The sequence below is a fragment of the Empidonax traillii genome, unplaced genomic scaffold (genome assembly GCF_003031625.1).
Source record: "Empidonax traillii isolate 1590-97213 ecotype Southwest subspecies unplaced genomic scaffold, ASM303162v1 scaffold426:size1138770, whole genome shotgun sequence".
NCBI lineage: Eukaryota > Metazoa > Chordata > Aves > Passeriformes > Tyrannidae > Empidonax > Empidonax traillii.
In genome coordinates this window covers 373611-443814 of record NW_020955619.1, presented here as the reverse complement: position 1 = coordinate 443814, position 70204 = coordinate 373611, and the positions used below count along the sequence as shown (strand labels likewise).

General features: G+C 51.2%; 3 protein-coding genes across 7 annotated transcripts in view; 1 reads left to right on the top strand and 2 right to left on the bottom strand.

Annotated features, from left to right (window-relative positions):
* RPH3A (rabphilin 3A) overlaps positions 1-11739 on the bottom strand; it is a 53172-nt gene extending 41433 nt beyond the window's left edge. For 3 of the 5 annotated variants that reach the window (XR_003572426.1, XM_027894371.1, XM_027894374.1), the window contains exons 1-4: positions 11652-11739; positions 2766-2984; positions 2292-2306; positions 1377-1511 (exon numbers count right to left, since the gene is read on the bottom strand). Coding sequence is in view for 4 of the 5 variants with exons in the window: in XM_027894371.1 (XP_027750172.1) it covers positions 1377-1511; positions 2292-2306; positions 2766-2842 (227 nt within the window). In the remaining variant the exon portion in view is untranslated. The remainder of the gene's footprint in view (positions 1-1376; positions 1512-2291; positions 2307-2765; positions 2985-11651) is intronic. The other 2 variants (XM_027894372.1, XM_027894373.1) reach the window with 2 other exon arrangements.
* Positions 11740-38893: 27154 nt separating this feature from the next.
* On the bottom strand, positions 38894-63122 carry PTPN11 (protein tyrosine phosphatase, non-receptor type 11). The gene is made up of 16 exons (XM_027894343.1): positions 63014-63122; positions 58871-58993; positions 57601-57795; positions 56301-56493; positions 55443-55559; positions 54894-55007; positions 51524-51620; positions 50896-50975; positions 50601-50759; positions 47773-47904; positions 46942-47096; positions 46276-46343; positions 45981-46132; positions 42963-43075; positions 42638-42739; positions 38894-42336 (listed from the first exon to the last, which is right to left on the bottom strand). The coding sequence occupies exons 1-15, from the start codon at positions 63025-63027 to the stop codon at positions 42670-42672; spliced, it is 1782 nt and encodes a 593-aa protein (XP_027750144.1). The 5' UTR covers positions 63028-63122; the 3' UTR covers positions 38894-42336; positions 42638-42669.
* Positions 63123-64072: 950 nt separating this feature from the next.
* On the top strand, positions 64073-67101 carry RPL6 (ribosomal protein L6). The gene is made up of 6 exons (XM_027894344.1): positions 64073-64339; positions 64423-64521; positions 64971-65114; positions 65811-65859; positions 66375-66559; positions 66904-67101. The coding sequence occupies exons 1-6, from the start codon at positions 64106-64108 to the stop codon at positions 67054-67056; spliced, it is 864 nt and encodes a 287-aa protein (XP_027750145.1). The 5' UTR covers positions 64073-64105; the 3' UTR covers positions 67057-67101.
* The last annotated feature ends 3103 nt before the right edge of the window (positions 67102-70204 follow it).

Genomic DNA, 70204 nt, shown 5'->3' with positions numbered 1-70204 from the left:
GGATGAGCAAACCTCCTCCTCCTCCTCCTCGGCTCACCAAGGCGAAAGGGAGACTTTCTGCAGGCTGGCAAACAGCTGCACGATGCAAAATAAATCTCTCCTCCACCCCCTCTGCTGAAGATGATTTATGCCCGATCCAAAGAGCATCACGTTCAAGAGTAATTCTTACAGGGCTGCAAATGGGCAAAGCCGGGGAAACGCTGCTTGTAAGCACTTTTTGGGAATGAATCACCACCATTCACAGCCACTTTCACCTGGTTTCTGCCTAAAAGCCCGGAGAGGAAAGCGCTGCATGTTGTGAAGTGAGGTGATGCCAAGCTGGGGAGGCATCTCAAGCTTGGGGGAGCAGCACACCCAAGGGGCACATGCCAAGCCCTGGCGGTGAGAACAACCTCTGTCAAGGCAACACCTGCCCAGGCTGTTCACAGACCACTCCTAACAAAGGATTTCTAGAAGCGGGTAATTAAAATCCACCAGTTCGGATCCACCAGAGCACCCCAAGGCTGCACCAAAACCACAAAAAGCTACAAGATGGACTTTGGCATTCCCAGAGCACAATTCCTGCCTGGGCCTGAGTATGTTCCCTCCAGGGGAAAAAAAAAAAAAAGAAAAAAGCCAGATGCTTAAGATCAGCAAGAAGAAACTGTTGCTCTGTAAGGAAAACAGGTGTGATGCCTGACAGACAGGATTATAGAGATCCCACTGGAAAACAAACCCCAGCAGAGCAAGTTGATACCTCATTACCATTATTTCACCTGCCAGCTTTGCCCAAGAAGGGCAGAGGGGCAGGAAAGGAAACACGGGCACTTCTCAGCCTATGCATGGGCACCAGGGATGCCCCCAGTACCCATCAGTGGTCGTGGGTACCCCAGGATCTGCAGGAGCTGCTCCCGGCACGTACCAGCTCTGAGCATCACTCAGACCTCAGAGACAGCTCATTGCAGGGTGGCAGGAGGGATTAACCACAGGGATAGATCCATCACCACTCCAGCCCCACGCCTGTGTTCCCAAAACAAGACAAAGCTCCTCTGGGTGAGCCATGGCTTTGCCCACACTCACGGGGGCTCAGGCTCCTGGACAAGCAGCTTCATGAAATAACATATTATTAATGATCCCTTTTAGGCTGAAAAAACTGGCTGACCCTATAAATCCTCAGCCCAGACCCCTGTGGCACACGGAGCAGGAGCAGCACACGGAGCAGATCCCTCCCCTGTGCGCAGGTTCCTCCTGGCTGAGGACCAAAGATCCCCCGCAGGCTCCTTTCAGGAGAAACACTGCACTGCAGTAGCTGCTTCCCAGGAAAGCAGCCAAGCAGGAGCTTCCTCCCATGTCCCTCTGGACCTCCAATGCCACCAGTGCCACCAGCACTGCCTTACCCGATGCGCTCCTGCTCCATCTCCTCCATCTTCTCGGCGCGGGCGATGACCCTGTTGATGATTTCCTTCTCCTCATCCGTCAGCTCCTCGCCCTTGCGCTGCCGGTCGGCTTGGCCGCCCCAGCCGGCGGGGAGCCTGTGGGAACAGGGATTCATCCATGGATCACACATGTCATTCCTACCAGGGATCATGTATGTGAGCAGGAACAGCCAGGCACCAGTCCCCAAACCCAAAAGTAGGGCTATGATATCACCCCATCCCTCAAACCCCTTCTAGCTGCAAATGGCCTCCCCACCCTGGTTGGAAGCTCTTACCTCCGTTTTTGGAGGGTTTCATATGGAAACACTTGTTTCATATGGATAAAAAAATTCCTTTATAAAACTATTCTGATTATTTCTGTGTTTCAACCAACACAGTTCACTTTGCAGCCTCCTCTCCACTGTGGAACACCAGCTTTGCCAGTGAGCCGCGGCACCGGGGTGATGGAGCAGGAGTGGGTGGGGTTTTTTTGGGAACATTTCAGCAAACATGGGAGTGTTCCCTCCTCTAACATCATTTCCAAGGATCCTTTCGCCCAGTCTGGGCGTCAGGCAGCGATAACCTGGTGACAGGGTAACGTCTGCCACTCAGACTGGAACAACAAAGGATGCAAAAGGAAAAAATGGCCCTCATGCCTTCATCTTTCTGCTCATCTAAAGACCTTTCCTGGGTGTTTTTCCCCCTGCGTTGAACCCAACTGCATGGTCTCGAACCTTAAATTGATCAAAACCCCATGCAACACTTCCCAAACTCAATTTTTATTTATTTTTGGCATCTAAAACAAGGCTTTTCCTATTCTCTCAAAACCATCAGAGTAGCAGGTAAAGAGGATAAAGTTTAAAAGAGAAAAAAAAAAAAAGCAAGGGAGATACTTACTGCTCCTTCTCGCTGCTGGGAGGCACAAGAAAGAGAGGGAATAAGGATTAGGTGAGAGCAGGGACAAGGCCAGCTCAGCCTGGCACAGCCCCTTGAGGTGACAGTCCCCAGAGCAGCTCCAAACATGAGCTTTGCCCAGCCCCTGCATCCTCCAGGCTCCCAAAACCTGTCCCCAACCACGGGTGCTGCCACCGCCCACCCAGCCAGGACAGAGATGGATGGGAGCACCTCCTTGCATGGTGACCACTTTGGAGAACATCAGGACAACCAGATGGGGCTCCTCATCAGCACCGAGTTCATGCCCACCCACGGCTCTGTCCCCACCACCCGCTCGGGGGTTTAGGAGGCAACACCGCAAAACATCCGCATCCAACCAGCACAAACCCAGTTCCTGATGTCCCCAGGGGAAGACCCCGTGTCACCTCCCACCCTGGGGGCTCTCCTCCCTCCCACAGCCACAGTCCCTGCTCTCACCTGGCTCGGACAGACATGGTCCTGTCGCTGGGGCACATCCACCGGTCGGAGCTGCCGCCCACCACGGCGTCGGTCATCGCCCGCTCCCAGGGCGCTCGGGGACTGACTCCAGGGACACCAGTGCCCTGACGAGAAGCACCAATGTGGCACACCGGGCAAGTCAATCACCTCCCAGACAGCAGCGATGCCAGTGAAGGTAACCCAGAGCTTTCAGCCAGGCTGGAGGAAAAAACCAACCAAACAAGAAAAATCCCAAAAATCATACCAGGAAAGGCTTTACGTTTGGCATTAAGAGGATTTGGAGCAGGGAATGTTACTTTGGTGACTGTCTGGATATTGTGCATGAGACACAGGATCCTACAACCACCCCTGTCCCAGGAGGCAGCGCAGCCACGCTCGGCGTGGATGTAATTAATGAGACACCCGACCTCACATCAATTATGAGGCTTCAGAGCTGGGAGGGAGGAGGGTGTTCCATTTCAGAGAAACATCTACAAACCACGGGAACTTTCTCCCCAAAACCCAGCACATCTCGCTGTCCTTTCCTGAACTGGCTTCCCTCTTGAACAGAGCTCCTCCTTTTTTTATTTTTGCTTACTAAAGGTTTTGCTAAATGGATCCAGGAGAGGCACCGGGGGAGGACATGGGAACAGGACCCAAACACGACGGTCTGTCCACTCATCTCCAACAGATTTGTCAAGAAAGGGTTCTTCAAACCCTTCTCCTTTCAGCAAAACTGATACTTTTATTAAAATACAAATTGATGTCAAATCCACAGCCTGAGTGTTTTATATTTCCATATTTTGGAGGTGTTTTACCACCCCACCCACCACCCCCCATCCCTTCATGGGGATGGCAAAGCCCAAACTGATGGTGACAGCGTCATCCACAGAGCAGGGATGGATCCCTCCATCCCATCATCTCTTCTGAGGGAAAACCAGTGATTTTATGGAAGGTGATCACCTTGGGCAGAGCAGTGTCCTCCAAACCCAGCCCAGGGCAGGATCCATCCCCCTGCACAGCCCCTCACCCCCTGCACAGTGCCAGGGGCGCTGTGATGACACTGCCAGTCACTGTCCCACCTGGACCACTCCCAGGACGGTCCCCAAGGACAGCTGGTGTGTCCAGGGGTGGCATCACCCACGAGACCCCACTTGCAAAGGGAGAAGCTCAGGCTGAGCCTCCCTTTACAGCCCTTAAGGTGGGAATAAGAGCAAAGACAATCCCTCCAGGAAGGGCTTTGCTGCAGCGCTGACTGGAGCACAAGGCTCTGCATACAGACCCTCCCTTCCTTAGGGCCTCCTGCTGATGGAGGCAATTTTTTTAGCTCAGCTACTTCCCACCCCCAGGTTTCCCCCCACTCATCCCCTCCAAGGGTGGGGGGGACCAGCAGAGACACCCCAGCAACAGCCTCCCACCTGCATCGCTCGCAGCACCTGCATTCGAATTGCTTCCTCTGCCTGCAGAAGGACTAAAAATACACCAAAAAAACCCACCTAAAATCCTCTGCAGAGCCTGGCTGTGGATGATGAATGGCCCACAGTCTGGGAGAACCTCATCTCCCCATCCTGCTGCCCTGGGATGGTGTTGCTGTGGATTCCTCCCTGCCTGGGAGGGACCCCCAGCACCAAGCCCGCATGCCAGAGGTGCCAGTGCATCCCAGCAGGACCAGAGCTCAGCACCTTTGCAGGACATGAAGCAACTCCAGCAAAACTCCAGCAGAGCCACTGGGGAGGTTTCCCCAAGGAGAAGAGGGAAAACAGGAGGTTGTAAACTTACCCCAAAGCTCCAAGCCACAAAAAACATAAAACTTCCCCAAAAAGGGAGAAAAAACCCATAATTCCCATCACCCACTTCCTGCTCTGCAGCATCTCTGAGGAGTCAGAGATTTGAGGCTCACCTTGGCTTCCCTGAAAACTTACATATACATGAAAATATTTTTGGAAGAAAAGGAGAAGTGAAGCACGTGGGTAATTAGTGCTCCGCTGGTTTCACACAGAGCCTATTCCTGTGCCAAACCAGACGGCTCTGATTAACAAGGTCACTTAAATAAGCAAATTGTTCATTTAAGTCCCCACCGCCACCTCCACAATCCGCAGTGCAGCAGCAAATTCCCGCTGGGAACGAAGGGTCCCAGCACAGCCTGGGGGTACTGTGGGGTGGGCACACTTTTAACAGGGTGCTCTGGGATGACTGTGATGCCACCACCCACTTTTGTGGAGATGTGGGTGGATAAGGGACCTGCCCAAGGTCACATGGAGCAGGAGTGTCCAGCCCAGCCCTGCAACAGGGGGGGGAAACAGAGGAAAATCCCTGCTTTTTTTCCTAGCAAAGAGGATAAAGTGATCACCAGCACTCAGCACTGGGGAGGAAAACTTCTTCCCTCAGCTAGAACTTTCTGCTAATAATAGAGAGGCCACGAGCGTTTCGCTTTGTTGCGGATGGAGCGGAGCCCAGGGACAGTTCCTGAAGAAATTCACAATCCGTTCCTCCGCCTATAAATAATAGATTTGGAAGATCTACTTTGCATTACTTCCAGCAACTACCCTCGCTTGCCCTAATGCTTGGTTCTGCATTTTTAGCACATGGTGGAGAACAAAATAACAGCTTACGATGGCTTTTTCCCCCCCACCACCAAATCCTTGCTCCCAAGCCAAAGGATGTGGCCCATCCAAGCGGTGATCGATGGGATGCAGCAGCATTTAGTCAATGAAATGCAAACATCCCAACCTAAGAGGTTGCCAAGACCTTCCAGGCTTTGTCTGACCCCGGAGGGTCCCAGGCTTGCTGCCCCTGGTGTGGGATGAGCAGGGATGTGAGCAGCTCTCCGGTGGATGCTGGAGGGAGGCGGCAGCTCCCGCCGGTGCCGACGTGTCCAGAGCAGAGCCAGGAATAGCAGTGAGGTCTTAATTTCTGGCCTTAAGGAAGGGCCACATGACTCCAATCACGCCGCTCCATTACTTCCGTGTGACGGAGCCCACGGATGCGATCGTGCCCTGATAAAAAGGGATTGGACACCTCCCGCGGATCCCTCGGCCTCTCCCGTCATCGCCGCTCGCTCCGAGCCAGGAGGTGCCAACTCACGGGCACATCTCCAGCACCCAAAACCTGGCAGACGCAGCACCAGTGACCAGCGTTCCTGGGCGGGCAGGGAAAGGCAGCAGGAGCCCCATGGCATGAGCCCATCCCACCCCACGGCACCAGGAGCTGCTGGTTCCCCCAACAGGGCCCAAAGCCACCCACACACTGGGCACCTGAAAAGAGACACCCTCTACCAGGGCTGACCAAACACACCCCTTTAGCCACCTGGAAATAACAACCCAGGGCAGGAAAAACAGACAATTCGGTATTTTACAGGCTCCCAGTGCAACCATCAGGTTTTTACAGTGAGCTCGACACTCCACTCTCGATGCCTGCAGAGATTGTCTCCACCAGCAAAGACACTGACACAGGCAACCTATTTCTCCAGCCTTCTCAGCTCTGCAATGCAGCTTTCTTAAATATTGAATAAGTCTGCTGCTCTCCACCACCTGCCAGTGCCAATGATGAGGTAATTTTTGCATTGACAAAGCCTAATGTGATTAATCTGGTTTGAAAGGAGCAGGTTTTGGGGCTCCTCCATTCACTCGGAGCGGCGGCAGCAGCCAGACCCCAACCAACCAACCCAAACTGCTGCTCCACTGCCAAGTGGGAGACTATTCCTGTGTGCCATCACCCAACAGGAGGCTTTGAACTTGAATGGATCCCAACACGATCCTCTGGCGGGCTGGTGGGGTTTGGATGCTGGCACGGGAGTGGATTTACGCTCCACAGATGGAGTTGCGGATGGGGACGGAAAAATAGGATATGAGGATGGGTTTGCCTGATGGGGCTCCTCAGCCTCTTTCCCAGGAGGAGAGGAACTATTTTGGGGTGATAAGCACCTGCTGGGACCCCCCAGCTGAGCAGGGAGAGAAGGAAATGCAGGAGCCAGGACAGAACTGTCTCCTCATCACTCAGTGTCCCCAAACACCATGTTTGGCTGGAAATCTCTCCCAGCTCATGAGGAGGTTCACTGCCATCTCACAACTCCATCAGTGCCAGATCCTGCCTTCTCCGACTCCAGGGCCCACACCTGGCACTCAGGAAGGTCTGCAAACCACAGGGGACCCCAAGTCCCAACCAGACACCGGACACAGACACTGCACCCCATGTCCAGCTCTGCCCTGAGCACCTCTCAACATCCAGGCTTTTCCTTTCCCAGGAAAAGGGGACTGCCCAGTGCAGGTGCCACGCACACCCCACACCATTCCCTACAGCACAGGGGGCCCATGGCATGGCATTCCCATGGCTATAGGGTTCACAGAGCTGCCCAACAGGCAGTGGGCGATCACTGTCCTCCAGTGGCAGGTGGGATTTGGTACTGCTGGATTTACCTGCACAGGGGCATGAAAAAAGGTGGAAATAGTCCCAAAACATCTGCTGGAGCAGCTGTGTAACACTGCAAGAGAATCAGCAGATCACACGGGGGGCCAGGAGGGCAGCCCAGCCCCTTAGGATCCCACACATCAAAACTCCCTCAAATCCTGACATTCCATCATTTGTCTCATCTCACACGTAAATTATTTTAAGAAGTTCAGGCAAAACTGGGCAACTGCACCATGGAACAGCCCACTTTGGAGGCTTCTCTTTCAAAACAGAATGGAGGGAGGCAGAGCTAACTGGCACAAAAGCTTTTTGGCCTGGAGATCCCCTGGACTCCTTGGACCAGGATCGGGGCATGGGACAGCAGGACAGTCCCAGATGAAGCAGCGGGTGACACACTGGCACGGCAGCACACACTGCCAGTGTTCCCACAAGGACCTGCATCCTCCAACAGCCCAGTAATGCCACGAGGTGGGATCAGACCCTGGGCACTGAAACCCTCAACCACCCCACGGGAAAGCAAGGGTCAGGAGTCCTGGGAATCCAGCTTTTGGGAAAGACCCAGAACCAGCAAGATCTGGGGTCATCACATCCTTAAACCCCACACCAAACCCTTGCAGGGACCAGCAGCCCTGCAATTCCTGAGATAGATTTAGCTGACTAATTAAAGCTCTATGTGATGGCCACATTCCCAGGTGACGGTGACCCACGGACAGGAAATGCAAAGCAATGGAAATCCCAGCCATTCCACGGTGCCCTGATACCACGACCACCCCTGCAAGCCCACCCAGCAGCACCCACCCACCCACCCCCAGCACCATGGCACGCCAGGATGGCAGCACCACAACCTGGCACACTGCATTGCCCCACGGAGCTCCCAGGGCTGCTCCTGCCTGCCCTGCCCTCCAGCTAAATCCACAGCACAGCACCTGGGAGGCCTCCTTAAGGCCGTGTCTGTGCTGCCTTTAAATTCCCACAAGGTGCTGAGAAATGCCTTCTTTCCCCTCCCCCTTAATTCCCAGCTCCCCGTCATCCTCCAGACAAAGCTGCATCCCAAGGCAGCCGAGCTGCATCCCAAGGCAGCCGAGCAGCATCGCACAGTCAATTTTATTTAAGCAGCACGTTGACATTTCCTCCAGCAGCTCCTTCACAAACCAAACACTGTTATGATGCTGTCACAGGGATTTACTCCCCTTGATTAATTACAGGAAAGACAATGGTAAGAAAAAAAAAAAAAAACACATCATTCCTGGGTTTATCCAACACTTCCCCTGTGGCTGTCGGAGCTGGGGGTCCCGGCTATGCCTGAGCCCACCTGGTGCTGCCATCGCTCCTTGGGCCACACAGAGCTGCTCCAAAGCTGCTTAGCAACAGATAAATCCCCGCATGGCTCCAGCACAAGGATCACACCCTCGATGCCTGGGGCAGGGAGCATGGCCAGAGCTACCAGGGTGGACCAGCCCCACCAGGGATGTTGGTGCAGGGACCCCACACACACACCAACTGCAGCTGGAAGAAGTTTAACAATGGGGGAAAGGCTGGGAATCACCAACCAGCTGTGCTTGGGGGTGGCAGGTCCTGTTCACTGCCAGGGGAGGTTTCCCAAAGGTGGTGGCAGTCCCCATGAGATGGTCCAGGGGTGGTTGAGGGCCACAGTGTCACACCACAGGAGCAGTAGTAGGGGTGGCACCCCCAGAGCATGACCCTGGGTGGAGGATGCTCAGGGGTGCAAACTTGCCCTCCTCATGGGATGCCCAAGCTGGGGCAGAGGAGCCACCCAGAGCCTGGCAACCCCCACCAGACCTGTGTAGAGGGGTCCTAGTGGTGTGAAGGGGATCCCCCTGGCACCACAGCCCCTCCCCAGGGGCCATGGGCAGCCCAGCCACCGGCAGAGAGGAGCACGGGGCCACCCAGCTCAACATCTGCACCACCCCGGGCTCCCGGTTTGCCCAGTCACCAAGCACAGCTCCTCTCCCTCCCCACACACCCTCAGTATTTGGTTTCACGCAGCCAGACCTGCTCCCCATCCCCAACACACCAGGTCCGAAGCAGAGAGTCCACCCTCACCTCCCAGGGCTGGAGAAAGGAAATGCTGCCTCCAACAAGTGACCCTTATAAACCATCCCATCCTCACCCCCGGCCGCCCCCCAGCCTAACGAGGATGTGGGAATTAATCAGCCTGGCCTTGGGGAGCAGAGCCCTCCTCCCTTCCCAGACCTTGAGTGCTCTGCTGGGACCACCTGGAGCGATTCATTACCGTTATCACTAATTGGCAGTGACTGCAGTGACATCGTCACCGGGCTGTGGGCAGGAGGAGGGCACTGAGCCAGGGCCACCAGCGAGCTGGCAGAGGGTCACCGCTGCCAGCACAGCCCCCAGGACCTGCGGGCCACACGGGGGGGACCATCTCGCTCTCATCTCCCAGAGAAAGCCCCTCAGAACTCAAGCACAAAAAGAGGCTGGGAACCTGAGCCCCCTCAGCAGGTTTCCCTCCCCTTGCCCTTCCCCAGCCAGGGAATGTTTAACACCAGCACACGCGTTCCACGCGGCCACGGAGGCGCAGCAGAGTCCTGCAATGGGCTCCTGGGTTTCACCCTCGCTGCAAAGGGTGCTCCGCGAGAAAATCGGGCTTTTCCCACATACGGCACGGTTTTTTGGCTCTCCTTGGGGAGCCGGGGCAGCGCCAAGGCGAGTCTGCGAAGGAGCGGGAAGCAGAGGGGTGGGCCGGAGGCAGCGCCGACCTGGGCATTGGGTTTGCAGCAATGTGGGGTGCTCTGAGCAGGGCTGGTGAGTGTGGGGTGTCCCTGCAAGCCCACCCTGCAGGTGGCAAACAGTTCCCACTGCATCGCCTGGCGATGGCTCAGCGCCGCCGGAGCCTGCGGGGCTGCTGCGGGCGAGCAGCGCCCACCCAGCGCTGCCCTCCCGGGGGATCCCAGCAAAGTGCCCACGGGAGGCTGCAGCAATTCCCAGCCCCAAGGCTCTACATCCCCGAGCTGATGCCCACGGAGCCCCTGAGGCAGATCTCCTGAGTCAGCCCTCCAGCAGCAGCGAGCAGCTCGTTCAATCCCTGCCGGATGAATGATGCATCATCAAATAAAGCCCAGTGTCACAACATTAACAATATTTATTTTCAGGCTAAGCTGCACTCTGGGCTTTTGATACCAGTAATTAAAGCAAATGGTTCATCTGTTATCAGCTCTGCATCCCTGGAGCCAACTGTCCGTGTTTTGAAGCCCTGTATTATCTTTTCTTCTTGCAGCCTCGCGGGAAGGGGGGGATCAGGCTGATCCCCACATACTTCCAGGATCCCGGGAGGAACGTGGCGTGGCCCGAGCCCACAGCAGAGCCACGGCTGGGGCAGCCACCTTGCTCAAAGCTTTTTTAGCAGTGAAATGAAGGAGTGTTAATTGCACAAAGACAAATTGCTGCTCCAGCTTATACCTGAAACCAGAATCGTTAGAAGGACAGCAGCAAGAGGAATAATCAGGTCCCTCTCCTGAAGGAGCCCGTCCCTGGGAGCGGCAGGATCCAGCAGCCTCAGCCCAATTTCCGAGGTGGCTGGTTTTGCCTCCCGGAGGTTCCAGGCTACTCCAGAAAGGTTTTTAATGCCTCTTGCACCACTTCTGTCCATCCTGGGAAAGGAGCAGTGAAGGCACCTGCCAAAGCCCTTGGACTAGCCCTGAGCTGGGCAGTGATGCCCTTCCAGAGCCCCAACAGGGAGCAGAGCACCCCAAGTGCCCCCCCCAGCAGGGACGGGTCGCTCCCTGCATCCCGCTGCTCTCAGGTGCCTGGGAAGGGCTCAGCCCTTGGTGCCACCGCAGCTCCCACTGGGCACACACCGGGGACAGGGGCAAGAGCCAGTTCTGGGGGCTTGAACCCCTCGAAATGCTCAACACACTTCAAAGTTGTCCACACACCGGGAAGACCAGCAGCAGCACCCAGAGCCCCCCTGCACCCACACCCACGGGCGATGCCAGCCCCCCACGCACCTGGGTACCCCCCCACCCGCACCCACCGGCTATGCCAGCCCCACACAAAGCAAGGGACCCCCCGACCAGTACCCACGGGCGATGCAAGCCCCATACAGACCCGGGGATCCCCCACCCGCATCCACAGGCGATGCCAGCCCCCCACACACCTGGGTACCCCCCCCCTCACCCACGGGCGATGCAGTCCCACGCACACCCAGGGACCTGCTCCAGCCCCTGCCACCGGCCACCCACGGGCGCCGCGGTCGCGGGGTGGGGGGTGTCACCCCCGGCCCGCACCGCTCCGAGATGCTACAACTTTCCCGTGGCCAGGAGTGGGGCTGGGGGGAAGGAGCATCCCTGGATCCGCATCCTGATCCCTGTCCCTGTGGAGCCTCGGGGCGCCCCCGGCACCTCCTGCCCGCCCCGGGGAGATGCGGTGAGACCCCCCCCGCTGCCACTCTCCCTCTCCCACACTTGGCTGCAGCGCGGGGGACCCCCGACCCCCCCTTACCTGGACCGGGGTCCCGGGGTGCCGGGGCCGCTCCCCGCGCACGGCCGGGCTGGCGCTGCGCGGCTCCGGCGGCAGCACTGCGGAGCAGCGCGGGGCGGTGCGGGGAGGGGACACGGGAGGGGACACGGCCGGGGCCGCCCCGTTCCGTGTCCGCCCCGGGGAGCCGCCCCCGCCCTCCCCCGGCCGCCTCTGGTACCCCCTCCCGCAGCCGGATGGAGAGAGGGGCGGCAGTGGAATCCCTCTGCTCATCCTCTCCCCAATTCTGCTCTCATTCTTCATCCTCCTCCTCAACTCTTTCTCACCCTTTTCCTCCGTGCCCTCTCACATCCCATCCCATCTCATGCCATCCCATCCCTCTCCAGCCTTGACCCACTGCAGGGTGAGGGAGGGGATTCTCCCCCTCTCCTCTGCCCTGGTGAGATCCCAACCTGCAGTGCTGTATCCAGCTCTGGAAACCTCAGCACAAGAAGGACATGGAGCTCCTGGAGTATGTCCAGAGGGACACAAGGGCTGGATCCCCTCTGCTCTGGAGCTGGGCTGGGAGAGCTGGGGGTCTTCAACTGGAGAAAAGAAGGCTCCAGGAAGACCTTAGAGCCCATTCCAGTGCCTAAAGGGGCTCCAAGAGAGCTGGAAAGAAGACAAGGGATGGAGGGACAGGACAAAGGGGGAATGGCTTCCCACTGCCAGAGGGCAGGGTTAGATGGGATATTGGGAAGAAATTCTTCCCTGTGAGGGTGGGGATGCCCCGGCACGGGTTGCCCAGAGAGGCTGTGACTGCCCCATCCCTGGAAGTGTCCCAGGCCAGGTTGGACAGGGCTTGGAGCAACCTGGGATAGTGGAAGGTGTCCCTGCCCATGGCAGGGGGTGGAACAGAATGAACTGAAAGATTCCACACACCTGCAGCATCCTCCAAAAGCTGTGAGAGCTTCCTGTCCCTCCTAGTTCCCAGTTACTGGGGATGCCACAACCCTGGCAGCCCTAAAGATCACCCTAAAGACCACTCAGAGCCGCAGGTACAAAAGGGGCCCACACTATCTCTGGTCCAGCTCTGCTCAGACTTCGGAGGAAGGACAATCCCTCATTCCTCCAGATGAATTTCCCCACTTTTATATAAAGCCTCTCATGAAAACCCTACTTTTTTGGGGATTTAAAAAGAAATCCCTAAAGAGACAGAAATCCTTGAAGGATGGAGCGTGTTCCTGCCTTCAGCAAGGAAAGTATTCCACCACTCAAGGCTGAGTGTTGATTGGCATCATGTAAATGCTTGATGGACACCTCCTTCCCTTCCAGGCCCAACTCTGTGTTTTTATTTAGCAAAAGAATTCCTCGCTTATGCAAAATAGTTGGAGAGAGAAGCACAGGACTTTCAAGCTGATCTGTCTTGACACCTTCCTCAGAGATTCATAAAAAGCAGCAGAAATTTGAAAATCAGATCTAAAACTGGCTTTCCAACAAGGAAAAAAGCAACACCTGCCGCTCTCTGTTCTGAATACCTGGCACTTCCCCACTCCTTTTTTTAGCCCGCCTTCTAAAATAAAAGAGCCAGTTTGATTCTTTGTGGAATTAGAAATCCATTTTGGCAGTCTGGCAGATCCTGCAGCAGATCAAAGCAGGGGGGGTTATTTATTTATTTCCTCCCTGGTTTATTTTTACCCTTGCCAGCCCTCTGGTTCTCCAGGAATTGCTGTATTTCCCTTGGCATCTTACTGAGCATGGGGTTAAGCTCTCTGTTTGACCCCAGAGCCATCCTACCTGCACTTGGATGGAGCACATGGACCAGCAGATCCTGCCTGGATGCTCAAGTTCAAGTGCAGAGGCAAAAATCCTGGAAGTTATCTGGGCAGGGCAGCATTTCCCTGCTCCAGGTTGGAGCTCGGGCTGGATGCGGCTCCATCCCATGATCCCAATGGTTTATCCCCATTGGCAGCTGATTTCAGTGTGAATAATTGAGGAATAAAACCAAGTTCATGGCTGCAGACAGCCCTGGGGGTCAAATCAGCACCAGATCCAGACCTGGAGGCTCTGCCTCACTTCCAGCTGATTCCCCTGTTTGGATGTAGCCAGTGCTGGGGATGGAGCAGAGGGTGGAGCTGGGGATGGAGACATGGATGAGGCTGGAAATGGAGCCAGTGGTGGAACTGGGGATGGAGCCAAGGATGGATCCAGGGACAGAGGTGTGGATGAGGCTGGGAAAGAATTCAGGGATGGAGGCAAGGACTGAGCAAAGAATGGAGCCAAGGATGGGGCTGGGGATGGTGCCAGGGATGGAGCTGGGGATGGCATCACAGATGAGGCTGGGATGGAGCTGAGATGGAGCCAAGGATGGAGCCAGGGATAAGGCTGGGAATGGAGCAATTCCCCCAGGGTGGCACCAGCAAATGAAACACAAGCACTGCTGACTCAGCACCGCCCACCCTGCACCTCTGATCACATGGTCCGGGAGGAAACCTCTCCCTTCATTTACAGCACAATTAGTCACATCTAATTGGAGCACAGACAGGAGATGGGGAGCAATGAGCCAGCGCCAGGCCCGGATTATCCCTCTGGTAGTTGGGCAGTCCAATGGAAAAAGGAACAGGAGCTTTATAAAACAATTTTTCTTCTACACTTTTAATTAAGATTAAAAGTGGTCCAGTGGAAATCTATAAACTCTCAGAGCTCAAGCACACAAAAACTCTGAGTAACAGCTGATTCTGATACAGTGGAAAATAAATCAGGAGCAGGTCAGGCCCTCCCCACACAGCTCCAAGCACGGGTGCATGGAGTTAAATTAAAAGGATTTATGGCAGCTTGGATGCCCAGGGGAGCATTTTTCCACTCCTGTAAATCACTTAGAGCTGAGCTGCTCCACCCTGAGCTGGCCAGGCCACAGATCCCAAGGGATGCCCCCAGGATCTCCCTGGGATGGGACAGTAGAGATCACGTGTGGCTGCACCGTAACTCAGCACGTGCTGCCCATCACACCCCACCCAAGGGATTTAGGGTGACTTAGTTATTTGGCATGTGTAAGAGATGGGAAAGGACCCACCACCCATCACCCAAAATCCACAAATAGCTGCCCAGAGCAGCTCCTCACTGGGGATTATGCTTTGGAAAAGAGGTGGAGGAGAAAAGAAGGAGAGGAGGATGGAGAAGGGATGATGGGCGTGAGCCTGAGCTTCCTGAGCAGCAGGACAGAGCCTGGCAGCTGAATCCAGGGAGGCTGGGGATCTACTTTTTCAAGGAGAGACAACACCAAGGCAATATTTTGGCTGGAGCAGCAGGAAACCATCCCTCAGACTCTCCCTCGGGACCTGCCAGGATGCAGCCACATCGTTTCATTAACACCTTGAGCCCCTCCAGCCCACCCTCCTGCCAGCTCTGAAAATAACAAACAAGGCACAAACCAGAGGAGACAGCCTTGATTAATCCCCCCTGTTAAAGTGCTGGATTAAAAGAAAAAAAAAAAAAAAAAAGAGGAAAGGAAAGGAAATTTTCCCCCTTGTCACTTGATTCAGGTGCTGAGATGTCACAGGGAAACCAGCTGCTCCAAGGGCTGGTGAAAGGATTTTCTCTTTTGGAGAAGCAGAGGAGAAACAGCACCTTGTGAGGATGCCAGGACATTTTTGAGCACCCACAGTGTGTCAGCCCTCTGTTCTCATCCCTGACAGAGACACCAAAAAGCATCCACAGCAAGGGGGTTACAGCATCCCAACCCACTCCCACCCATCCCAGACGAAAATCTCCCTCCTCAGCCCACTTCCCACCTCACTCCAAAGACAGGAAATCCCACAGGGACCCCAAATCCCTCGGGAGCTCCCCCATGTCCCATTCCCGTGGTGGCACAGGCAGGATCTGGCCCAGCAGGGTCCCAGCAGCGCCGCAGAGCCCCGAGCTCGGCAGGCCCAGCTCGCTCGTGTCGGCAGCTCATTACACCCTTTTAATAAGATATGTGCTAGTTTTACATTCATTTCTCATTCCTGATAACGTTCTGTCCTATATAACTGCACTATTATCCTTGGCGAGGTGAGGGGAAGAATATATTTCCTAAAAGACTGCCTGCATTAATTTTGCAGTAAGTGCCATAAAAGATTTAATCTGCAGCTCCTCTTTTGTTAATGGGATTAGTATAACTTATTTACTGATTTAATTAATTGGCATGCCTTCCACTCAGCTGAACACGGCGTTTCGCAAACTCGCTGGTTCCAGCTGAGGAGAACTGGGCGTCGTTTCATTTCGGAGGCTGCGGAGAGCACGTACCTGTGAGCCTTAAATAATTGAAATGATTTCCGACAGCGCATTAAAAAAGAGGGGAGGAAGGAGCTTTATCTTCCCTCCTACCCATGAGTGCGGAGAATCATCTGTGCTCCACCACTGCTGATATATATATTCAATACCAGTTGTCACTGGTGACACCCTCCAGCGCGGCGAGGGACCCGTGGAGACGGTTGGAGGGACCTCCTTCATCCCGCCCGCTGCCTCCCCACAAACACAGGGATTTATTCACTTCTCCATCTCTCATCCCTGTAAAGCCCAGGGTGATGGCACTGCGGTGCACACGGGAGGGTCCTGAGCTGCCACCCCAGGACTGGGGGAGCAGCACCCCCCGACACCTCTCTCACGGCTTTATTTAGGTCACCCTGTGCTCGGCAGCCCCGCTCGCAGCGGGGGAGGTTGGACTTCACACTCTTGCTCTCGGAGCTGCTTTTCTAGGTCACCAACCCACAGCGGTGTATTAAAATAGAGCCTCTCCCCTCCCCATCCCCACGGCCGTGGGCTGCTGCGGTGCCCGGGCTGTGCCAGCCACCAGCCGGAGGGGAAGGGGTGTGACAGGGCGGCTGCGATCCCAATCCCTGCCCCTCCGCGGGAGCGCTGCGGGTGGGGGCAACGCTGCGCCCCCACAACAACCACCAGCTCCAAGGGCATTTGGGGCGGGCACGGCAAAGTGACCCCGTGCTTGGGGACATAGGGATCCGGCAGCCCCACTCCTGGCTCCCTGTCCAGGCAAATCCCAGCCCGGACAGGGAGCCCTGGAGGGGGCAGAGGGTCCAGGTGCTGCGGTTTGGGCCCAGCACCCCTCGCACTCATGGGACACGCTCGAAGCCACCACCAACCAGCTCGTACAAAGGGCTGTTTTCCAGCTCATTTCCCAGCCAATCCTGCAGGATGTCGATACCTGGAGGTGCTGCTGACCCCAAACTTGGCGCCCCACGTCACTGGGTGTCACCTGTGACCAGGGACAACCACCCCGTGCCACACTTTATATAAAGAAATCCCAGCTCGCAGCCCCCAGCTCAGCCCGGGAGGTGCCACCTCCAGCAGCGATTTTTGGTCGATCTGCAGTAATTAACTCCCAGCCAACGGTGATGTCCAGGCAGGTGGCCGCATTCCCAACCTGGGGAGCATTTCTCCCGTGGAAAGGTGGGCGGCTCCACTCTGAAGCAGAGAAGCATCACCCTGCTCTTATCTCACTCCCCAGCAGCTTCCAAATGGAAATTTTACACTGGGAAAGAAAAGCCCAGCCCGGCAGGTGTCTGCTGGCTCCCCAGCCTGACTCCAAGAATATCTCCCTGTTCTGCCAACACACGGAGGCAGATTTCAGCTGGCAGCTCCCCTGTCCCTCCCCAGCCGGAGCATCACACACGGATCCACAGGGAGGAGGCAGAAAGGCTGACTGGGTGGGGACAGGAGCACCAGCTCACCGTGACACTGCTCACCAGGGATGCTAGGGCTGACCTGGAGCTGGGTCAATGGTGTTAATAATCTCCTGGTCTTTCCAAGTAGTTGTGATCAACCACTGGGCATTTATCCTGTCCAGGGACTCCCTGACAGCACAAGGTGGGTCTTTGGGATTCACTTGTTATTGTTTCTCTCCTAATTTTTAAAGGGCTCCTTTCCTGTGCTCTGGGAATGATGCTCTGCCCCTGCTTTGCCTGGAAAAGCTGTGGCTGCCCCATCCCTGGAAGTGTCCAAGGCCAGGCAGGATGGGGCTTGGAGCAACCTGGGATAGTGGAAGGTGTCCCTGCCCAAGGAAGTGGAACTGGATGAGCTTTAAGATCCCTTCCAACCTAAATCATTCTGGGATTCTTTCCAGATGTCACCCCAGGCTAAAGGTTCCCTCTCAGAGGAAAGGAAATCAGTAATACTGATCATCCTCTGCCCCACCAGACCTGCTGTGATCAGGGATCAGGGACTGAGGTTCCTTCCCAGTGCTGGCACCAGGGACAGGACCGTGCAGGTCTGTGGGGACCTGTCTCCCTGCTGCACGTGCTCCCCTCTCCTTATGAATCCACAGCAAAAGCCTGGACAGGTCTGAACTCCCCAAAATCTCGGCTGGGATCAGGATGTTCCGGCAGCACACGGTGCACTCCCATGGGAGGGAGCAGGGGCACCTTTTCCAGCCACGGTGCTTGTTTAACAAGCTCAGGGATCAATACTGTCATCAAGTCCTGCCCAAGTGACAGCACGAGCGACACTCGCCTGCAAAGGGATTTGGCTGCAAAGGGATTTGGCTGCCAAGTCTTCCCAGCATGGAGCGATTTGCTGGATGTTGATCCCAGGGGCAAAGCCCAGCCTGGACAGGGAGCCCTGGAGGGGGCAGAAGGTCCAGGTGCGGCAATTTGGGTCCCCAGCTCAGCACCCCTTTCACCCACAGGACACCCTCAAAGCTACCAGCAACTATCTCATATGAAGGGCTGTTTTCCAGCTGGTTTTATTTCCCAGCCAATCCTGCAGGATATCTATTGATCTCTGCTCAGGCCGCTGCCTTGAGAGGAGTGATTTGCTCGGGGAAGTTAAAGCAGCAGCAGCTGAGTTTCTCACATGAGAAAGGTTGCTGGGCTGGTAGCACAAGACACAGTCTGGGAGCTGGAAACTGTCTGGTGGTGTATTTTCAGCTGCCAGCGTGCCTTGTTTTCGGAAGGAACTCAGCAGATATCCCTCATCCTGGGCAGCACAATGTGCTGACATGCTCCACTAGCCCAGGGAGGACAAGCAGCTCCTCACAGCCGGCTCTGGAGCCTCTGCAATCCCTTGGGAAGGGTTAAACGTGGAGTATCACAGCATGAATATTCTCTCCAACACCTGCATCTCCTCCACAGGGGAGGGAGAGGAGAGGTTTTGAGATATGCCAGAACCGTTGCTTTGATCTTAGATGGAGTTTTCTTGCTGCTGCTTAAAGGAAAAACAACCTCGGAGGGCTTTGATATTCCTGAATACACAAACACTGGGAGAAAATATTCCTTAATACACAAACAATGGGAGAAAACAGAAATGCTGTTGAGTAATTAATGTGTATTCACGCTGGATTCTGTTAACCTGGATAAAGAAAGCCTGAGTGTACAACCCCCTGAGCACCCTCCCAGGAGGGTGTTTGTACTGATCCCTCTTGCAGAAGAAATGTGCAGAAGGTCAGAGAAAGTCACCCAGATCAGCCCAATGAACACAGGTCACCCATCGCTGGGCAGCTGCGGCCGCTTAGTGGAGATTTATGGCCCCGAGGGTTCCCGCTGAAGATAAAATGCTGTTCCTGGATCTGTGACCCAGGAAAGGGGAACAGCATGGAAACCACGCACTGGAATGCATTGCTGGGCATTCACTGGATGGACAGATGGACACACTGGGACAAGGTCCCTTCTGGACACAACAGCCAGTGATTGATTTTTGTGTTGCTGCCCAGAAATGACCTCCCGTGGGAGGATTTCCAGGCTTTGCCCTGGCTCTGGGCAGCATCTCCTGCTGGAAGTGCAGGTTTTCCCAGCTCCCTGGCAGCAGGGAGGATTGTAGGGAGAGGGTTAAGGCAGGATGGAGACAGTTCAGTGCTTGGTTTGACAGACTCAATCGATCCCACTCTGCAAAGGATGCTCCAGTGTGATGACATCAGAGCTTGGCTGGGGCTGCAGGATCACAGGCAGCACCTTCCCACCCTGCACTCCAAGAAATGCACTTGCAAGCCCTGACCTGAATTTCCATGCAAAACCTGACCACAACTGGCAGTTCTTCCCTAGAGGATCAGATCTGGGGGGTTGGTGAATTCAATCTTTGCTCCAGCAGGCACAGCCAAGACGATGCACGGACGGATGCTCCGCTCCAACTACTGCACTCGGATATCAGAAGATGTAATGGACACATTGTATTTGGACCTGGAGACAACTAAGGAAGAGGAAATGACTTGGCAAGAGCCCTCATCCAGCCACAGAGATTTGGCTGGAAGGCAGCACAAGGTCCCTGGAGCAGCCGGCAGAGCCAGGAGAGGGCACCTGGTCAGTGCCAGCACCACTCCAGCTGATGGATTGGGAGCGACAGTCCAGAGCCCTATGGCTGTAACTCTCTGCACATCCATGAGCCAGAGGCTTCCTGGTGAGAAGCTGACCCATCCCTGTATCCCTGCATCCCTGCATTCCTGCTCAGGAAGTGAGATACAGCAGGAAGGAGCCTGGGGTTTAACAGGCAGTGCTTCCAGCAAGGCCCCAACAGCCCCCAGGGGTTGGCACCGATAAAGGAACAGCAAGGATTGGTCTTGTTGCGAGGAAAACTACCCCCATCCTGATTATTTTCTCCTTACAGAAAGCCAGGACAGCAAGACATCATACAGGTGTGCATGGAGCAGGGTGGGGAAGGCATCTCCGCTGGTGAGGAGTGTTGGCACTGCCGACCAGGAACCAGCACAGGGAGTGGGATGCAGCCCCCTGTGCCTGGACCACCCCCAGCAGCATCACCATGGCCAGGAGGGATTTCTGGGATGCCTCCTCACCTGGAGAAGTGACAGTCAGGACTGGCCTCTAAATCAGCAGCTCAAATGCCCCCATTGCAAGGTGCTCCATCCTCTGTCCCATCCTGCACAGCCCACCCGGAACAAGCCCCATCACGTGAGCAGCTCCCGCTGCCTCAGGCTGCTCCGATCGCCCTCCCAGCTGCTGATCTCAGAAACATCTGTTAGAGCTCCTTTTTCTTCCAGGAACAGATTGGAGTGACCCGATTTCCAAGATTGCTCACATGCACCTGCACCCATTGAGCAGACTGGGCTCTTGTTTCCCAAACTGCCTGTCCCAGCACTGGGATCTGCACGGCCCCTGCTCCCACATCCCAGTGACCTGCAGCCCCTCCTCTCCTCTGCTTGTCCTCATGGATGGTCTGACAACATCCCTTGGGAAGAGACCATCCTGTCCCAGAGCTCCTGCTCTTAAAACAGCACGAAAAGAAGACCAAACACCAGGATGAATTTATCCCCCTGGACATCTCCCATCACCACCCCCGTCTAAATTTCCATGGAAAACTTGACCGTGGTTTGGAGTTCAGGTGATCAGATCCAGGTTTTTGGTGAATTCAGCCCTTTCTTTGGCAGCATTGCTTTCCCTCATCCTCTCCCACAGTCCACACCCCCCAGGTGGCTCCCTGTCCCTCTGTCCTGGCACCCCGAGGTGGCACTAGGGACAGCAGGGAGGAGCACGCAGCTGCTGCCGGCGCCGACGGATCAATAACTTTTATCTACATTATTATGTGCCTTTGCAGGGAAATAAATTAGATGTGTAGGACACTGAGCAGCCAGAGCCATGGGACAGAACACCCCCTGATCCATCCCAACCGGTCAAGACTCAAATTCAACCTGAATCCAAGACAGTGCACACCCTGAACTGGAACTAAACCACAGTCCTGCACAGTTCTGGGTTTTTCTTTCTGGATTTCTTCATCTCCTTTGCTTTCTCTGACTCCTGGAATGTGGAATGTGAATGGGGAGCTTTCCTCATGGAGCAGACAGAGAAATGCCTTTCCAGGACCCTCCCTGGAGCTGCAGGCAGCCTGAAAGCAGCTTCTCTTTCTCTCTTTCCCAAATCTCTGCCCCAGGGGGGAAGCCAGGGGCTGTGCCAGCCCCTTCCCGGCCACCTAAGCTGAGCCTGTTCTTTTCCAGGGCTGTAAATCCTGACACAGAGCTTGTTTTTTTTCTTTTTTTTCCTCCTGCTTTTTACCATTTGGCAGCCATTCAGGTTGTATTTGTGTTTTGGCTGCCAGCAATGCAGCATTTACAAACCTGCCCTGGATTTATCCACTGCAGCGCTGGGCACGACATTAACAAACACAAAAGTTGGGGATGTTTTGGAAATGGCAATTTCTGACACCCAAAATGCACCGCCAGCCCCTTCCCACCCCACCCCTCCCCTCCCTCAGCACTTCTCCTGCCTCAGTTCATTCCTCCTCACAGCATCAATCCACTTTGTCTTCCCCCCAAAATGAATTAAATACATACTTTGATTTTCTCCCCACCCTCCCAGCTGGATTTGCCCCGTGTGATGTCTCCAGCAGTGCTTCCCCATAGGTCAGGGTTCCACCTCCCTCCTAATTTTGGTGGGGTACCACAGACTTTCCTCCCCCAGGGTCATTTCTCTGGGGTCCTGAGTAGATCCTCTGGTGACACACCAGCCTCTGGGTTCACCAGCACCCTCTCGGGAAAGACTTTAATGTGCTGGCATGCGTGGCCCCCATTCCTGGCAGTCCCCATCCCTGGAATTCCCCTGGAGAGGGTGGAAGGCCCCACTGTGCCGTGTCCCTGGAGGACAGCACTGAGGGATGCTCGTCCAGTCTGCTCAGCAAGGGGAAAAGCAAAGGTGTGATGACACCCAGGGCAGGTGCTGCTGTGAGGTGCCAAAGCTCTTCCCAAGGGATTTTCCCATGACAGAGACACTCTGCTCTGCTCCTCAAAGCAGCAGAAAGCAAGGATGGCTTTGGAGACATCACAACTTCCCAGACATCCCGGTCTGGATGAGCTCTGGGCCCTGGTGATGATTCCTGCTCCATGCCTTACACCCAGGGAACAGATCCCAAAGGGATCCAGCACCAAAGAAGGACCAAAAACCACAGCTGGACCAGAGGCAACATCTGGGCCGTCCCCAGATCCTGGAGCACAGCTCTCCCTGCCACCAGCTGTGCTGAGTCTGGGGGTTAAACACCAACTCCTCAACCATCCACGTTCAGCCTCTTCCACTGACTTAGTCCTGTGCTATCAAAGCTGGCTGACAGAGAGATTTCCTTCCCAGAACTGTCAAAAATTCATTAAGGAAGTGACTGGTAACTCCCAAGCCAGAGGATTCTCCAGTGCTTGGGGCAGAGCCAGTGGTGCCATGTGGAGCCTGTGTGCCACCTGCCCCTGCATTGCCATTTAGGGGTTTAGTTGCTGCACCAGACAAAAGAGCAGCACTATTAAACTTAATGGAGACAAAATCGAGCTCAAATGCCAAGAGTGAAGTGGAAATTTAGGCAGGTGAAATGCTCCTCAGCTCCTGAACCACCGGGACAAATGTGCCATCAATAACCCCATTGAGCTGGCACGAGGTGGGATTCTCACAAGGAAAGTTGGCACCTCTTGTTTTCTAATCAGTTGATGGGGACTTTGCAGGAAAGATCAGGATTTTGGTGCAGTAACCTGCAGGATGGAGCCCCAGCCAGGTCCACTCTGAGCCAGAGGGACTGGCACAGCGAGATGAAGCAGTGAGACAATTTAGGGAACAAGGAGATGCCAGCACAGCCGGAACACGATGGTCCAAGCAGGATAAGCTCCTCAACTTCCCCATCCCAGGGGACCAGAGACCTCCTGCATCTCCAGCTAATCTAGTTTTTAACTCCTCTCTGAGCTTCCAGCTCCCTCTCTCCCCCTCCAGGGTTTAATTCTTCCGGCTCCCTCTGCACAGCCACGATTCTGAGGGCTGGAAGAAAAGGAAAATGGATTTAATTCTGCCCCCGTCACTCAGCAGGTCCTGATCTTTCACCACCACCATCAACCCAAAGCCACCATTTACTTCCCTGGAGCTACTCCTCATTTACATCAACATAATTGATATTCTGGCTCGTTAGGTTTTAATGCACAGCTTCGAGGGCTTATTTAAAATTCACCGAAGCTTCCCCGCTCAAAAGGATTTAAGACCCGGTGGAAAAAAAAAAAAAAAAAAAAAAAAAGGTGTTGGTGGAATTCTGCAAAGCCCCAGAGGCAGAAGGACGGGAGCGGATCCATCTGCTCCGCAGTGCAGCGGGAGCCGGGCTGGAGGAAATCGGGAGGGGGTGACACAGCCATCCCTTCGGCAGCCACTGGTGCTCCACTCCTGCCAAGCACGTGGAGAAACCCCCTCCAGGAGCTGGAAGAGTCAAAACCCCCCAGATTTGAGGTGGCAGACACTCCCTGCATCGCTTCCCGCTGTTCCCAAAAAAGGGGAGGTGGCAGCTCCGGGCTGGTGGGGTGGGCAATGTCCTGGTTAAAGGCCCGGAGATGGAGGGGACAAGTGGCCACTGTCAGAGCATCCCTCAGGCAGGGCTGAGTTTGGAATCACAGAATCCCGGAATGTGCCGGGTTGGAAGGAACCCACAAGCATCATCCAGTTCATCCTTGATCAATGGAGAGTGGGCACTGCCAGAGCTGTGAGTCAGTTAAAACACGTGAGGGAAGGAGAGATCCTGGGGATTTTCCACTCTTTTTTCCCCCTAATTCCCACTGAGTCCAAAAACACGTTCCAGGAGAAGCTGCGAAACACTCCGGAATCAAGAAAGATGAGACAAGAGGCAAGAGGGGAAAGCAAATTGGGTTCTCCTGCTGTTTGATTTTTCTTTTTTTCCCTTTCTTCTTTTTTTCTTCCACTTCTTCTTCTATATTCCCTTTTTTTTCCTTCCTCCTCCACCCTCCCCCGCCTCCTTTCTCTTCCCTTTCTTCTTTTCCCACAGAATCATTAGGGTTGGAAAAGACCTCTATAGGATCATCAGGTCCAAATTCCCTTTCTTTTTTTTTTCCCCTCTTCTTTTTCCCTTTCTTTACTCCAGTTGCCTCCCAGCCCCCAGTGAGGAGCAGCTCCCACCAAGAACGTTAACACAGCTCACGTTGTTATTTGTTGCCTCATCAACCTGAGGACAAGGACAAAACATTCCTCATCTATTAATGTTGGATAGAGTCTGGTCCCTTCAAAAGGGGCGTCACGGGGGACATCTCTCCTTTGCCAGCGGGGTTATTTTGGGGACAAGTGTCAGGCACCGGCACTTCGCAGCCCGGTCCCATCGCGTGGGGAGCAGAAGTCGCCCCTCCCAACCATCCAGGGCACCTCTTTACCCCGCACAGCCACCAACTAGGGGGGTTAAACGTGGTGGGAGAGAGGACGGAAAGAGAATTTAAAGGATATTAAAACCCTCAAGGACACTCACGGATTGTGCATCTCCCTCCCTCAACCGCCCCGCGAGGCCGAAGCGTTTCTTCCTCCTCTTCTTGCTTCTTCCACCCCAAAAGGAAAGAAAAATAAGCGGGGAACAAACCGAGTGCACATTTCCGAGCAAATCCCTTTTCAGAGCCCACTCGGAGCTCTCCTGGAGCAGTTTAAGGAATGTGACACGTCCTCTCAAAGGAGATGTTTTCCTCCCCCCCCATAAAACGATCCGCTAATGGCTTTCCAAATGCGAGGCAGGAGGATAATCTAAAGGCATAAAAACTCTTGCCAGAGGCAGATTCTGTGGGATGTGTTTGTCAGCAGCTCCCCTGCTGTGCCCCCATCCCCCTGCGATGGGGAAAGCACAGGGGGGGGTCGAGGCAGAGCAGCTGCCCCCCAAAAACCTCTGGACACGAGGTCAGATCCTTGTGCTGTTCCTCATCCCAAAATCTGCACAGCCATCAGCTTTCCAGAGAGTCCAAAGGGATGACGAGGTCCAGCCCTGGGTCCATCCCCTCATGGCTCTCCTGGGTCTGCTCCCCACAAACGCAGCCACTGGAAATAAAAACAGATCCAAAAGGCAGAATTAAACCAAAGAAACAAAGAGGGAACCAAGGAGCAGCAAAGAGGCACCGTTTACATAGGAGAATCCAAGAATTCCAGAATTGTTTGAGTTGGAAGGGACCTTAAAAACCCTCTTGTTCCACCCCTTGCCATGGCCAGGGAACCTTCCACAGGACTGGATTCCTCCAAGCCCCAAGAATCTTTTAAGACCAAGGTAAGCCCAGGATCACTCGGCTCTCCCACCTCTCCCAAGGCAAATAAAGCAGCAAACAGCTACTCAAAGCCTCTCCACAGACATCCCAAAGGATTCTGGCTTGGGAATCACTTTGTTGAGCTGTACTTGGGTGCAACAGATTGGCCAAGTCTCCCACACTCACATCCTCTCTCTGCTTTAAAAGGGCTGAAACGGGAGGCGCAGGTAAGGCCAGTCAGCTTGGGGAAAGAATTTAATGAAGAACACAGAGAATTGGTCGCTGCTTAGGGACAATTAATTATTTTAAAAGCTGCAGGAAAAGATTCGTAAAAGCCTCGCTTGGCAGATGTAATCAGGCTTAACAAGATTTATTTAAAAAAAAAAAAACACAATAGACAGGACGAGATTGTTGTTACCGGGTAAATTATAAAAGGAGCAAAAGGAATGGGAGCAAGAGGAGCTTGGAGGAAATCCTGGTCCCTGGCCAGCCCCAACAGGTCAGATCCAGGTCCACCTGAGCAGGGGGGTGAGCCCTGGAGCCAACAAGTGGGTGGAAACACTACTGATGACACAGAGGATTCGGGCTTATTAATACAGAAGATAAAGAATGAGATGATGCATCTGTGCCATGGTACGATGGGATATTTTGTATTGCAACACAAACTAAAACAAACCAATAAATTGAGATAATTTGTAACACCATGCTTTTCAAAAACCAGCAATTGAAGCATAGAGGTTTAAATGTGCTGGCCAAGGAGTTAATTCCAGGTATTATTTTAAAGGGGTTTTTTTTTGCTTTATAAGGCCTTTTTAAAAGGCTACTTTGAATTCCAGTGGTGTTATTTATTTCCTTGTGCATTAAAACAATCCCTGTCACCTTCCAGATCGTTGGGCTGACATTGAAAACAAGGGAAGGTCTCAAACAGGACTCGCTTAATGGAGAAGTGAGATTTAATTAGTGCCAATCAGCACACATTTCGGAAAAGCAGATTTCATTAACCCAACCCCAGCTTTCCCTGAGATTCCAAAATGAGTTTCCCAAGGCGCCGGGTCCTTGGATTCGACCGCGGGGGGGGTTGTTTTGATGAAAGAGCTGGAACAATAAAAAAATCAACAGCAGAACCTGTTAAAGCTCTAAACAGCTGGTTCCACCCAGGAGTGTCAGGGAGGGGAGTGAGGGATGCTGATGGGAATGCTCTGATGGATGGTGATGGGAATGCTCTGCCCGCTGCCAGCTCCTGGAATAAGGAGGGTTATTCTGAGTGTTATTCCTGATAACGAACACAGGGACAGCAGGTTTACAGCCGGGGTAAGAGCAAAGCTCGGGCTAAAATATTCCTTAGAAGCCACTAAATGAAGGGCTGGGAAATGGGGAAACAGGTGGGGAGAACAGAGCTGGAGGTTCTCTCTCCTCCCATCCCGTCTGGATGGACACACACACATCCCATTTGGGATATTCCATGAGCACTGCGGCTTCAGTCAGGGCTCCATCCCAGTGTGATGGATCTGCCTGCTGGCGGTGATTTTCCAGGCTGGATCTGTGCTCTGGCTTTTATTCCTCTCCTGGGAAATCAGGAGCAAGCTCTGCAACAGGCAGCCAAAAAAGAGAAATGGGAAAAAAAAAAAATCACTTACTAGGACAATCCAAAAAGGGAAGAGCTGGGAATTGGGATGGATCCAGGCTGGGAGTGAGGGCAGCACCGACACAGGGGCAGAGATGCTGCCAGTGCCACCCATGTGGGAAACAGGGATCAAGGGCAACAATGTAGGAGGATCCCAGAGCCAGGATTTTTTTAAAGGGGGCTTATGAAAAACAGGAAGAGGGACTTTTTACACCAGCAGATAATAATAGGACAAGGGGAAAGGTTTTAAACTAAAAGAGGGGAGGTTGAGATAGGATATTGGGAAGAAACTCTTCCCTGTGTGGGGAGTGAGGCCCTGGCACAGCTTGCCCAGAGAAGCTGTGGCTGCTGCATCCCTGCAAGTGTCCAAGGCCAGGTTGGACAGGGCTTGGAGCAACCTGGGATAGTGGAAGGTGTCCCTGCCCATGGCAGGGGGTGGGATGAGATGGGTTTTAAGGTCCCTTCCAGCCCAAACCATTCTGGGATTCCCTGGGGTTTTTTTTAGTAGTTACCACATCCCAGCTGGACAATACAGAGGTTATGTGCCATTCCCATCTCCTTCCAAAGTCCCCTTGATGCTCCACAACCTTCACCAGGGCAGGGGATGGACATGGAAAGGTCCAGCTGCAACCTCAGCCAGACAGGGACAGGGGAGTGCTGGTTGTAGGGGATGAAGAACAGCAGGATAAGGACAAAACCACAGCAAGAGCCAGGGGGAGAAGTGGGAAGATTTTCCATCAGCCCCCAGGATGGGCCACACAAGACACGTGCAGGAGCTGCCAGGAGGAGTTGGTGGCAGGAGGTGGGCAAAGGCCACTGTCCTGCCTGGCCTGATGCTGGCAGGGGTGACAGGGAGGTTTGGGGGTGGTGGGAGGAAGGATGGGAGCAGGGAATTGCAGGGAGCAAGCAGACAGCAGCTGGGTATTAGTGCAGAGGGACAAGGACCTGCCTCAGCCCCAGCTCCACATGAAATCCGTTGCCTTTAAACCACCCAGGGAGGAGTTTTTCTCCCGAAGGCACCAGGACATTTGGACACACGACTCCTGCGCCTGCAGAGAGCATCCCAGGGAGCAAAACCAAGCAGGTCTGCAGTTCTGGACATGCAAAGGCACCTTCCTCCTCTGCAAAACCTTCACGTCTCTGCTCAGGCAGGCACCAAACCCTCCTCACGGTGTCTCCCAGCCCTCCTGTCCCCAGCCCTGCTCCAGTACCTTGGGCAGGGAGCACAGGACACCCCGAGGCAGGTGGCTGCTGCAGTGTCATCTCTCTGCACAGGAGGGCAGGGGGTGGCTCCTCAGGGCTCCTGTCTCGACAGAGCTGTGACAGGAGGAGAATTAATCCTGAAGGCTCAGTCATGCCTTGGATTTTGGGGCCCTGGAGCATCCACACACACACACACACTGTTCAAGGTCTGGGAGCAGCAGGGACACACCAGCACTCCCACGGTGATGTACCCCCATCCTGTCACCCTCCCTCAGGTCTGCCCAGACACTGGTTCCTGTCCCAGAGACCTCTCCCAAACTGGGATTGATTCCTGCTCATCAACAAGCCTGTCGGTGGCAACTCCAGGCTGATAACTCCCAGCTCAGGAGCACTTCTCCAAACCACAGCCAGCCTCTGACAAAGCTCACAAACACTCTCATCACACCCCCCCCCCGGAGAGTCTGACACTCAGACATGATGTTCTGGTTCACCTCCAGGCCGTGGCCATCGGTGTCCTCCCCTGCTCTCCCCTCCTCCAGGCAAAAGCAGGAGAGAGGAGCACAGAGGACACATCACATCAACCACTGTGTCATGCTCAGACACGGAGGCTCCAGAGCGAGGGTGGGAGAAGGCCCTGGTTGGGTGAAGCCTCTGGAGGTGACTCAGGCCCGGGGAGGACACTGAAGGGTGCACATTGTGGGTGTCCATCCGAGCTCTCTGGCTGCAGTGACCCGTGGCTGTGCCATTTGCTCCGGCACCGCTGCGTGTCCGTGCCCTGCTTTCCCAGAGGGATGTTCCCCAGGGGAGGGTGACCTGAAAGCTGCAATGCAGCAGGTCCCAGCAGGGGATGTGACTGTGGAGCAGAAAGCCAGGTGAGACTGGCCCAGGAACTGGGGGTGGAGAGGTGACATACTCAGTGCCACCCCACGATGTGGAAGGTCAGTTCCCAAAAGTAGGAGCATCCTTTCCATTAACCCTCATTCCTCTGGATTTGGACTTGGTGGAACCCAAAGCAGAGAGCAGATGAGCCACATCTCCATCCACTGATCATGGAACAATCACAGAATCCCTGAATTGAGTTTGAGTTGGAAGAGACATTAAAGCTCATCCAGTCCCACCCCCTGCCATGGGCAGGGACATCTTCCACTATCCCAGGTTACTCCAAGCCCCGTCCAACCTGGCCTTGGACACTTCCAGGAATTGGAATTATTGATTCATTACACAAACACTTTGGATGTTTTGCTGCCAAGGCCTTCTGCCAGAGATGGTTCTCCATGAAGGCCCTCCAGATATGCTCCCAGCTGGTCCTGACTTGGGGTCTTCCTGCCCACAAGCTCCTGCCTGGATTTCAGAAGAGCCAAGTGTTTCACTGTAAGATGACGGGTAAAGCCCAAGGCTGCTCTCAGCAGTGTCTCCACACCGTGAGCTGGAGAACAGCCAGGTGAGATGTGACTCCACACATCTCCAATCATCCAGAGCTCCACGACCAACAGGGAGAAACCCTAACCCCAGCCCCAGCCCCACGGGAGTCCAACCAGCACCACTGGAGATCCATCACCCACCCAGGAAGGTTCAGGCAGCACAGTGGGAAGAGCAAACCTGCCTTTGCAGGTCCCGTCACGGGGCAGACAGTGAGATGTGCTGGAACATTGTTCTGGGACACCGTTCTGGGACATTGTTCTTGGACACCCTGCTGGGACACCCCACTGACCTTTACAAACCTGATTTTTCCCCCATCTCCCTCTCTCGAGTCCCAGCCGCAGCTGGAGCGGGACATTCATCACCATTTCCCACCAGGACCGAGGAGAGCAAGCGGAAGGGAGCTGGGATGAGACAGCCACGCTTGGCATTCCCGGTCCCATCTCCGCTCCCATTTGTCATGGCAGAAATAATAAGAAAGCGAAGCCGCCCGTGACGATCCGGCCTCTCCCTAAAACCACGGATCACTGGCAGCAGCTTTATTGCTGCTGGTTCAAAGGCAAGCCAGGACAGTCTCTGCTTCCCTGAGCTTCCCAAGGATATGCTGGATGAATGTATGGAGGGGACACACTGGCAGCACAGAGCCCACCACGGCACCCACAGAGAGGGATCCCACCAGGATCTCTGCTGGAGAGGGCAGGGATGAGCACCTGCTCCCCCCAACGGGGGAGGTTCATTACTGGTATCAGAAATAGCCGGGGGGAAATGGTTACACCAGATATTACCAATTAACCCACAAATCTAAACATGACAATGAATAGGATCCTACTCTTGAACTAATTACCAGTCCGTGGGAGGAGGATGTGCGGGAGGGAGGGGGGAGCCTGTGGACCTGCCAAAGCAGCAGATCCAGACTCCAGCTGGGGATGTTACAGGGGATCCCACCATGCCAAAATGGAATTGTCGGGGTGACTGGAGGGCTCAAGGGAGTCTCCTGCCTTCCAGGCTCCACCAGGGTGTTCAAGGCCTTCCACAAACCTTGTTAAACCTCCAGCAAAAAAACAAACCTGCAGTGGCACTGTGGCACGTCCCCAATTCCATGTGGATGTGCTGGTTGGCAGCACAGCCAGCACACAGGATTTACTGGGAGAGGAGCTGATCCCAGCGCCAGCCTCACCCTCCCTGGTTTGGGGACCACACCCAAGGTGCCACCATGTGCCAGGAGGGTCCCAGGTGTGTAGAGGACACTGTGCCTGCTCCACATCTCCAGTGGCCAGTGGAAAAATTACCCCATCTCCTTGTTTTGGGAATGTTGAAAGCACAGAGACATCAAGCACAGCTGGATAAAACAACCACACAACAGCTTTTGCTTCATGCCCTGCGAGCTCAGCCCCATCCCATCCCATCCCATCCCATCCCATCCCATCCCATCCCATCCCATCCCATCCCATCCCATCCCATCGGGACAGCAGAGCCCCCTCTCCTTGCGCTGGCAGGTTGGAGCAGGAGGGGGAATCCCACTTCCTCACCAGCACTTTTACTACTTTAATCTCCTTGAAAAAGGGATTTCTCCCTTTGCAGAGATCAAAGGCTCCCTCTGACAGCCACTTTGCTCCTTGAGTAACCTGTTGGGCCACACTCCCAGCATGCAAAGTGGGCTATCGAGGGCAAGGCAATGGAACATAACGGATGGGATGTCAGGAAAAATTAAATCAAGTGTCAGGATAAAATTCCAGGGGGGAAGCCACTTTCATGATTCATATTGCCAACCAATTATGCGGTGACAGGCCGGACGGCGGCGTTTCCTCATGGCTCGCAGCTCAGGAAGGGAACTGTGCAAATCAGCTCATCTAAAGCTCCTTCCCCAAAGCCAGAGGACTCTGAGATGATCACCAGCACACACTCCATCTTCCAGCCCCGGATGACACTCGGCGTGTGCCAGAGCTGATGGATTCCCAAGAAAAAGCGGCTCTGCCAGGGAAACGCTCCAGGCTTGAGATCTCTGCCACCAGCACGAGCAGGGCTCAGCCATCCATCCCGAAAACACTGCAGATCTTTTTCCCTTTGAACAGCTCCATCCAGCCTGAAAACGCTCTGGATCTTTTCCTTTTGAACAGCTGACGTGCTCTGGGCACCGAGACGGAAAGCCAAGGCCGTGTTTCCATCAGAAACACGGAGTAACTCAATACCCCCACCAGGTAGGAAACATGGCCCTGGGTGGTGGCTGCCCCCCGAGTGACACCGGGCGGCACCGGAGCGGCACTAACAGAGTCTGGCGAGGCCGAGTGGATTTTGTTTATCCACAACACTCATCCCCGGTGCCTCAGCAGCCGCTGGAGCGGAGGGAGGTGGCAGAGCCGTCAGTTTGACGGGAAGCCGCGGCTCCGAGAGCGGCTCGGGAAGCCCACGCAGCCTCCGGGTCAGGCTCAACGCCCTCAGAACACCCCCAGACACGGAGAGCTGAGGGGGGAAACGCAGCTTTCAGTGCAAAGGAGCGTGTGGGGAGTCAGGGCATCAAAGCCCAACGTCAGTGGTATTTTTAATCCCTGGCACAACCACGCTGAGAAGCAAAGGGAAAGCTCGGGAGGTAAAAGAGCTGCTGGAGGAGAGAAGGTTGTGTGGAGATCTCACAGCACCTTCCAAGATCTGAAGGGGATACAAGGAGGTCAGAAAGGGACTGCTCATCAGGCACCAGAGTGGCAGGGCAAGGGGAACGGGTCCAAACTGAAAGAGAGTGGGTTTAGATTGGAAATTCGGAAGAAATTCCTTCCTGTGAGGGTGGGGAGGCCCTGGCACAGGTTGCCCAGAGAAGCTGCAGCTGCCCCATCCCTGCAAGTGTTCAAGGTCAGGGGGTTTGGGGCTCTGCCTGCTTGGAGGACACAAAGAGCTGCGTGGACCTTCCCTCACCTGGCCCTTGTTCCCGCTACATGGACCTTTTCCAAGTGAGCAGCTGAAATGTTTGCATCCTGGAGATCCGAAAGACAAACCAAGCCACCACCAGCTGGGTCCCCAAGGAAGAGCTTTCTGATTCCTTCCATCCCTGCTCATAAAATATAATTCCTGGCTGGTCCAGGATCATTTTGGAGAGGTGTTTCACTGGCGCTCACTGTGGTAGATTTCCAGCCCCCTGCCAAGATGGGATGGTTAATGGAGCAGGAAGCAGCTGCTCCTGCTCTGCTTCCAATAACAACAGGGTGGTGGGAGGCAGCACCGAGCCACTAGCTCCTCTCAGACACCCACCAGCTCCCCCACAGCCACAGGTCTTACGGCAAAGGAATTTTTTCCCTGTTTCTTCCCAGCCTGTGCCGAAACACTGCAGCGCTTCCCTCACTGAGCCCGTGGAGGATGGAAAAGCTGCTGGAGCAGAGGCAGAGCCCAGATGGTGACAGGCTGCCATTCCCACCTCTGATCCATCCAACAGGGCCAGGGACATCCCTCCTGCCTCACAGGGCCACTTCCACCTGGGCCATTCCTCCAGGAGAAGCCAAAGACATGGACAACACACGGCCCAGTGCTGTGCTCACAGAGCCCTGTTCCACACCAGGACAGGCACCCCATGGCACCAATCGGTTTGTCAGCAGGTTTTACCACCATTCCCAAGCTTTTGGCCATCCATACACCTCCAGAGGTGCTCCAATCATCACAACTCCCCCCCAGAGATGGACCTAGCTGTCCTTCCCACCCCTGCAAACACTCACGCACCCCTTCCAGGCACTCCTGCTCCCAGCGGAGCCTCAGCATTCCCTGGCTGTGGCAGAGGAACCTCCACCGACCCTGCACAGGCAGGTTGGGACAGGACGTGATGCCACATGACACAGCATCCAAACAGCCTTAAAATAAACTTCCCCTCCTTCCTCATGCATGATTAACTCCCTCTGGAAAGCTCCTGTGCCTAAGCCTGCACGTGTGTGTGCACAGACACACACACACACACACATGTGCTCCCACCAAGGGCAGCAGAACCCTCGTTAGGTCTTAAGAAAAAAGAAGAAAAAAAAAAAGGCATTTTTTAAAATCTCTCAGAATTTAGCAACAATCTCCATGGATACCGATGACTGAAATCCCTCCGTCACCATGGCAACACGCTCCCCATCCTGCCTGTTCCTCCTGGAGCTGCCACGCCGTTTATCGGGAGCGATAGGGAGAGAATTTGAAAGCAACCTTCCCTAAGTGCACGGGAGCAGAAAAATCCTCAGCGAGGAAATAACTATTAATAGAGATAAAGCAGCTCCAGAGCGGCTCTGATGGAGCACGGGCTCCGTGCCTGTGCCGAGCTAAAAACCCCCGGGAAAGCACCAGGAGAACACAAATCCCAGCCACAGGGAAGGCAGGCAGGGGCACCAAGGCTCAGAGATCCAAACTCCCTGTGATTTTTGTGTGTTTAAAGTGCAAATGATTACCAGCAGAGCTGTAAGAGCAGGGCTGGGGGGCAAAGGGATGGTTTAGGAAGTGCTGCTGGCAACCCCCTTACAGTCTGTGGGGGGTGACTGGGGCTCTCACTGAGACTCTCAGGGCTGGTGGCACCACAGCCTGCCTGAAATTACCTCCTTTTTCCAGCAAAGGGGCCTCCAGGGGAGTGGATTTGGCAATTCAGCCCAGTGAACTACACCTGGATGTCACACCAGGTGCCCACCAGGGTAATTCACACCACTGGGGTAAAATATATTTACCACCAGGATAAAGGGAGAAGGTTTAGATGGGACATTGGGAAGGAATGTCCCATCACCAGCACCAGCCCAGTTTACAGCACAGACTAGAACAAACCCTCTCCCAGTGTCCTCCTGTCCCACAGCAATGCTGACCAGGAGGAAGGACAGCAAATTTGAGTAAAAGAAGCTTTTCCATGCTTTGCAGAAACCCCTTCTCTGTGATGGAAATCACCACTCAAGGCCCTTTGATTGACTCAGATGAATTTCAGGAGCATTTTCCCAGACACCAACATTACCACGTGGATCTCGGCCTGGGAAATGGACCGAAGGAATTCAGGGCAGCTGGCGATGATTTGGGCAATTATGAGCTGCTGTGAATCAATAAGGTTTAACTTTCTGGGTGATCCTCGTGGGAGAACCCTTAGGGGTTGATCTCAGGCAGGATTTAGCCCAAGCTTTTCATTAGGGACAAGAGCAGCCTCCAAAGCAGCAGCTGGGAGGGGTGGGGGCTCTGCAGAGGTGGCTGCAGGGCACCAGAGATCCAGCAGGGAGGCTCCAAGTGCTGCCTTTCCTGAGCTCATGAGCCACGAGGAAGGGGAATGGACTGCAACGTGCAGAAAGGCCCTTCATTACAACATCCCAGCTCACTGCAAACACCTGTGAGGAACAGCAGGAGTCCAGGGGCCTGAAGGATGGGAGAACACGGAGCACATCCCACACCCACCGACCACCACAATGTTTGGGGTTGAGCACCCCAAATCAGGGCTTGGCACTGCAGGGGGACAGACCTGCAAAGAATCCCAGGAATGTTCACTGTTTGCACGAAAGCCAAACCCCAAACCCACCCCAATCAGAGCAGCTTTCTGCTCTGCTCCATCAGGAACTGTGCTGCAGTCCCATGAGCTGCCAGAGCTGCCAGAGCTGCCAGCAGCACCGGGAAGGCAGCGGGACACGTCCCTGGGCAGGTCTAGAGGCTCCCAAGAGACACTGATTCCCACAGGGAGGCCAAAAAGGTCTAAACCAAGCTGGGATTGCTGCAGTCAGGCAGGAGCTGAGCTCAGGCTTATCCGAAACAGCGACAAAATCAATCTGGAGCAGCCGGGTCTAGAGCTGCTCCACACAACTACAGGCACCGGCAAGGACAGAGCCATTCCCTCCCTTCCAAGGGACACTCAGCCGCTCCACAAATACAGACCCTTAAATGCACAAAGACAAGTGAGATCAAGCAGTTTGGAAAAGCCACCACTTGTACATATTTCTCTCTCTCCTGTTTTTTAAGCAGCACTTTCTATCCCCTCAGCCAAGCCCAGCGTAAATAAACACAGGGCTGTCAAATTAAAGATTGGGACCAGAGAAACGATCATAAACTAAAGCTCAGACATAATACTGTTAAATAAAAAGACCAGAAGGAATCACAGCGCTTTCCAGCCTGATTTCCAGCACAAGAGAGACGAGGGAGTTCCTCCCCCTCCCATTTCCAATGACACAGATAAGGAGACTGAGAAAAGCGCCGGAGTAGAATCCAAAAATCTTCCCTCTGTCAGGAGCAAACCTGCCCTGAAAAGTGAGTTGTCAAGATGAGAGGCACTAAAAACGTTTCAGCCCCTCCAACACTTGAGGCATTCCTTGGGAGAGCTGGGGATTTTTTCACATCCAAGGTTTTGATCTCAGAATTGTTCTGCTCTCTGGCTCCGTGGGGAAAACGGGAAGCGAGCAGCATGTTAAGAATCCTTTGAAGGTATCCTTCCCAAGCATTCCAAAAGACAAAGGGAAAAAAATAGATACACACTTGAGCCTCAGGCCCTGGTTCAAGGCAAAGGAGGATTTCAGAGAGTTGAGGCACAAGCATCACGTGCCGAGCTCCAGGATGATCCCGGGAAAAGGGATGGGCACGTGAAGGCTGAAAAGGCACAACCAGGTGCAATACACAGGGACATGGAACTGGGATTGCCACCCTGGAAACAGAACCTGGTTTGCACCATCTCTGCAAGAGAGATGGGCTGGAGAAACCATTCCTTTGGACAGAGCAAGTAGGTTGAGTGAAGGACACCTTCCCTTTTCCCGACCCCTCACAGGACGGGAAGAGTGACACATCTCATGATTCACAATTCACCCAACCCAAACACAAACTGCGTAGGAATTCACCCTGAAGAAGAGTCAGCCAGAGTTTCAAGGTTCTGTGGAGATAACGAAAACTTGTCCTTGAGCAATATCCGAACATCTACGTTTGTATAAACACTGAGAGCGCCGGGAGAATAAATGTATTTATACTCACCTACACGGGCACACAGAAACAGCACGGCAGGCTGGGAGGAGCCAGGAGGGGCTGGAAGTGACACCACAGAGCAGGAGGAGCTGGAAGTGTCACCACGGAGCAGGAGTCAAAGACAGGAGACACCAAGTGTCACCCCAGCACTATCACTGTCAATCTTTGTCAAAGTTCTCAGATTAGAGCAGTCCCCCTTCCTCCCTCCCTCCCCAGGCCTGGCAGGGATTATAAAACACCCAGAGATGGATGCAAACTGTTAGATGCATTCATAAAAAAAAATAAAAAAGCCTTACTCCATGGGATAATCGCCTTAAACCCAAGCTGCTCCACATAGCTCCCGGCCTCGTTTGGATTCTGCTCGGACGTGGCTCCCCACCACGGGGCTCTGCCTCCTTCCTGGCATTTCCCTGGATTATGTCTGTGCTGCGCCATTGCCTCGAGATTAAGCTTGTTTGACTCCAAATTCAGCTGCTCTTTGCTCGGTGTTCGACCAGCCCTGCTCATGTTGCCTTCATTCCCTGAGAAGTGGCAGGAGGGTTCAGTTCCATTTCCAATGCTCGGCCCCCAGAGCGGGATCAAGCGGAGACAACGCTTTGGGGAACATTCCTTGGACAAAAACCCTCACGTTGAAGCCACACAGGCTGATTTCTGGGATCAACTCCCCCGTGGGAACATTCCCAATGGCTTTAAGAAGGACAAACCAGTATTGGTGGTCCTAAAATGAGACTGATATGCAAATCCTGGGGGCAGGTGTTTGCTCCTCTCCAGCCCAGAGAACAGGTAGGATTTCCTGGTTTGGGAAGTGTCTCGCTCCAAGTGCTGGAGAGTCAGGAATGCTGAGAGCTTTTGAAGTATGGCAGGAGCAGCTGGCAGAGAGGAGCCTGGGGTGAATCCAACTCCAGTTCAAAGCACCAATCCCTCCTCCGAGTCACTGCACGGGGCCGGAATAAAAGGATCTCAGGAAACAGCAGAGCCCCAAAGACAAACAGTGCAAGACATGAAAGATTGAAGGAAGGAGCAGCAGGAGTGAGAGCAAAGCTTCTCTCCCTCACCCCAGAAGGACTGGTTGTAGCTCAGTGGGATGTGGATCAAGAAAGAACCGGATTGTCCTTTCTTTCCAATTAAAACTGATTGATTATAAGCCAACAGCAAAAAGAGAGGCCAATCCTTCCACATCCAGCTTTGAGTACGGAATCACAAGATGGTTTGGGTTGGAGGGACCATAAAGCTCATCCGGTTCCACCACCTGCTATGGGCAGGGACACCTTCCACTAGCCCAGGGTGCTCCAAGCCCTGTCCAACCTGGCCTGGGACACTTCCAGGGATGGGGCAGCCACAGCTTCTCTGGGCAACCTGTCCCAGGGCCTCCCCACCCTCACAGGGAAGAATTTCTTCCCAGTATCTCCTCTAAATCTCCACTTTTCCGGTGGGAAGCCATTCCCCCTTGTCCAAAGTCCCCCTCCAGCTCTCCTGGAGCCCCTTTAGGCACTGGAAGGGGCTCCAAGGTCTCCCTGGAGCCTCTCCCAGCCTGTCTCCAGAGCTGAGGGGCTCCAGCTCACAGAACATCTCCGTGGCATTTAATGTTCCACATCATGATCCACATCCAGCTCCAAAGTGAGGACAGGAAGGAGGGAGGTGACAGATGTGAAGGTGCAGCAGGAGCAGGAGGGAGCAGGGACACCCCTGGTAGGGCTGGACCCCCCAGGGCTCCCAGGACAGAGAGGGCCGTACCTGGAGAACCTCCTGGGGCCGGCAGCAGCAGATGGAGGAGCACAGAGAGAGAATCTCAAACACATCCTGTTCCACAGGACTTTCGCTCCAGAGGCTCTCAGGAAGCCCAGCTGCTCTCCTGCAGCTTCTCCTCTCGCAGGGGCTCCGCTCCCAGCACCGATCCAGGCTGGAAAATCCAGGCCCCAAACACCACATCCCTTGTGCCTGCAGCTGGAGAACACAGGAACTGACAGACCAGCTTAAGAAAATGATTTTTATTTCTTTTTTTTTAATTATTTAATTTTTTCCCTTTTTTTTTTTTTTCCTGAATTTCTGCTGTTTACAGATATGTTTTATTTCTCATAATACAGCTTGGCAGAAATTAAAAAAAAAAAAAATCCCACTGCAGCTGAACTAAACCCCATAAATACCAGCCCAGAAAACAATGGACAACCACCAATATTTCTATACAGGAACTATTATTTTAATGTCACATTTTGACAATTGGTAAATGATCTACAGACTGTATGTGGGCAAAAGGCAAGAAGTGAGTCTTTTGAAACACCAGATGGAGAATAAACAGCTCATTATCAACATTTACATGATTCACATCAAATTGATGACATCCTAAATGTATTCCTTTTAAAGGATAGAAATTTTTCAATAAAATATTACATTTCATTTAATACTCTGGTACAATACTTCATACATTGCAGGAAAAAAAAAATAAATGCAAGGTCTACTCCACCTAATAAGAGGATCCTTTCTCATTAGTCTTTAGTATTGTAATAAAAAAAATCACAATAATGTCATAAATAAACAGGCTCGAAATTATTAATTATGTTTCACTATTTAAAAGGGAAAAATGACAAATTAATTTGCAATAATGAAGCTATGGGTAGAAAACTCAAAACCTGACAACACATTCTAGTACCAGCTGTGAATTCTCTCATCCCTACAACAAAAAAGAGGAAACAGGTTTTGCACCTTTGTTAGCTGTGTCCTAGTTAATTGTGTTTCCAACACATATTTTAAGAGGGAAAAGTAAAGTTTGGTCAGGATTAATAGGAGAACCAATCAGGCCTAACAACGAGTTAGCTGAAATTAAAGTTTATGCTCTAAAACATTCAGTAAATGAAGCCTGCAGCAAATTCATGCTGGCATAAATTATTGTGCCTTAGGAGTTGGGGTAAATTTCCCTTGTGGAATAAAGTCTTCTCCAAGAGAACACTTCAGCCCTGCATCCCTTTGCCATTCATTGATACGGAACAGGCTTGGAAACCAATGCTCAAAATGGAATTCTCTAAAAAAACCTCACTGGAAACACATGAAAGCCACATTCACTGATCCCCCCCTGAACCAAAGGACGTTGCTCTTTTTTTGCTTCATCTGCCAGAAAGCCCAGCTTGAGACTGATTTGTTTAAAATAATTTAAATTATTTCTCTTAATTATCCTTAATCTCTTCATTATTTTCCTGTAAGAACCCTCCATCTCTCACCGGTGTGGGGAAGGGGGACAGATTTTCTGATGCATTTTCTGGTCTCCCCCCTCTGGTGTCACCAGGGCCCAACACTCCAGGGCAGAGAGGAGAATTTATTTATTCCCAACCTTTCAGATTCTGCTCCCCCCCCCTCCTCGCTGACCTTCTCCCACCATATGCTCCCCAGGATTAATACACATTCTGCAGCAAGAATTTCCTGCTTTTAAGGACAAAAATTCAAAATAAACCCCTAAACAGCTCAAATGAGGTCATGAGGCAACTTCATGTTGGCCATGAATTGATTGCTGCTTACACGAGTCAATCTTTTTAAGACACAACACGTGAACTGAGTTCAGCCAGTGGAGATTGCCTCAGGATCCTTCCCTCCCTTCTCCTGCCTTCCCAGTTTGGAGCAGAGCAGCTCCAAACCCGAGCCTGGCTTTGCTCTGACCTGGGAAGCGCAGGATTTGCTGAACTCTGCACCAAGTTTGAGGCAAATATTTAACTGCTCTCTACAAATACCAGCACTCCTGTCTGATCCCTGTTCAGCAGGAGGAAGCTGGAAATAGGGACACAGAGGAAGCAGGTGATGGAGAATAGGCATCTCCCACCAACATTAACAGATTCCTGTCTCATCATCACCTATTCAGATCTAGAAAGGGCACAAGTATTTATGACTAGAGTATAAGGCTATGCCAGTAAAACACATCTTATGGTATGCTGGTGACAGGAGTTCCAAAAATAAATCCCAAAGCCCCGAGAGACAAAAAGGACAAGAGGCAAAGTAACAAAAATTCTGCTTAACATTAACGAAGCACCTTCATTCAGTTCAAACAAACTGTTCAAATATTTGAATTTGCAAAGCACTCTCAGGAAAAGGTAATGTAATCTCGCACTTAACCTTTCACAAAGCTGCATTAATTACATTCCAGGCTTCAGCAGAATTCCACCAGGAAGGCCAATAACACAATTCCATCGGCCCCGTTTCCCTGCACACAGCAGTTTGTGCAGTGTCACCCTGTGCATGGAAAGGGAAATCATTCAACACCCCTGAAGTCACAGAACTTCTCCAAAACCATGGGAAAAGGTGCTGGTGGCACACCAGTCCCCACTCCTTGGGATCCAAGGGGACTGCAGGTCCAGGGAACTGGACAGGGCCAAGTGAAGGAAACCCAACCAAACAAGTGGCAGCTCAGCAGACTTTCCTTCTGGAGTCTCTAAAGAGGCTTTTGGCTCATTGACAATCAGAAGTGGTTTCAGATTAACGTGATTTTTCATGGGGACAGCAAGTTCCAGGCAGCTCCAAAAGGCACTTGGGGTGGGAGGGTGACAAAGTCCTGCCTGGTGACACCCGGCGTGGCCTCGCTGCTGCTCCCGCTGCCCTGTCCCTCTAAGGCAATTCCAGAGGATTCTCCCATGCACTGCCTTCCCCACACAACTGCACTTTAGCCTTTTAGACCAGCACAAAGCCTTCCTAAAAATCCAGAAGGCTGCCCAGCTCCCCCCCTGCCCTGCAGAAGGGAAGGGGGTACCTGACCCCAGGGGAGCACTGGGTTACTGGTTTCACTGGTTTAACATGCTGCCAAGGTGTCATCATGCAACTTTTTAACTACCTTAACTCTACAAGTTCAGTCTCTTGTTTAATAGATGAACACAGACTAATTAACACAGACAGTGTCCTCACAAAACCACTCAGGTCTCCTGAGAGAAACAGCAACTTTCTACTCTGGGTGGAGAGATCATGGCAAAGAAATTTTGTTTGATGTAAAAAGCAAGAATTACTCAAAAATAGCCCATCCAGCCACTCAGCTAAGTCAGAATCAAGCCACCAGTTATCAGAAAAAGCACCTTCATATCAATAACTGCTCACCCCAGGAAGCTCAGTCTGAGTTTGAAATGTATCAGGACTAATTTGATCATGCAGTTGATTCGTTCCCGCCGGTGATCCGCTGTTTCCCAACAATCAAGTATTGTTCCCATCAGGATTTGACATTAGTGTAACGGATTTATCCACGTCACTGCTCTCCCCTCCCCCACCCCCCGCCCCCTCCCCCCTCCCAAAAAACCCCACAACTGCTCAAATAAGGAAAAAAAAAAAACAAAACAAAACCACTAATAACCATACTGTGAAACAAAACCACTATTTAAAAAACACATGGATGACAGTCCAACGGTTTGCAGGATTCGGAAGTGACTTTACAAAGTAGTTGTCTACCTTGTAGAAAGGATTTCCTTTTATTTGGAAAACGAGCAAATCAGGTATTGGAGAGAAGAGATAAAACCCAATCTTTAGATGGTCTGAAGTTTTGCCTACTGGTGAAGGATTAAAACTGTAAATAAAAAGGTACCAAGCCCTCAGAGTTCACTGTTCTTGTGAAGCTTCTTCCGTCTCTTTCTTGACCTTTTTAAAAACCAGATTAATTTCTGGGGGAAAAAAAAAGAAAAAGAATTATTTAGGAAAAAACTCAGCAGTTATTTCTTATTCTGACATTACACAGAAGTGCTGAATTTTGACTGGAAAAAGGCTGAAACTAAACCCAAAGTCTCAAACCTGGCTTAGAAACTGTGTGAGGCCTTGGCAGTAGAAGGTGAGATCATTACAACTAAATTGAAATTAGCTTCTGGAATTTAGGCAGGCATAAATTAGAAGCATTTTGGGCATTACTGTGTGTTGTATCTTCCCCAAAGTCCAGGCTGGACACCCCCCTACCCTGACCACACACACCTGCCTTGGCATGGAAGGCTCTGAACATCATCTCATCTGAAACTCTTCTGCTGTTGCATCAGCCCCACATTTTCATATACTCTAGCACTATCTTCTCTCATTCTGAAATGAAACAAAGATTTAGAGTCCCGAGAATCCAGTTGGTGTTAAAAACAATGTATTGCTCACACAACATAATTCAGTGACAATTATTCTGCTCAATATGTTTTCAGAGCAAAGCCCAAGGCAACAGCCCAGGGCAGGTTCTGGGAGAGCTCAGCCTCATGTGAGGTCCCTGATGAGTCAGTAGAGCTCAAAACTTCCAAAAGAGCAGAAATGAACTTACTCTGGACAGGTTGGGGTCGGGGTGCAGGGCGGGAGAGGGCTCTGATCCCCACTCGTCTGGTCCGATAAAGAATATTTAATGTTCGTGTACTCGTGACCTTTCCTCTTGCTCTTCTGTGAAGCAAAACACACCAAAGAGCCAGGTTTGGAATTAACCATGGGAAACAGTCATTGGGAGCAGTGAAGCAATCACAGGAGTAACTAAGCAAGGATGGTTTTAGAGGGAAGGTTTGTGAGGAGACACCTCAGTTTGCAGACACACGAACACGGAGACGACCGAAAGGTGGGCCTGAGCTATTGATTACAAGACCTGAAAACCCTCATTTTTCCACATTCCCCTTTCCACCATAACATCCCAACCCTATGAACCAGCACTTGTACTCAACCTTCTTCTTCCTTGGCAGAAGAAACCCCACTTTCATTCTTTAGCAGCCAGTGGGCTCCCCACTGACCTCATTTCCAGCTTGGAGATGCGGCCAACGGAGTAACAACGCTGTTTGCAGAATCTCCAATAAAATAATACCTGAGCCCATTAGGTTTGATATAAAAAGCAGCCAAGCTGTCATTTGGATGGGGCAGCATATGCTCCAGGCTGCAGCCAATTGTGCTGGCACCGAGCTCCAGATCCCGACGCTCCACACGGGAACTACGCTGGGAGAGGGAGGGGATGTGGAGCTTTCCCTTTCCACACAAATATTCACAACGTGGATATACCACAGCACGGGGATTCATCTTTCACAGGGTACTGGGGTTGATTTTTTTGTGTGGATTTGAGGTCCTTTACTGCTCCACCAAGTCCTGAGTAACCGGCCTGGCCCAATCTCACACCAGCAGAGGCTGTCGGAGCCTCCCGGGAGTTCTGGCTCCTGAATTCCCATTAAGAACATTCCTATGGCAATGCAGGTTGAGGCTTTTCCAAAATGCCCTTCTGAAATGTGCTCAGAACTTGCTCAATTTGCTCTAGGGTTTCACTGAACTTCTCCCCTCTCTGCTTTTTCTCCCTTTCAAAACAGATCCCAAAGTCCTGACGGATTGCCTGCTAAAAAATAACATTTAAAGGAACTGCAAAGGTTCAAACTCTCTGTATTTCATATTGTCATGGCTACAAACCACAAAAAAATGCCTAAAAAAGATTCTGGATCCCCAAAGTAGGGCTGGATTTCTACCCAAACTGCACAATGAAGGGCAGTTCAACTTCAGGTGTGCTGGTCGATAAAAGCAATTTAAAAAGAACCTGTTGGGTCTTCTATTCCTTAAACTGACTGAAACAGATAAAAAAAGCCAAGAAAAAGTAGGTATCTGGCTTCTCTTCCTTCCACTTAATTCCCTGTAATCATGCTTTCTAATTCAGAGTAACAGGAATATCTCTGGGGAGGGTTGCAGCTCCTCCCAGATCCAGCTGGTTGTAAATCCCACAGGACAGGACAGGTAATGGGACTTCCCAATTCCTTTCCAGAGCTGGCTGAGCTCATCCAGATGGGAAACAGAGGGGGAACAGGACCCCATGCTGGTCCCTACAAAGGGGCTCTCTAATTGTTGGGTTTTCCCCAATTTTGAATCTTTGCAATTAGAGCAAGTGCAGAGAAAAAAGGTTCCAGAAATTCAGGTTTCTCAAAAAAACCCAATGTTTCATTCCCAAATGGGCTGAAATTCCAGCATTCTCTCAATGAGACATTTCTTCTCTGCTCTTTCAAAACATGCCCTGGAGCACTCCCAGTTCCCCACGTTCCTGCAGACACCACAAGCTTTGCTTTGGGCTGAGAAGTTTGATTTGTTCCTGCCACCATTACAGGTCAAGACCTCCTGAAGTCAAGCACCGTTTTATTTCTGGTGCCGTAAATACCTGAGCCTTCTGAGCTGGCAAAGGGTGAACCACAAGGGAGCCTCATCACTGCTCCTCTTGATACCCAAACACCACTCAAACCCCACCACAGCACGACAGGCAGAGTTAAAGCCCTGCTTTGTGAGTGCTACAGCACAAAGGGGCTCAGAGGCTGAGGCTGCAGAGCTCGTGAATCTACACACACACACACGGACACTGAAGAGAGGGGAGACAGCAAAGCCACGGGAAAAAAATCCACCTGAGGGTTCCATCCTCTCAGTGAACAGGGTAAATAATCATGCAGGGAAACGCAACCACGGCTCTGCCACTCTGCAGAGAGCCAAGGCTGAGCTGGGACACTCCAGCCCTGAGCTGGGATTGACACCTCACACTGGCACAAAGCTGGGCTGGGGGTTTGTCTCCCCAGCAGCAGAGACAAAGATACTGAAATTCTGAAACAAAAAGGGAAAAAATCCCAGAGGACCAGAGGTCAGGGCAGAGAACAGAATGTCAGTTCTTGATTCCAAAGCAGGTGACTCCTGTAAAACACTGTGTAATTTGAGTGAAGGAATTACTTTAACAGGAAGGGTGAAGTGAAGGTCTTGTGGTTGTCACCACTTATTCCAAAGCCTTTCCCATCTTATCACACCAAATCACTCCTGTCTTTGCTGGACACTGCACTGCAAAATCACCACTCATCCCTCAGCCTTTCAGTCCCATGTACTGGTTTCTTGCTAATAAGCTCCAAAATTGGAATTAGAGCGACCAGCATTTGATTATCTTGTCTTAGAAACACAGTTAACAGATTTGCAATCTCTTTAAAACACAACAGATCACGAGGTTCTGTATTAATCAACAGACCTTTATCTTGAATTCTTCTCGCACGAGAAATTAGATAATATTAAGGAAATTTGAGATCAGGGTGCAGGGGCTGGGGACAGAGAGGGTAGGAGAGGATTCCATTTAGTAATTTAAGGAGAGGATTCCACCTAATAACTTCAGTCTTAAGCACAATGAAGTAAAATATAGAAGAGGGCTCCCAGGTTCAGACCCAGCCTTTCCACCACACATTGGTTTTTACAGTCAGCAGCCAAGCCCCTAAAAAACACAGGCAGCAAACAAGCAACTCTGCTCCCCTGCTGAAATGCTATTTTATATTTAATCTAGTAAATAATTTGATACTCAGGACAAACAGACCTGCTCCTCCTCGATCCTGCGCTGGAGGGTTTCGATGTAGTGCTGCACTGCCATGTAAATAAACCTGTACTGGGCCTCTGTCTGCACCATTCCTGATCTCTGGGATCTCACCATCTGGATGGTCTTTGGAACATCGATATCACAGTCCACACCTGGGGACAATCAGCACAGCATTAAAACAGTAAAATAAACACAGCAAAGGGTTGTAAATCACTGGGATCCTCTGTCAGCACTCCTGTGGTTTGATCTGATGTTTCTGTCAAAGTCCCACAGGAAAATTAAAGGGGGGACCCACCTTTTTCTCTGATGATGTCAATAAGAATATCAATCACAATGAACGTTCCTGTTCGTCCAATCCCAGCACTGGAAAAAGAGGGGAAAAAAGAAGTTTTTTGTTCTGCCCTTTCTGAACAGATCCCAAAACAACAGCCCAAGGAAGAGTCTCACGTTAGGCTTCCAAATTCTAGCCAGAGTTAAAGCACACAGCCAAAAGTGACCAGAGATCTCATCAGTTTAACGTGGAAGAGACAGAATTCATGAGCACTTTTGTACCTCAGCACTTTTAAAAATCTTTGAATCAGAAAAAAACCCAATAAGGTCAGAACTAAGACTTCCTTGCCTTATAAAAAGTCTCTCATTTATAAGTCCAAACAGAGGAGAGCCCTCCCAGGTGGGATGGGATACTAAAATTTCCAGGATCTCGCACCCGAAATGTGCCAGCTGAGGTTCCACCTTCTCATTCAACACCAGAAATCCTCATTTACACAAACAAGCTCACTCTGAAAGTCAACTGCTTCGGGTGACACCCATCCAGAACATGACATGGTGCGAAACAGAAAGCAGAAACACCTGGACAGATGGAATTCTGAGCAGTTCTGAGGGAAAGTTATCTTTTTTTAAAGGTTTCAGCTCCTCGGGCCAAAGAGAGGAGCAGCAGGAGCAGCTCAGCCCATCAGCTCACCTGCAGTGGACCACGACGGGTCCGGCATCAGGAATGCTCTCCTGCTTGTGATGCACCTCCTCCAGGAAGTCCAGGACACCGCCAGGATCACTGGGAACGCCGTGGTCGGGCCAGGTCCTGAAGTGGTACTGCCAGACCGTTCTCTCCGTGTTCCCCTGGGAGGGACAAGGCACGGAAACCAAACCCTTCAGAACAGACCCAGCTAAAAGGGCATTTATGGGGCAAAGCTGAGTCAGATGGGAAGGTGGCACCTCCAAATCCAACCTGCTGCTCAGTATCCACAACTTCTAAAGGAGGGAACGAGCCAGAGCCCTCCTGGCCTGGTAAGTCAGTCCCTAAATCCTGATTATTTGCTTCTTAAGCGGTTTGTTGTGCTCCCTGATCCGAATTGTTCCTTAACAACTCTAATTCCACACTGTTTCCTTCCTCACCTTTTTATCCTTCCTTTAAATGAACTTCCTACACACACTGGACCCACACACAACCTTTTCTTCTGGTGCATCCACCTCCACGAGAGGGAACAAATTCCTGGCTGGCCTGAAGTGTGATTAGTTAAAAGCATCGTCCCTCTTTCCACATTCCCTCCAAGCTCTGCAGCAGAGCACCTCCTGCCAAAAACTGCTTAGGTAGAAGAATCCTCAATTATCCCAAGGACAAAGAGAAAGATGGATGGAACTAAACGTGGAGCTTCAAAGAAAGACAGGGCTCAATTTATTAATCTCTTGGTGCTTTTATTGATTCCAAAGAAAGGGTCGATTTGTGCCAATTTTTTTGGGGGGGGGAGGGGATGTGCAACCTAAACTGAAAGGACAGAGTTATTGTCACACTTACCTGCCCAACTTTAGAAAGTTTAAGCTCTCTTAGTGTGTAATCGTGTGCTGCGCTCTCCTTAACATTCCGGACACGCATCACCCCGTATTCCTTCAGGGAATATTCATCAGGCCAGTACTTGACACATTTACTCTGCAAGATTCGAAACCAAAAACACAACAGGAATAATCAGCCAGGAAAAAAAAGACTGTTTTGCAAACTGCTTAACATATTTCTGGAGCTTTAATTTCAGAAGACAGAGAGGACAATTCCTCCCACCAACTGCTGACACGGTAAAGTGCAATTTAGGGGGAAGTTTCTCTTTTTCATAACAACCACTGGATGACTTCAAACAGGTACAGGCAATTTCTCCTCTTATCAGCTTCTGTGATCATATTAGAACCTGCTTTGCCTGGCTATTTTCAAAATCTGAAGATTAAAACATTGCATCTCCACCCAGCCACAGGTTTCAAAACACTGAATTCCCAGCAGGAAAGCTGCAGCCTTGCAGGTTATCCTGCAACCAAAACCCCCACCAGGCTTCCAAAATAAATACAAGTAAAGCATTTTTAGCAGCAATTCAACTTGGATGCTTGCTTTTCCATGCCTGCTTTTCCATGCCCTGGAGCAGGAAGGACTAACCCAGCTCTGATTCAATCCCCAGGGAATTGCTCCCTGGGCAGGCACCGAGGCCTCCTGTGTTTGTGGCTTCTGGAATGCAAAGCTTTTGGTGCTCTGTTTCTCCATCCAGATTATCTGTGGCCAGGGATATATTCCATCCACTCAGGGATGGATTCACCTCTGGATTCCACTTGGATTTGGTTCCTGGGACGGGTCAGGAAAGAGCAACTCCAGAGAATGAGGCGTGAAATGAGAAATTACAGCAGGTGCAGCTTCCAGAAACTACAAACACAGCCCAAACACCGAGGCCTACAGAGAAATATTGTCTATCTGCAGCTCCTCCTGCATATTTATGAGAAATCACAGCACAAGGAAGTTTCTTCTGCCAACCCAAGACAGAGGAAGATGGTTGGAAACACAACTTGCAGCCTATTTAGGCAACAAGCTGCCTTTGTGTTATTTTTGCCCTTCTTTCCCTGTCATAAGGGGAGAAACTAAAGAAAAGATGATGATCTTGGTGGGTTCCAACAGAAATAACTCGCAGTTTCAACAGAGCTCTCTCTGAACACCAGAGCAGTTGGTAGAGCAAGTCTAAACAGTGACATGNAAAAAAAAAAAAAAAAAAAAAAAAAAAAAAAAAAAAAAAAAAAAAAAAAAAAAAAAAAAAAAAAAAAAAAAAAAAAAAAAAAAAAAAAAAAAAAAAAAAAAAAAAAAAAAAAAAAAAAAAAAAAAAAAAAAAAAAAAAAAAAAAAAAAAAAAAAAAAAAACAACAAGAAAGGATAGACAAAAATAATCATCAACGCAGCACTGATGGAGTGATCAGGCATTGAAGTGTTTTCTCCAGCAAACTTTGGGAAGAATAATGGAGAAACTGCAGAGGAGAAAAGGCCATTCAGGAGGTTATTAAAAAAAAAATAATAAATGACTCGAAGAAAAGAGAGGTGAACTGAAAGCAACTCTTCCAAAACAACTCCATAATTTATTTCTTCACTTCCCAAACAAAGAACTAAGAGGGATGTCACTGGAAAGGGGGAGCTTCTCCCTCCTTCAGTGCATTTTCAGGAAGGAAACACAAATCCTGTCCCTTTTTAAGGGGGATGAATGGGCAGAAGTTTAAAAGGCTCAAAAAAAGGATCCACAAGACAAAGTATACACCAAATAAAGGCAGCTTTGACACCTCAGTTAGGGGGAGAAACCCATAAAATCCACTATTTGTCTTCAGCCCATACACACAAAGGCTGTTCTTGTAACAGGGGTGAGGAACCCCTGCAATTATCACTCACTCCTGGAAAAACCTCTCTGCATTTTTAAGTTGATTTTTTTCCCCAAGTGATGCTCCCTTAACAAGGTACCAGTTTTCCATTCAGAACCGAATCATGGAACAGGGAAAAAGCTGGAAAATGGTGATGGAAGAATCAGAGAAAGTAAAAAAAAAAAAAAAAAATAAAAGGAGAGAGACTAGAAAGTATTTATCAAACAGAAAAAGGATCAGAAGCACCAAATTCCAAAGATAAATCCATCCAATACACAGGAAGCTGTGTGTGAGTGCTGTCAGGAGATCACTGTTCAACTATTTCCTATTCTTTCCTGCCACGTCTTCAGGAGCCAGAAACAAAGTTAAAACCTCAGGTTTGGCAGAGGACAGGGAGCAAGAGGAGATCAAAGATAAAGGGAGGTTCTTGGGATAAACCACTGCAGAAAAATTTTGGTTTTGAGAGCATTAAATCCTGCCAGAGCAGCTCCCAGGGGGGTGGACAGGAAGCTGTGTCCATGCAGAAGGACCTGACTCAGGAATAAAAGTGCTAAATCCCACCTGGCTGGGGATTCCAACCAGGCATTTCCAGCTGGAATCACCAGCTTTTCCAGTCAAGTCTACCCAGGCTTGATCAGCTGAAATAAATGGCAAGGCTTTTGTGACAGGAGTAACCCCTCCAAGCACACAGAATTCCTGCCTGGCTCCGTCTCACATTCCAGTGCCTCATTCCCTGAACAAGTTTAAAATACACAGATTCACATTCAGTGGATAAAATTAAATCAGTCAACCCTTAGAAAAGGGAGGCCTGATGGTACGACAGGAGTGGATCCTCAATTCCCACAGGCACCAACAGACAAAGGACACTCAGCAGCATCAGATTCCAGATGTAAATCAATTTATCCCAGTCACTTTAGTCCTTACTTGCCCTCAAATGCCACGACCTTTCCCAAGGCCAGCTGGAGCCTGATTTTACCTTTCCTCTTTCCACTTCTTTTGTGGTCATAACAATAACTCTGGAATTCTCCTGGAACACCATCCTCCAGAAATCATTCACTGTGTTCTGTAGGCAACCTTGAGTAGCAATGTAGCTTTTTTTTGGCTTCGAGTTGTTGCACTTGGTTTCAAACTCAGGCTAGAGAGAGGAAAAAAAAAACAACCAAACAACAACTCAACAAATGGTGACAAGACTCACCTGGATTTAAGTGAACATGTTAAAGAGGAGACATGGGATGTGCCAACAAGGCTCCTGGAGGTGGGAATATACTCACCATAATAATATTAGCATTGATATAATCTGAAACAGGTTCATTGGGATCCCCATCGTGGAGCACAACTCTGGTGTGATCAACTGGCAGAATAAATACAGATGTTAAGCACCTGCAGCCCACACTTGTGAACACACAGAAGCCTCTAAGATGCCAAACTCAGTACATCAGTGATTAGAATATCCCAAACTTCCTCTTTTGCTGCTTCTTGCCATGACAAGCTCGATCAAAACAAGGCTCCCCATCCCCTGGTAACTCAGGAGCACATGGACACTCGAACAAACAGCCTCTGGATTTGCACGCTGCAGTTTTGTCCAACAAATTAATCCTCTTAAATTTAAGTATTTCAGCTTGTTGAATAACGGTTTAGGGGATGGGAGGCTTTGAAATGAAAGCTTAAGATAAAAGAAACCGAAAATGGGGAATGGAAAATACGGGTATCTCCAAAGTACAAGTGCTGGAACACAAAGTGGAAATCACACGGGCTCCTTCTGACAACATAAAGGGGGAAATTATCACCACCGACAAGCAAAAGCCCAGTGGTGCTTAATTAACCCCGTGTTTGGGAGTGGAGAAAGCAAAGCCTAGAAGGGCAGCAGGGCTGAGGTGACAGAGACAAATCAATACTTACAGGGGAGGATGTTTTTGTATCTATTTTTGTTCTTGTTCTCCTGGCGCTGCCCTTCCTTACGGCTGTAGAGGAGTTTGCATTCCTGCTGCTGCAGAGTCTGAGGGGAAACAGCACAAAGGCCTGGCTCGTTTGAGGCACGGTGGACTGTTCACCACCATCCCAGCAATCCCTTCTCCCAGGGAAAGGGGGAATGAGGAAAGTACAAACAGGGTTATCCCATAAATCCTCCTGGTCCAGAAACGCAGCCGAGCGGGGGTTTCTCCCGCAGGGAAGGAGCTCATTGCTCAGTTCCTGGTGCAGGAGGAACGTGACAGGGACAACAGCAATTCCAGACTTTTCCAGCCACGCTCCTTAGTGGCATTTCTCCCTCTTTCAATGAAGCTTCTGGGGGGACCGGAATTCCAAAGCTCTGCTCCAAGTTTTAATCCCCAAAGCAGCACAGGCCTGACTGAAAGGAACATTCATGGCTCTGGAAGCTGCTCCCCTGGTTATTCCCACCCTTAAAACTCTCCCAAGGATTGCTTTTACTTAAAGCTTGGCCATGTCAGGGCACATTTGCTCAGCCCCTGTCACTGTTGCTGCCTCACTTCATGACCTTGGACAATTAGGCTCATCCTAAAGACAAAAAAAAAAAAAAAAATCAGAGATGCCAAATTTTATGCTTCTGAAGCAAAAGAAAGCCCATCCCTACAAAGCATTTCCTGTGGAATCCAAGCAAAAGCGAAACTTTTCAGCAGGTTAAAAAAAATTGAAGCAATTAAGTGTGTGGAAACCACAGCTTCAAACCCATCTTGCTTCAGAGAGTTAATTACTATTGCTTGGAGCCTCCCTGAGGAGAGATCCATGAGCAGCAGCGACTCCTAACAAGCCCATTAAGGGATGTACACAATGCAGCCATCAATCTGCATCCTCCTCCTCCATTCCACTGCAACACCCAAGCACAAAGCTCCCCCAATAACCATTTTTCAGAAGGAAAAACATTACAAGGACTGTCAACATTTCTGTCTGCTGGTTCACGGGACAAGAGGTACATTCTTGCCTGCAGACAAGTAATTTATAACCACCATCTGGGCTGGCAGCTCATAAACAGCACAGACAGAGATCCGTGGGCATCCTGGAGTTTGCTCCCTGCCTCCTGCCACCAAGGTGGACAGCTGGAGCTTCCCTGAGGTGAGTGGAAAAGGATGGCACTGAAACTGCCAGGAGATTGTTTCATTTCCAAAAAAAAACCCACCAGGTTTAGTGCTGACCTCACTAACAGCAGTGAAGGGGAAAGAGGAGACCAAAGTCTCTCAGGTAAAAACTTCTTCCATTTACTTTCCCTGTAAGACTTTTCCTGGCTTTTAAGGACCCACTGATAAATCAAAGTTATTCAACAGCAGAGGTCAGGAAAGTCCTAATTGTGAATTAATAGCTCAGTTATATTTTGATAGAGCAACACTCCCTTGCTGAACTCATCACACAAGAGAACCCCCCTCATTAACTCAGAGCTCCCAGTGACTCATGACCAATTACAAGACAACTGGGCACATTTTTTTCCCTTTTTTACTCCCTCTGAATAAGAGCAAGACATGCTTGAGACTTCAGGAAAGCCAACAGACACCCTTTGCTTGGCTAATTTGGAAATGTTGGGCTAAACCCCACAGCAACCACAGACACAATGTCCATGGCTGTGTCATGGAATGACAGAACACACACTCCTCACTTGGCCAAAGCAGGTTATTCCCACAAAAGCCCACTCAATCTTCCCAACCCTCCAGGCCCCAGGTCCAAGTTCATGTGCTGAGTTCTGCAAGGAAGGCAACTCAGAGGCTGAGGCCAATTTATCTCCAGGCAAAGCTCACAAGCAGTGGGTGAGAACTGCTCCCATGGGATCCCCCATCCCACTGTCAGGATAAAGCAGAGGCTCAAGGCCCAGCAGTGGCCAGAGCAGGAATTGTGACCATTCTGACCATTCCCAGCCCTGGGTCAAGGACTGTCCCTCCACACTGGGCACATGGGGAGAGGAGAAAGTTTAATCCTCATTTTATCATTTCCCTCTGCCACAAGTTCATCTCCTGATATTCCATCTGCACTCACAGTAAAACGTGTCACCCCTTTGGTAACTCTTCCACTTTTCATGGATTTCTTTCCCCTCTCCTGACAATACTCTCAGAGCACACTGGTCAGCACATTCAGCTAATGGATCTCTCTGATCCAAAAGGAGTTTCTCCAAGAACGGTTGCTTTGCAAACCTGTCGCTATTCAAGAAGTTTCTCCAAACAGCACCACAGCCCAAACCAGCCACTGGCACAGCCCAGCACTTCCCAGTTCCCTGTTGCCATCTGCTGGTGGAATTCCAGACTCCACCGATGGTTTCCTCGTGTGTGTGTGGTACAAACCAGTCCATGCTACAGACCCTGCAGTGCTCCAGGATGGGTTGGACGGGGCTTGGAGTAACCTGGGCTCCTGGAAGGTGTCCCTGCCCCATGGCAGGGATGAGATGAACTCGTTGGAAGAGACCCTAAAGCTCATCCCATTCCACTCCCTGCCATGGGCAGAGACACCTTCCACTAGCCCAGGTTGCTCCAAGCCCTGTCCAACCTGGCCTTGGACACTTGCAGGGATGGGGCAGCCACAGCTTCTCTGGGCAAGCTGTGCCAGGGCCTCATCACCCTCACAGGGAGGAATTTCTTCCCAATTTCCCATCTAAACTCTCTTTCAATTTGAAGCCATTCAGCCCTGTCCATTCACACTCTTTCTGGGAGGAAATTGGAATTGCAAATTGGAATTTTGGCTGCAGAGCAGAAATAAAACACCAAAACAAACAAAAAATAGATCTCCAGCAGTCCAACGAGTACATTTAATCAATTCTGCTTCCTCTCAGAGCTTGTTATCACTACTCAACAGCTTTAAGATCCCCAAAAATGACCATCAAAAGGCAGGAATGGCCATCAAAAAGCCAAAAGGCTTTACTGGCCAAAAGGTGTTTACTGATTGAGAAATCCCATGGGAGTTTTCCTAAAGCCATCATCCCCAATTTCCCAAAGGAGGAAGGAACCCAATGGATTGTCCTGGTGGGCCAGTGGCACATGAAGCTCCATCCTGGTGTGGTGGGGAGGATATCCAGGAGGGATTGTGCCAGGTAATGGATGAATAGCACTGAAGAACATTCTAAACTCTCAGACTGAGGGAAAAAAATCAAATATTTCCCTCGCCAGGAGCGGGGCTGGTAAAATTAAACACATGGAGATGGGAGAAGAACAGGGATCTGAGCTGACAGAGGGAGGAAATGCCAGGAAGGCACCAACAAACCTAAAAAACCCTGAAAAAATCTTAGCTGTGAGTAGTGCAGATTTAATCCCACAGCCCTTGGAATGCACTGAAGTACCTCAAACTCCTCCCAGAAGCCCTGCTTGACTTTGTCCGTGGTCTCGGCCAGCTTGCTGAGCTCCCGCACGCGGCTCTCGATCTCGGCAGCGTTAATTCGGGTTGTGTTCAGGGGCTGAAAGACACAAAAAACTACTGGGAGAACACAACTAAAACACAATCCTCTAAGCTAAGGGTGTTTTATACAGGAATTCTTGGGTCCAAGCACCTCTTTGACTCCAAAACTTTGGAGTTCACGCAGCGAGGAAGGGACAGGGAGCAAGTGCTTTTAGTCTTTATTTCATACATGAAGTCCCTCATTTCTGGACTCTCCCTGCAATCCCTGTGGACCACAATGGCACTGGGAAGTTCTGACACATCAGGGCCAAGTTTATCCCTTTAGAGGCATGAAGGAGATTTGTTCCCATTTAAGTAACTTTGTTTTACAGAGTTTAGTTCTGCATTTTTGCACTAGGAAAGAAAAGGTCTCCTAGGACACACGGAAAAGCTGTGCTCCCACAATATATTCCAAAGGTAGCAGAGCTCTGCAGTGTCTTCTCCATTCCCTCACCTGTTTGAGCTGCAGCACCGTGCCCAAAGTCTCCACCATGGGGTTCTTCTTGTAATGTTCCACCAGGTCTGTCAGAGAGTCGAACTTCTCTCCTCCCCCAACATCGTATTTCAGCTCCTTCCAAGACAGATGCTCATCAGAACAAATGCACTTCACACCACTGACAGCACCTCTGGGCTGTGCATCGTGGCACAAATGATCTTTAAACCACATGCAGAAGAATAAAATCCTTCTAAGGGATGGCAGAACCTCAGTAACAGAAACACACAGACACTATGGAACACATCAACCTTTTGGTCATCTCACTGAAAATCAGTTTATCTGGGGTTCAGTCAGCTCAAGATACTGGAGCTTCAGGATGAGAATCCAGGAATTAGGAATTTGAATTGATTTCCAAAGCTAAATGTGCCCTGAAAGGCTGGTACTGCCTGGCACCTGCCTATTTTAAGGAAGCAATGCCAAGTTATTATTTTCCTCAGTGTCATAAGTGCTACTACCAGTCAACTGCAAATCAAAGAGGGTTTCTTAAAAAATAACAATATTCTGGTAGTTTAGTTTTTTACAAGGTCCTTGTAGGCCATTTCTGCCTCCAAACTATTTCAGTTATTGCAGCTTAGTTGTTTTAATACAATTAAGCTGTTGCACTGTCTTCTGGCATAACAGAAATTTAAAAAAAATGACAAAAAAATAAAACACCTGATGGAATTTTGGTGCTCTCAAATGAGTGCAGTGGATCAAACACCTGAGCTGTGTCACCCACAGGGAAAGTGGGATGGATCCAGTAATCTGTGGGGAGGTGGAAGGTCAAATCCCACAGCTCGTGGAATTCCCTGCTAAAGGAGCCCATGGTTTCCGTACCTGGCAGTGGATCATGACGTGTGTCACCTTGGATTTGCCATCATTGCTCTCTCCTTTATCATCTCCTGTCCTCACAGAGAGGACAAAGTCCCCAGGGTGGCTCTGGCTCTCCCTCACAAGGAAACTTCCATGTTTGCCTTTCTCTGTCAAGAGCTTTTCAGCTTCTCTTCCAGAGAGATGTCCATGAAACCACCTTCAAATAAAGATATAGAGAGATTTCTCTTTAAATAAAGTTATATAGAGATCATTGCAGCCATGGCTGAATCCACCTGTTCCAATTATTTATTATAAAATAAAATCCTTGTGTTCACTGAACATTGCCCAGCTCCACAGGAAGCCTCAGTTGATAAAAATAATATATAAGATCAGCCTTGGAAGTCCATGCACACACAGGAGTGAGGACAGAAACACTTCAAAGCACTTCCACAGGTGCTGACATTTGAATTTCACACACTTTGATGTGGATCCCGCACAACAATCCCAATGGATTCCCCGGTGTCCAACAAACACCAGCTCACACTGCAACCCCCTCCTCAGCCAAGGTGTTCATTCTGCTTTTATTTCCTTCATGAAGTCACACTTTCCCGATAAACCTGTGGGAACTTCACACATTTGAGTTCTTACCCTTCCATCCCATTAGGAAGTAGACAGGATAATGCCAGCAATCCCATTTCTTCAGGAAATAAAGCCACAAAAAGCAACAATCCTCCCCACCACAGTTAAATAAAAGACATTCTGAGTAGTGAGAGAACATGTGTGGATATTTCCCCTTGTTCTTTCACTGCTGGGGATAAACAGATACCTGCTGGCCACAGAGGTTTATTTCTGACACCTCCTTAATTCCTCAGGTTCAAAGTCTCAGATTCTCCTTATTAACCACGTTCCTCAAAGCCAGGATTGGAGGAATTCAAGGATTTGTACGTCATTCACATTCTCCCACCGCTAGAAAAGCTCTATAGTTATAACTAGGACTGTAAATTCATGTCCAGAAATTGACCTGGGAATTCCTTGCAGCTTCACAAGAACTTCTACACTAAAACATTCTCCCAGTTAAAATAAAGGGAATTATTCCCTCCTCGTATCACACAAGGAAGAACGCTGAAGGAAACGGGTTCTGAGGCGTAAATTGCTTCACCTTTAGCCATGTTTATCCACCTACTTTGCCAGGAAGCTCCCAGAAATTACTCCAGGACAGCGGCCACCCTCTCCTCAAATGCAAACTGGCTGCAGGGTTAGGAGGGACAAAGGGCATTTATTAAGAAGCAGGTGGACACTGAGGTTCCACCAGCCCTTCTCTGACCTCTCTGACGTAGGATCAGCACAGTTCAGCGGATACTTCAACTCTATGACGTCTCCATTCTTCTCCTTGAGCTGCCCATGGTGTTCCATGTAGTACTGCACCAGCTCAGCCAGCGTGGCAAACTTCTCTCCCCCATAGAGGTCATAGTAGTCCCCCGTGTTCTGGATCTTGATGTGGGTCACGGCTCCAGTTCGTCTGGGATTGGAAACACAGGGAAAAAAACCCCCCACAAATCAGCTGATGGTCAATCAATCCCTTTTATATTGAGTGTTCTGCTGCCTGAGCTGCAGAAATCCATACTCCCATCTCAGCACTCTGCAGCTGAATATTGCAGAGGGGCAGAGTTACTGCCCCTCTCAAGTCGCTCCAGACACACTGCAGTGGCTTGTCTGTCCAAAAGCCAGGAAAAATAGGAAAAAACATCTGTACTGAAGGGATCCTTGAAGCCAATGCAAGCTCTGCAGCCTCACAGTCTCCATCAGGAACCCCTCAGAGCCCCAGAATCGCTCCCACAAGCACAAGGGTGGAGAGGTCAGAATTCAGCATTCAAAGAGACCCATCAGAGCTGGTTTGCTCCTATTCCCAGAACTTTCCAGCAGCTCCTGAGGCCTCTCCTCAGTAAACAGTTTTGCTCCCACAGTTTCCAATATTAAGGAAGAACAGCTCCCTGCAGGATTGCCCTCCTGTGCCTCAAGGCCTGTTATCTCAGAAGCAACCGAGCACCAGAATTCTTATCACCAATCCCACTTTTCCCTTTTCCTTTATCTACTTCCTCCTGCTGCCCTATCCCCATCCCCACCACTGGACACACAGGGGACAACTGGCACAAAAGGCCTGTTTTGGAAGCTGAAAAAACATCACAGTTGCCCTCAAAAACTTGCTGACTTTTCCTGTCCGAGGAGAGGCTGGAGAGCATTTCCTGCACGTGCTTGATCCCTAATTCCCATCATCCCTGATGGTTATCAAACAGATTTTTAAAGGGCTAAAAGTGATGCTGTTATCAACCCACTTCTGCTTCCCCTGAACCTTTATGTCCCTCTAAAATCAGAATTCATTTCTCTCCAATCTGTAGTTTCCCCAAGTTGGGTAAAATTTGAGGGAGGGAGGGAAAAGGGGAGGAAAAGAAGAGGGAAAAATGAGCACTAAGAAGTGATTTGCACATTATTTCACCTCTTACAAGCGGTTCATCCACAACTTTTTCCCTGCAGAAAAACATTAAATGAAGACATTTATTAATCTGGGGAGAAGGAGTAAAAGTATTTCAGCTCACCTGACAGAGAGGGTAAAGTCTCCTGGGTTACTTTTGCTGGGCCGTGCCAGGAAGCTGCCATCCACTCCTCTCGTTAACAGCAGGTTTTCTGCCTCCACCCCAGTAATATTTGGATGAAACCATCTACAAGAGATTAAAAATAAAGAATCTTAATAAAGAAACAGAAGGTCTCCCGGTTTTCAGACTTAACTTCCACAGGATCAAATAGAGCGACCCAACGGTTGCAAAACGAGGAAGAGCTGAATTTTGGTGCTAAATTAATTAAAAAATCTCCATTCATTCTTTGTTTCATATTGCACTGCAATTTTGTGTATTGGCAAGAGATGCTCTGCAAGGGAAAGGACTCCATTCATACGCACTGGGTTAAAATGGTATCAAAGACACACAACATAAACACAGACCAGAAGTCCGATTTCCTCACTCCAGGAAGACATGACACACAAAGAAACTCAGAGACAAACAGGAAAAATACCTAAAAATAAACCAAAACATCCCAAGTGCCACTCGACAACATTTGAAAAGGTTAAAAACGCAATGAAACCTCATGTTTTAGGGCACAGGCTGAGAGGGGTCGGGAAGCAACTCCACTTGAGGACAACCTGCTCCTCTTCCACCTTCTCCAAAGAATGCGGCGCTGGGGTCGGATCAATCCCACTTAAATACAACCCCAGAGGAATCTCAGATTGATCTTCACCACCCACAAAGGGCCCTGAATGACTAACACAGAGCCAAGGCTGGATCTGGGCTGTGGCCAAGAGGATCCATGTCCCACCTCTGGCATTAACTTCGGAGAGGCTCATCCGGAGCCGTTCCGTGACACACCTGCCTTTGCTCTTAGCTGGAATTGCCAGGTTTTACTGCACTCCTGGAGCACTGGACAACGTCCCTGTGCTCTGGATGAAAGGCTTTGTCACACTCGTATTTGGCAATGAAGAGACCACTTTTAATTTTCAGAATTAAATCAGGAAAATCCTCATCCCTCTCTCCTTTATCTCCTTCCACTGAGAAGGAAGAACTGAGGCTGCTGCTCATGGTACAGGAAGTTTTGGCTTCTCCAAAGCAACACAAAAGACTCCCAAACCAGTCTCTTTACAGAGATAGGAGCGCTAGAGCTACAAAAAATTCCATAGCATTCCTGAGCCTTCCTGATCCAGTCAGCATTTCATGCTAAATTGCTAAATCAGCAAAATACGAGAGCACAAATCTAAATTTAGGACTATTAATTGAATTGCTTCAGCAATTCCTTCTCTGCTGAAAAGCGGACAATATTCCCACCAAGGCCTCATCCAGCCTGTTCTCTTCGGAAGTGGCTTCTCAGGGAAACCTTCTGAAGAGTTTTAGAGATTCTAGAATATTATTATTAATTATATTTATTAAGTAAATGATTCTTCTTCTTCATCTCGCTTTTTTCGCCTAGTTAATAATATTCTGCTTACACCAAGATAATCTAGTGAAAACTCACTATTTTTCACTGAAAAGTAACAAAAAAACCCAAAACTATGCAGCATGGGACAGAAGAAAATATTAAAATACTTCCAAGCTATCAGAGCAAGTGGAGATTAATTAATTAATAATGTTACATTTATCTAATGACTATTCAAAGGTCAAGAAAAGGTCTGGTTTGATGCAGTGTCAAAAAAAAAAAAATTAATGTACAGAAGGGACTACAAATAACTTGTTATTTAACAAGTATTTAAAGGAGAGGTTGAAAAGATGATACACTGTGTAAAACCCCAAATCTCACCCCCCAAAACACACAGAAATTCCAACTGAAGATGCCAAAAGCCGAGTGTAGCAAAGCCAAGCTCCACCTGGGAGGGTGCTGGGTTTTATTGCACTTTATATAACTTTGGTTCTGATGGCAACTTGTCCTCCTGCTCCCTCGTCTCTGTATTTTTGGCTCTGAGTAGGAAGGTGCATTTGTCAGGCACCCCAAATAGAAAAATGGGGGTGTCAGTGATCCCTGCTCAGCGGTTCCGGCCCCGGGAGCAGGAGCTGCATTTGAAGCGCTGCCACCACCTGTGTCCTTTGAACCTTGGGCTGCATCCCTTCCAAAAAAAAAAAAAACAAACTGGAGGAGAGAGCACACACCCCCCAGTAACACAACCCCCAGCCAGGACCTTCTCCTGCACTTCCTTTTATAGGGATGGAATGCATTTTGGGCTTTTTATCCTGCTTTCCCTCTCCAGTCTCTCCCAGCAGCAGGTGCAGAGCTCTCTGCCAGCCAAGGGCAGTAAATACAATCACAGGAGTAACACAACACACACAAACCCACACTCTGATTAAACTGGCTCCTCACCATCATTCCCAGTAGCAATTCCAAGTCAGGGGTCGGGACACACCATTCCCAGTCCCTTCTTAATTTACAAGGTCGGTAAAAGAGCATGGTCTCACTTACAAAACTCAGGGGCATCAGCTAAGCAAGGAACCTTTTGATGAAAAATAATTCATGGTAGGAAATCCAGCCTTCCCACAATTATCCCTTTTTTTTTTTTTTTTTTTTTGTAATCATGGTCCAGAGAAGGATCTGTGCTCCCCAACTCCCACACTGCCAGCACATTTCCCTCTTACCAAATGAAGAGAGAAAAAGAGAGAAATCAATACAATTTTCCATGCTGGGACTGGGTTTTTCTAATCTCCTTTCCAAGAGCAGGGGAGATGAAATCAGCCCTGTCTCAGCTGTCACAACCCCAGCACTCAGGAGGCACTGATGGGTGGGTTAATTACTCCTATTTTTAGGCTCATCAGTTGATATTTCTCAGGTTTTTTTCAGTCTCCCTCACATGTTACAATTTCAAGCTCTGAGCAGAAGCAGCGTTTCCAAAAGGTAACTTGTTCTGCCAGGAAGGGCACAAGTTGTCAGCAGGGCCATCCAGAACACCCAACATCCACTGGAGATCCTACACAGGCTCAAAAAACCCCAAACCCAACCATAAATGGTCATGCATTGAACCCAACCCATACAGGTCCACCTGCTTAAGCAGGATAAGAGAGAGGAGAATTCACCATGAAGAAATTAGAGTTTAATAGGTATTACTTATTAATAGAGGTGAATTAAAGAAGTGAATCAATTGAAGCTGTGGCTGCCCCATCCCTGGAAGTGTTCAAGGGGGTTTGGAACAACCTGGTGTAGTGGAAACTGTCCCTGCCTGTGGCAGAGGGTGGAATGGGATGAGCTTTAAGGTCCCTTCCAACCCAAACCATTCAGGGGTTCTGTGAATCTCAGAATAGATATAAAAAAGGACAAAGATGTTTATAATCTTTTCTATGACACTAATTCCTCTCAAGTCTAACGTTCACCTAAACCTCTCAGCCCCAAAGGGCACCTAAAGCCAGACAAACATCAAATTACCTTACGGGCAGTGAGAAGCTACAACAACAAAAAAAAGCTGTTTATCATCGTGGTTTTCAACTCCACTGGGGTTTGGAATCAACGTGAGTGCTGATGAGAAATGAAGAGCGCAAGGAAGGGGTTCAGGAACTCTCACTGTACAGATGGGTCACCTTTGAGGGTCGGGAAGTCCCCAGTGCCGGTCCCGTGATGGCAACACGAGTCCCCCCGGCCCCGGCACTGGGTGGGTGCCACACACAATAAACTTCTCTCTCAGCTCACGGGAACGTGGGGAGACCCCCCTGAGCCCCCGAAAGCGGGGGGACCGAGGCAGCTCCGGCCACCGAAGCAACCTGGACCCCTCGCCTTCCCTCGGGACATCCCCCCGGGAACGGGAGAGGTGGGAGGTGCAAGAGAGGGGGGAATCCCCCCGGGAGCGGGAGAGGTGGGAAGTGGGGGGTGCAGGAGCAGGGGGGAATCTCCCCGGGAACGGGCCGGGAGGGGGGACATTCCTCCGGGAAAGGGAGGGGTGGGAGCTGGGGGGGTGCAGTAGCAGGCTGATTCCCCCGGGAACGGGCGGGGTGGGGGGCGCAGGAGCGAGGGGGATCCCTCCGAGGACGTGCGGGGTGGGAGGTGGGGGATGCGGGAGCAGGGACATCCCCCCGGGAGCGAGCGGGATGGGCGCCGCCGGAGCCTGTCCCGGGGATCCCGCCCGTCCGTGGGGAGCCCCCCCGTGCCCGCAGCCCCCCGGTCGCAGTGGCGGAGGCTCCCCGTGGCTCAGTGGCCCCCGCGCTCCCCCCCGCCCGCCTCACCTCCGCGATGTCATCTTCCCGCGGAGCCCCGGCGGGTGGCGGTGCCCGGGCCGCCCCTACCCGCCCGCCGCTCACATCGGGGTCCCGGCGGGGCCTGCGGGGAGCGCGAACAGCGGCGGCCTCGGGCCCCGGAGCGCGGCGAGCGCGGCGCGGCCCGCCCCGCGTCACCGCCCGCGCCGTCATCGCCCCGCGCCGCGCCCGCCCCGCCCCGCGGGGCCGCCCCGCACGGGGGGCTGCGGGACCCCCGGCACCGCCGCGCCGAGCCGCCGCAGCATCGCCCGCGCGCGGGGCAGGGCGCGGAGGGGGCCGCGCCCCGAGCTGAGCGGGTTTAGCGGCAGAGGCGCGGCGAGGCCCCCTCCCCGTGCCAGGGGTCCCGCACAGCCCGTGGGGGGGGTGCGGGCGCGGTGCCCCCTCCCCGCTGCAGCGGGGCCGCCACGGGCGGCGCGGGAGCTCCAGCACTACAAGTCCCGCAGTGCCCCGCGCGGCGCGGTGACGTCAGGCGCGGCGCTGGGGTTACCCCGCGCGCTCCCGGATGTAGGTCCCTTTCCCCCCCGGAAGGTGAGGATGGCGGAGCTCTGGGTGTTCCGCGGGGACACCGTGCTGCATCCGCCGCCATCCGCGCACCCCGCGGGCACCGGCGTGGCCCGCGGCCCTCGGGGGACGGCGGGGGGCCGGGGTGGGCGCGGCGGGCAGAGAGGAGCGGCAGCGTTGTGCCTGCCTCCGGGCGGGCTGGGCCGCGGCGGGATGTGGAGGCCGCGCCGGGGAAGCGGGAATGGGCTGGACCGGGGCCGGGGCTGGGCCTGAGCGGGACAGGCCCGTGACTGAGACCACCCGGAACAGAGGCGGGTGTTTGCGTGTCCACGGGTTTCCCAGCGAGCAGCGCTGGGTGCGATCGCTGAGCTCGTCGCTGCTGTAAGCAGCGCGGAGGGGCGTTTTGCTGAGTGGTTTGCTGAGTGGTTGCTCAGCCGCGGCCGTAAGAGGCGGCTGACAACTGTCGGGAAGGTGTAAGGGATCGCTTCGATTCTTTTATTTTGTTTCTGCCACTCGAACTGTGCGCACCTTGTGCTGAGCCCTAGTTTGTGTGGTCCCCAGATGGCGGGTGAGAAGGCGCCCGCGGAGAAGAAGCCGGCCAAGAAGAAGGCAGGAGAGAAGAAGCCGGAGCAGAAGCCGAGCCAGAAGGCAGCCGGGGACAAGAAGAAGAGGGTGAAGAAGTACCATGCCAGCAGGAACCCCGTCCTGGCCCGCGGCATCGGGAGATATTCCCGCTCTGCCATGTACGCCAGGAAAGCCCTGTACAAGCGCAAGTACACGGCTCCAGAGACAAAGGTGGGATGGGAAACACCGTGTTTGAGCCACTGGGATGCCTGTGGGTTGAGATGTCAGGAGTTATCCCTGTTCTTTGCTTACAGATAGAAAAGAAGAAGAAGGAGATGCCCCGCGCCACCATCACCAAGCCAGTGGGTGGAGACAAGAATGGAGGCAGCCGGGTGGTTAAAATCCGGAAAATGGTATGGAAAAGCATTGGGATGCTCCTGGTTTGGGGCTGGTCTGGGTAACCTTGGACTGGGTGAGGTGGAGACCTATTGCCTGAGGCGACGTAGGGACCTCAGCCTGAGCTGTGCTTCAGTGAACTCTTGGAAATGCTCACCTTGAGATACAGACCTGGTGTTCTTGGGAGATGGTGGAGTTTAGGGTGGGGATTTCGGGAATGGTTGTAAGCAGAATTGGGTTCTGTGCTGTTTGTATTGCTGTGCTGAGGTGGAAGCACACCCAGAAGCACAGAGCTGGCTGCAGCTCCCACTGTGCAGCACTGCCCAGGAAACACTCCATGTGTTCCCATCACCGGCTGCAGCGGAAACACGTCCTTCAGAAAGCTGGGCGATGGGGAGAACCTTGGTGAGGGTTTGTGCCCTGTGGAATGCAGGTGTTTAACCACGTTGTTCCTCTTCCCCCCCAGCCCAGGTACTACCCCACAGAGGACGTGCCCCGCAAGCTGCTGAGCCACGGCAAGAAGCCGTTCTGCGAGCACAAGCGGCGGCTCCGCTCCTCCATCACCCCAGGCACGGTGCTCATCCTGCTCACCGGGCGGCACCGTGGCAAGGTGAGCCCCCCATGGTGCCCCACAGGGAGCTGAGACACCCCACATGTACCAGCTGATAGCACTGCTCAGCCACTGGGTGCAGATCTGTGACTTGTGTCTGGATGCTTCCCTTGCCCAGCTGTGAAGGGATGCAGACTTCAAATGTTTTTTAAATTAGTGTTTTCTTGCACAGAGCTGGGAGGAGAACAGGCTAATCCAGTGGCTTAGGCGAAATTAAAGGAGTCTTGCTGCAGTACAGAACAGCAGACCCTGATCATATTTCTGTTGCTGCTGCAGCAAAGGCAGAACTTTGTGTTTTAGTAGCTATTGCAAAGGAAGAATTACTTTTTAATTCTTAATCTAATTATCACGGTAACACTTGATTGTTACATTGTATACCTCATCTTAATAATGGTTTTTAACATTATTTGCATCCATTATTTTCTTGAATATTCTGGCTTTATGTCCCATTACATAAAGGATGTTGTTCAGGGAAGGCAAACTTGACCAGAAATAACAAGACCCAGCTGGGGGATGGACACAGCTGTAGTTTGGATCCCAGGGTGGCAATTCCTCAGGTTGCACATCTGCACCCACACCTGGAGCACTGTCAGTGGCTGTACCAGTAACGGGTCCAGGGCGGGCACAGTCCCAGCATGGCTGTGGTACTGCAGTGCTGGCACCTGAGGACTGATGGCACATCTCGTTCCTTTACAGCGTGTTGTCTTCTTGAAGCAGCTGGACACTGGCCTTCTGCTGGTTACAGGTGAAAACTTCTACATACTTAGCAATATTTTGGTTTGGTGTGGGTTTACCAAGTTCAGGTTTGTCTCTGGGGTCAGTAGCACAACCACTCTGCGTGTGGGTGGTTTGGGACATTGTGTGTTCATGGGACAACGTGGAATCACGTTTTGTGGTGGAGTCCCCATCCCTGGAGGTGTTCAGGGAATGACTGGACGTGGCACTCAGGGCTCTGGGATGGGTGACAAGGTGGGGATGGGTCACAGGTTGGACTTGATGGTCTGGGAGGTCTTTTCCAGCGTGAATGATTCTGGGATTTGTGACTTAGCAAGAAGGAGGAGGGGAGATAATTAAGCTTCAGCATCTGACAACCTGGAAGAAACCAGGAAGCATTTTTTGGTGTTTCTAGAGGGGAGGGGATTTAAATGTTCAGATTGTAGCTGTAGGCATCTCTGAAGGAACCTAGTCATCACATAAACTACAAAAATTCAACTGTTTGCACCAGAAAAGCTCATTTTGTTCTCTTCCCTCTGCCTTCAGGCCCCCTGGTTGTGAACCGTGTCCCCCTGCGTAGGGCCCACCAGAAGTTTGTTATTGCCACATCTACAAAGGTTGACCTCACTGGAGTGAAAATTCCCAAACATCTCACCGATTCCTACTTCAAGAAGAAGAGGCTGCGGAAGCCCAAGCACCAGGAGGGCGAGATCTTTGACACTGAAAAAGAAGTAAGAGATGGGGTGGTTTGTTGGTCCTGAATTCTCATGTGACCCCAGGCCAGGTTCCAAGGGGGGGAATAGCAGGGTACAAACAGCTGGATTTCAAGTGACCCTTAATCAGATGAGGTGATACCACTAAAATGGATAAAATACAGCATTGAGGTTAAACCCTGCTAAGACAGTGGTTTCAGTGCTGAGCCACCTCTGGTCTCCCACCGCATTCCCCCGATCTAGAACAAATGAAGATTCCTTGAAAATGCCAAAACTTTGGGTTTTCCTTGAATTTTCTCCTCTCTGCAGAAGATTCTGAGGTCACTGTGCAGGGTTTTAACGTTCTCCTCTGTGCTCTGCAGAAATATGAGCTGACGGAGCAGCGCAAGGCAGACCAGAAGGCCGTGGATTCCCAGATCCTGGCCCGGATCAAGAAGGTGCCTCAGCTCCGTGGGTACCTGCGCTCCACCTTCTGCCTCTCCAACGGAGTCTATCCTCACAAATTGGTGTTCTAAGCCTTCTGAAAGCACCACATTAAATTCCAAGGGAAAAAAAAAAAACAGGGATTTGTGGTGTGTTCATTGTGATCTGGGACAGCACGTGCTGCACGAGGCTTGCAGTGCATGATTTAACAGGTAGAAAAGTGCCTGTGGCATGAAATTCTGAGGGACTACAAACAGAAATTCAGCTTTCTTAACTGAATGAGCTGGGGAGGGATCCTGAAGAGATTTTCTTTTGGGCATAGCAGATAAAGCTGGGTTGTCACAGTGCACAGTAAAACCCAGCCTAGTTTCTGCTGACACAACTTCTCTCCACCCTTGCTGTGCTGAAACAAGGGCTTTGGGTTTTTCTGGGGGAGAACCAGCCCTGGCAGTAAAACTCTGCAGATAACTCAGCATTTTAAACCTTGTGAGCAGCACTTGAGATGGTGTTTGACTAACAGCTTTGATCCATCACTCACCACGTGAACCTCAGCAAATACAGAACTTTATTTAGAGGCATTTCAGGAGCTATGCCTTGGATTTTAAAGTGGAAACACTGGGAATACTTGAGTTTTGCACAGTAACTTGTCCCTGGAACCATAACAATGTCTCTTTCCTGTTCTTTCTTTATCCTTGTGGGATGGGATGCTGTTAGTTGAATACCACCTGCTTAGGTCAGAAGGCAAATCCTAAATTCTGTAGGCTTGGAAATTGGTCCAATAACAATAATAGGGAAGTATTTTTCTATTCTGGGAGACTTCTGGAGTCTCAGTAAGTTTTCCTCTCTCTAAAACTTCTTGAAATTGAGTTGAAAAAGTTAGTCCTCTGTGTTTTCTTTATCTGTCACAGTCAGCAGAAATCTGGAAGGGGATGCTTGGGTAGCAGTAGCTCTGCTCTTACAAAAAGCAGGGATGTACACATTAACAAACCTGGCAGGCTGGAGCTCCCTCTTAGCCAGACTTCTGCAGGAATGGGGGATTATGTAACTGCACCATCTGGCTGCCCATTAATTCTGAGCTCAGAGTAGCCAACGGGGTCAAACTCGACGAGGAATAAGAGATTTCATCAAATCATGCAAGATTTATGAGAAGGGGATGGGAAAGGGAGCAACACAACCCTGTCTGAGTGGGAGTTTTACAAGGCACGTACTGGCCATGCTCCTTGGGAAAGAGGAATTGGGCTTTGAGTGCTCCAGAGGCAGTGGAATAACTCAAACACCTGCACAACACCTGCTGGCATCGAAGGGGCTGCAGGTATTGGTACAGCTGGTGCTTGGGGGTGTTAAAATGTGTGTGGAAGAAAGAGCACTGGTCACTTAGACCATCTTCCTCTGGATAATTAACAGGCTGGGAGAGCTGGGGATGTTCAGCTGGAGAGAAGGCTCCAGGGAGACCTTAGAGCCCCTTCCAGTGCCTAAAGGGGCTCCAAGGGAGTTGGAGAGGGACTTTGGACAAGGGATGGAGTGACAGGACAAAGGGAATGGTTTCCCACTGCCAGAGGGCAGGGTTAGATGGGATATTGGGAAGAAATTCTCCCCTGTGAGGGTGGTGATGCCCTGGCACAGGTTGCCCAGAGAAGCTGTGGCTGCCCCATCCCTGGAAGTGTTCCAGGCCAGGTTGGACGGGGCTTGGAGCAACTTGGGATAGCGGAAGGTGTCCCTGCCCATGTCAGGGGGTGGGGCTGGATGATAATTAAGATCCCTTCCAACTCAAACCACTCCGGGACTGTCCGTAAGTACCAACGAGGTTCAGCAGAGGGAGGCAGTGAGCCGGCTGTGTCCCAGTGCAGAATTCCTGGCCTGCCTAGGAGCGTGTTTCTGTTGCTCTGTGTTGTGTTCTGCCCCGTGTGCTTTATTTTTCCGTGTAATTTTGTCTGTGATGAGTTACATCTTCTATGTTGTACTTGGTTTGCTGGATCGTGGGTATAGTCAGAGGTTTTTAAGTTGATGGGAGATTTTCCTGCAGGGGTGGGACTGGCTTGTTCACATAAACAACTCTAAAAAGATACAAAAGGTTTGCACACATCTCCCTGCTGCTGCTCAGGTTACGTTCACTGATACTGCCAAGGAAAAATGCTTAGAAAGCTCAGTTAAAATAAAAATTGTAAGTGGGAACACTTGCATGGGAAAAGCCCCATCCAGCAAGTGGAATCAGAATGGTTTGGTACTGCAAGGTCTGCAAACTCAGATTCAGTCACACAGCTGTGAACTGAGAGCAAACTGAAGGAGGTTCTCCTGCTCCAGCCATTCCCTTCCCCTCTGGGAATGGGGAAGTTGCAGTAACAAAACAGCCCCGTGGATTTGCCTAAAAACACAACGGTGTTCTCCGTCATTAATTACTCTGTCATTAATTACTGGTTACTCTGGTACATTCCTCATCTGTGTATCAGAGGACATGAAGTGACACCTGGAGCCGTTCCCCTTGATTAGTGGCAGGGGAGGCTTTGTCTCCCCGTGTGCTGGCAGGAAGGGATTTGGAAACAGGAGTCAGATCCTGGTGTGGAGCAATGGCCTCACATGCTGCCCTCGCCCACGTCCCGTCACCTGCGTGGTGACCAGGAACACACCCTGCAGGGAGGGAGGGAGGGAGGGATATCCCTGTGCTGCTGTCAGTCCCTGCACTGAGTCACTGGGCCCAGCTGGATGCTGGTGTCACACAGGGATGTGGGAGCAGGCCTGATGAAAAATTGGAACACCAAATCCTGCCTTCCCGGGGCTGAGCAGCATCTTGGGCTTGGAGACACCACAGCCTTCATCTCCCATAAGGAAAGACAGCCAGTGGACAGCTGGGATGTGTCTCTCTCTAAAATGTTTTCCTCGAGTGCTGTGAAATCTGCCTTCTTCCTGAGCTGCTCCAGGGTGAGGGATGGAAAACGGGAAAAAACAAGGACTGCACAGGTGACCGACACAGAAACAAAGTGAACATCCCGAAGGGTTTTTCCCTGTCCCCTACCTGGCAAATCCTTGCCCTGCATGAAGAGCCCCTGTGTGTGCTGTGCCTGTCCCACAGCCATTGTCATTCCGAGCATGCAGGCAGTTCTGCAGTCCTGGCTCGCTGAGTCATTGCTTTTGCCTGTGCAGCCCCCACAGAAGGAGCCAGAGCCATCCAAAGCCTCCCTCACCCAATCAAAAGTGCTGGAGATGTGCAGGGCCAAAAATAGTGACAGACTCAACCACAGCAGC

Coding starts and splice junctions, on each gene's coding strand:
- PTPN11 (XM_027894343.1), bottom strand. Junction 50,760..50,895: donor TCAATGCTAATATTATTATG/GTGAGTATATTC, acceptor TCCTCTCTCTAG/CCTGAGTTTGAAACCAAGTG. Junction 47,905..50,600: donor AAGAAGTGGAAAGAGGAAAG/GTAAAATCAGGC, acceptor CGAATCTTGCAG/AGTAAATGTGTCAAGTACTG.
- RPL6 (XM_027894344.1), top strand. CDS start 64,106: ATGGCGGGTGAGAAGGCGCCCGCGGAGAAGAAGCCGGCCAAGAAGAAG. Junction 64,340..64,422: donor ACACGGCTCCAGAGACAAAG/GTGGGATGGGAA, acceptor CTTTGCTTACAG/ATAGAAAAGAAGAAGAAGGA. Junction 65,860..66,374: donor TGGCCTTCTGCTGGTTACAG/GTGAAAACTTCT, acceptor CTCTGCCTTCAG/GCCCCCTGGTTGTGAACCGT.